We start from the raw sequence: 72,089 nt of genomic DNA, 5'->3' as shown, positions 1-72,089 counted from the left end.
GAATGGGCTGGCCCGACGGGCCAAACCCATATTGACAGCTCTAGGAACGACTCAACTCATAGTAGTAAAATACAAAATTGGTCGATTGCTGAAACTAATTATATTTGCTACCCGAAAAATATATAAATTATATATACCTTTCAGTATATATAACACACACTTATGCAATATGTATATTATATATATATATATATATATATATATATATATATATATATATATATATATACTATTACTTTGAAAACGGCTAAAAATATATATATTTCTCTCCCAAAAATTATATGTCCAATTAAGATTGATGAGGACCACATAATTGAATAGCATATGTAATCTAAGTTTCATCCTTTGACGTTTATAATTTTTGTTGAAAGTTAAATCCAGGGGCCGTAACTAGTGGCATGCGCTAAAAAAATACCAAAAAATAAAGATAAATTTAACTCTAATATCTTATTAAGAAAACAAATTTTGCGACTAACTCAATTTCCAAAAGTTAAGTTGTAAGACGAAAATTACTAAAGACGACGAACATTAATAGGCTGCTACTTCAACCAATGTGAAACACATCACAATTTATAAAAAAAAAACAAAACAAACTTAAGAAAACAAAGAGAGGAAAAAAAAAAGGGGGAGGGCGGGGGGGGGGGGGGGAGGATTTTCCTTTTCAAAATATGATTTTATATAAAAAGAAGTTATGAGACAGATGAATATACTTGGTGGTAGATATATCTCGGTATTTTAAAATCAAGCACTTACACCCTTCTATTCTTTATTTTTACCTGCATTTATTTCTTCTTCTTTTTTCTTTTTTCGTTTTGAGTAGTTACTGTATTAGAAAATTAGTTGATATTATGTATTTTACAGCTATGAAAACTCTGTGTAAAATTCATATATACATATAAATATATTGAAATGGATTGTAAGATCATCTTTTTAATTCCTTTTGATTACCCAATTGCTTTTTTATTGTAAAAATTGCACGGGGCATCCTATTTGGTCGCCCACATTTAACTTATATCCACTTTTTAAAAAAGTTTTAACTTGTACCCACTGTTTAAACAACTTTAGGCATCTTTATCCTCCTCCTTCTCCTCCTTTGTTTTCTGAATGCTGAAACTTGAGATATTGTCATGCGTTCTAGCCTGATGATTCATATATATCTGCTTGTCCCATTATCTTCAGTTTGGTCTTATTCACAATAATTAACCTCTTAGATATTTTAGCTTTACAGGCATATTGATTTTTGGTTCTAATTTACCTGTTGTAACTTGTTTTCATGTCGAAAATATTTTTCATTCTTTAATCTTTGAAATGAACAGCATCAATCGCTGCTAATCATGATTTATTAAATTCATTGTTGTTTAGAACTTCAGCTCTACAAAACAAACTTCAGTCCTAGAATGCTGAAGTTCATCACAAACAGAACAAAGCTTTAGCTAAAACATGCTGAAGTTCAGCAAATACAGAATAAAACTTCAGCTACTAGAATGCTGAAGTTCAGCAATTATAAACAAAAACTTCAGCTAAAATATGATGTAGTTTTATTGAACTGAAGTTTACCATTTGCACTATGAACTAAAGTTTAGGTGATTGCCTTTGCAAGTCAGGCCAAACTTCATGCAAAAATATCTGAAGTTTTGCTACACCTCAGGCAAAACATTCCGAAGTTCAAACTTCAGACATAAATTTTTGCTACTTCAGGCCGTATGTCTGAATTTACGCAAAATGTGAGTACGCTTGCAATTTTTTTTCAAAGGAGGTATAAGTTAAGAGGTGACCCAAAGGGCGGGTATAAATGCAAATGCTCATTTTTTATTTCTTTCATTTCGAGCTCAATCATGAGTAGTAGGCAAAATGCACTTTAAAAAAAATCCAATTAACCACCCATATTATCCATTAAAAAATGGGTTGGATAATGACTTTTTAAAAACATGTCGAATATGGATAAGAACCATAGTGTTCACTTAGAAAATGGATAACCAATGAATAACTAACGTGTTTAACTTTTCCATTTATAAAGCCTCAAATTGGGGATTCCTCAAGTTTAGGAGACCAGGAATTCTCCCAAAGTGATCATATTCAAGAAGCCATGAATAAGATGAATACTTTATCTGTTTTTTCATTACCCGTTTTTGATCCGTCCCATATTCGTCTGACCCCCTGTTTGCTACCCCTAATCATGAGTTCCTAGGTGGGTTACTAACAATCAATAATAAGAAACTGAAAGAGTAATTACCTCTAAGGGAAATTTAGTTCAAATCATGCATAACTATTGTATTGGGAAAAATTGTACTTAAATATAAAGGTGACGTGTCGAAACACGTAGACTGGTCAAATGATCAAAGAATTACAACTAGCCAAGAGGCACGAGTTGCAACAGATACGAGCAAATGGCAGAGGAAGAGGCACGGACAGGTATATAAATAACCCAGCGCCCGTACCTATCTAAGTCATTTATGTCCGAGAATCAAAAGGAATGAATTTGACAATAGAAAAGAGTGCAAATACGACATTTAATAGGCATTAAATGTAGAATACGTTAGAGAATTTGTATTGAATGTAATGATTATGTAACGTAGCATTCAATGTCTTTAATTACTCATAATAGCCTCATTATGATTTGGGCAAAACGTATATCTCCAAGATATCTATAAAAGGGAGATATCTGATCAATTATAAGGACACAAAATACTATTGATATAAACTTTGGTTTACTTGTTTTTCTCTTGATTACTCTCTTGCTACCTAAATTACTTTCTTTTATACACTCTTTTGATTATCAGTAACCCGTGTTCTTCTAAATTCTAGCTTTGACTAAAATTTCATTTTTTTTGTTAAACAAATTGGTTTCGTTACCGGGAATCTGATAATCTATTTTCTTTTCGCTTAACTTTCCTTGTTGCATCAACTATGTCGCACAACAATGACAACATTCAAGGAAACCAAGAAAACCAAATAAACCAACAACTTTAGAGAGATCCTCAGGATAATAACGCACTGATTATTTCTCCACGAGGCTCTCCTCGGCGATCTCGTGAAGGCACTCCTGATGGATCTCATACAGATGGACAGGCTCAATTCGAAAATGTTGAAGCTATGGATGAGGCTTTGCAAAAACTTATTACTACACAGGTCAATAAAGCCGTTCAGGCCTTGGTTAGCCAGTTACCTGCTGCACCACCCACACCTACTCCAAATAACAACACTCTGGAGAACCCTCGTTCCGGGTTTGTTAATTCAGACAGCGTTGGAACCCCCAGTGAATCGCAAGATGGAGAACAAGGTAATTTAGTTAATTTAGATTTACAAAATTTAGTACTAACCTTACAGAAACAGCTCAAGGAGCAAAGTGAGCGCATAGAGAAGATACTCGGGGTGCCACCCATAATCAAAGGGGTAGACATGGATAGATATTCGCAACAACCCTGGAAGCCAAGTGTTGCTCCACTCCCAATTCCAAAAAAGTTCAAAATGTCTGATATTCCAAAATATTATGGAATAACATACCCACGAGATCATGTGACTGCATTCACAATGGGTGTAAAAGGCAACAATTTGACTAAGCAGGAGATTGAATCAGTATTAGTCAAAAAAATTAGTGAAACGCTCACCAAAGGAGCGCTAACATGGTATTCTCTTTTACCCGAAAATTCTATAAATTCTTTTGCTGATCCTGCAGATTCTTTCATCAAAGCACACTCGGGAGCTCAAAAAGTAGAGAAAAGAATGGAGGATATTTTCAAAATCAAGCAAGGGAACTCAGAACTCCTTAGAGAATTCGTGGACAGATTTCAACGTGAAAGAATGACATTGCCACGTGTACCTGACAATTGGGCAGCTATAGATTTCACAAGTAATTTGAATGAAAAAAGCTCGGAAGCTACGAGGAGACTCAAGGAAAGCCTTCGAGAATTCCCAGCTACAACGTGGGATGATATTTATAACAGGTATAGCACGAAGCTGAGGATTGAGGAAGATACTGTTCCACGATTTCAAAAAGAAGAAAAGGTAAGTTTGAGACATGCGGAGACCGAAAAAAGATCCGGTAAAAACAGGTACGAGCCTTATATAGGACCTGCGGGAAAGGACTCATGATCAAAGCAGGGTAATCAAAGGTACGATCACAGATCAAAAAATAGAGAATCGGGTTCTTCATCAAGATTCAGGAACGAGAGAAACAACTATGAGTCACGAGATGATGATAGAAATTTAAAAGCGAGATTCGGTGGTTAGAACTTCAACATCAGCACCTCCGAGCTCGTAGCTGTTTTGAAAAGCATGGGTGATAAGGTTCGATGGCCAAAGGAAATGAGATCGAATCCAAACAGGCGCAACCCTAACCATTGGTGCGAGTTTCATAATGACCATAGACATAAAACAGTAGATTGCAGATTTTTACAAAGTGAAGTTGATCATTTATTAAAACAAGGATATCTTACTGAGTTGTTCAGTGAGAAAGTCAAGCAAGCTTACATGAAGAACAGGCAGGAGCCTCCAAAATCACCTTATCCCAAAAGAACTGTCAACGTTATAAGTGGTGGTGGAGACGTCAATGGTATATCATACACTGCAGCTAACAAAATTTCCAAAGTAACAATTACATAAGGAAAATGGGTGCGGCATGTTTTAGAGGAAGACAACATTACATTCAATGACGCAGATGTAGATGGCATATTAACCCCTCATAATGATGCACTGGTAATATCTTTAATTATACATGATACTAATGTGAAACGAGTTTTGATTGATCCAGGTAGTTCCGTGAACATTATTTTACTAAGGGTATTACGTGAGATGCAAGCTGAAGATAAAGTGATACCAAAGGCGCATACTCTATCTGGATTTGATAATTCTAGTGTCCTCACAAAAGGAGAGGTAACACTCACCACATTCGCTGAAGGAGTCGTTAAAGATACAAAGTTCCAGGTGGTAGATATGGAGATGGCTTACAACATGATTCTTGGGAGACCATGGATCCACGAAATGGATGTTGTTCCTTCAACCTTGCATCAAGTTATTAAATTTCCATCGCCATGGGGAATCTGTCAAATTCGTGGAGATCAACATACATTCAGGGCTATCAACTCTGTTACTGATATAAGCACGAGAAATGAAGGAAAATAGCAATCACAGAAGGCAGTTGAGGTGACCACAACACAAACCTCAACTGAACAAGGGCAAACAGATGTAGATTCAAGGCCTGATACCATTCAAGAACCAGAAGAGAATGAAACTATCAAAACATAGAGGAATTAGACCCTATCGTGTTATTTGCTCAATGGCCTGATAAAAAAGTCTATGTTGGAGCCAATCTTAGCCAAGGTATGAGAGGTAAGTTAATTGAATTTTTGAAAACTAACGTGGACTGCTTTGCTTGATCCCATGCTGACATGACAGACTCATAAACTAAATGAAGATCCATCATACCCTCCTGTCAAGCAAAAGAAAAGAAAGCAAGGAACTTTCAAGAATCAGGTGATTCAAGAAGAAGTCCAAAAATTGCTAAAAATTGGTTCCATTCATGAGGTAAAGTATCCTAACTGGTTAGCTAACACTGTTGTAGTTCCAAAGAAGAATGGTAAGTGGCGGATTTGTGTAGATTACACAAATCTTAATAAAGCCTGCCCTAAAGATTCTTTTTCACTACCACACATAGATCAATTGATTGATGCAACTGCAGGTCACGAACTATTAAGTTTTTTAGATGCATATTCAGGTTATAATCAGATTAAAATGGATCCAGAAGATGAAGAAAAAACTTCATTCATAACAGACAGGGGGACTTACTGTTATAAAGTAATGCCCTTTGGTCTAAAGAATGCAGGTGCAACGTATCAGAGATTAGTTACCAAAATGTTTCAAGAGCATTTAGGAAAGACTATGGAGGTATATATAGATGATATGCTTGTTAAAACTCAATATCCAAAAGATCACATATCGCACTTATCTGACACATTTTCAATTTTGCGCAAATTTAATATGAAGTTAAATCCCGAAAAATATGCATTTGGCGTTGCATCAGGCAAGTTTTTGGGTTTTCTTGTTTCTAACCGTGGTATTGAAGTGAATCCTGCACAAATCAAGGCCATTGAGGAAATCCCTGATATACTTTCAAACAAGAAAGAAGTTCAAAGATTAACAGGGAGAATTGCAGCCTTGGGAAGATTCATTTCTAAATCATCAGAGAAGTGTTTTAAATTCTTCTCAGCCCTTAAGAAGCAGGATCATTTTGAATGGAATGAGGAATGTCAACAGGCACTCAGGAATTTGAAAAAGTACTTATCAAATCCACCTTTGCTGGCAAAACCAAAGGCTGAGGAAAGACTACTCATTTACCTTGTTGTTTCGGAAGTTATGGTAAGCGTTGTTTTGGTACGAGAAGAACAAGGTAAAAATCCCCTATCTACTATGTTAGTAAATATTTGTTTGGTGCAGAGACGCAGTATCCTCAGTTAGAAAAACTTGCACTTGCATTAATCATGGCACCTAGAAAGTTAAGACCTTACTTTCAGTGTCATCTTATCGCCGTAGTAACTGCCTACCCTTTACGTAATATATTACATAAGCATGAGTTATCAGGTAGGTTAGCTAAGTGGGCAATAGAGTTAAGTGAATACAAAATCACATACCAACCTAGAACTGCTATAAAATCACAATTATTAGTTGATTTCGTGGCTGATTTTAGTCAAGGGATGCAATTAGAAGCAGAAAAAGAATTACAGGTATTCAATGGAGCTAACCCGGGAACTTGGACTTTATTCACTGATGGCTCATCTAATGTAAAAGGTGTAGGTTTAGGGATTGTCTTGGTACCACCTACGGGTGAGACCATTCGACAAGCTATGAAATGTCACTCCATAACTAACAATGAAGCGGAGTATGAGGCTATGATTGTAGGTCTAGAATTGGCACGAGAGCTTGGCATAAATCAGATTATAATTAAGAGTGATTCGCAACACGTTGTTAATCAAATACTGGGGACTTATACAACTAGGGAAGCAAGGATGCAACAATACTTAGAAAAGGTACGGGAATTGATAAATCAATTTCAAACCTGGAAAGTTATACAAATACCAAGGGATGAAAATGTTGAAGCGGACGCCCTAGCTAATCTCGCATCTGTGGCTGATGTGGCAAACGATGCAAACGCCTCAGTTACATTTATTTCATTCAGTTCTCGATCCTGATAAGAATGAGGTAAATTTTAATAATTTAACTTGGGATTGGAGGAACGAGATTGTTGCTTTTTTGCAGTATGGTACCGTCCCTGATGATAAGAAGAAAGCTCATGCGCTTCGAAAGAAGGCTGCTCGGTACTGCTTAAAGCAAGGTAATTAATATCGTAAAATGTTCGGTGGTCCCTTAGCAAGATGCCTCGAACCTTCGCAAACGGAGTATGTAATGAAAGAAATACATGAGGGACATTGCGGGAATCACGCAGGAGGAAGGTCATTGGTAAGAACCTTAATTAGGGCAGTTATTACTGGCCTAAAATGGAAGAAGAGGCAGAAAGTTTCGTGGCGAAATGTGATAAATGTCAAAGGTACGGTAACAATATGCATAAACCTGCAGAGTTATTACATCCGGTCATTGTGCCATGGCCATTTATGAAATGGGGAATGGATATCGTGGATCCATTACCACAAGCAAAAGGACAGGTAAAGTGTCTGCTCGTACTCACTGATTATTTTACTAAATGGGTGGAGGCAGGAGCATTTAAACAGGTGCGAGAAAAGGAAGTTAAAGATTTTACTTGGCGGAATATTATATGCCGATTCGGTGTACCAGAGGAGATCGTGTGTGATAATGGCCCTCAATTTATTGGAGCTCAAATCACAAAATTCTTTCAAAGTTGGCAAATTAAAAGGATTACATTAACACCTTATCATCCGGTGGGTAATGGGAAAGAAGAATCTACGAACAAGGTTATTATCAATAATTTAAAAAAACGATTAGAGGAATCAAAAGGTAACTGGCCTGAAGTGTTACCTGGAGTTTTATGGGCATATCGCACAACTGAAAAAATAAGTATATGAGAAACACCGGTTTCATTGGTTTATGGAGCTGAGGCTTTAATTCCAGTTGAGATAGGGGAACCAAGTACACGGTTCACACAGGCGACACAAGAATCTAATGACGAGGAGATGCGGGTCAATCTAGATTTACTCGAGGGGAGGAGAGAAGCTGCATTAATAAGAATGGCAGCACAAAAGCAAGTCATAGAACGATATTACAACCGAAAAGCACGCCTCAGATTCTTCAAAGTGGGGGATTTCGTGCTTAAAAAGGTTTTTCAATCTACAAAGGCAGCTAACGCGGGTAAATTAAGTCCAATATGGGAAGGACCCTATAGAGTTCGTGATATTGCAGGAAAGGGAGCATATGAGCTGGAGACAATGGATGGCAAGATACTACCTTTACATTGGAATGATGTTCATTTGAAGAGATACTATTTCTAAGGAATACCCACGGTCAAGTATCACCATTTTAAATTTAATTTTTGAATTGTTAAAATTTTACTAACAATTTTAGATGATAGGCAAAAAGCTAACCCGTACTAAATGATGAGTCATGACCTGTAAGGCACACGGAATAACCTAAAATTCCTGGCCTAGGGTTACAATTATTCTGATAGAAATTCAAATGGGTTAAGTAGTCTTCATCTATAATTGCACCTCCGAGCCCCGTATATTTTTCCTTTTCAATAAAAGGACCAAATGAGAGAAACTATCAAGTGCTCGAGGCTTCATAGTTCAACACTTAAACACTTGGGGGACTACATAATATACACAGACATGTGTATAAAGAAGGCAAAAAAGATTAAGGAAAAATCAAGCCTAAAAGAGTCAAGTGCAGAGTAAAAGTCACAAAGTCACGAGATGGAGCCACGAGCTAAGGCCAAATAAAAACCTCACTATAGTTAGGGTAAAGGCTATATACTAAAATGGGTTATAAGGAAAAACCCTGTGTCTATTATTCTTCTTTTGAAAAACGGGTTATAAGGAAAAACCACGTGTCTATTATTCTTCTTTTGAAAAAATCTATTACAAGAAAAACAGTTACGAGAAAGTTATAGATGTAATTCAAATACATGTAAAGTATTATTCAAAACTTGTCAAAGTTATTTCAAAGAAACATGTGTGTTCCTATTTCTTTTATTGTATGACAACACCATTATGAAGTTGAGACGTCTTCTTCATTAAGTGTCGAAATATAAAAGGGCCTTCTTTTATAAAACTCATGTTTAAATTAATTAGTCATGAGGTTAACAGAAGCATTTTCGAAAAACAAAAATGCAAATTATTCTATAAGTCCTTAAAAATAAAGGCAAGAATAAAGCAAGCAGAAGTTTAAGATAATAACATGAAAACTTCTTAATATGTAAAAAATCTAAGACTATGTTCGAACTTAGTCATAAAACTATGAAATTGTTTACACAGATTTCCCCATAAAAGACTTGGGGACTTGCATTTCCAAAATCAACCCTCAAATGAAGCTAAGGGTTTGATTACAATTTCCAAAATAAAAACAAAAACAAAATTATTCAAATGATTAAACTGGTCACTAAGAAGTTTGTGGAACTGAAGTAGGAATATCAATAGTAACGGGCTCAATTTGGGCAGGTGCATCAACAGATGCGGGTTCAACTTGGCTTGTAGCAACGGCTCGATTGGGCTTGAAAGAGTTGGGATACCTGTATCAGCTTCAACATTCACGAGAGCTTCAACCACGGGAGAAGGAAAGTCCTGAGTTTGCTGAGGTTTTTCAATGGTTTCATTGATCTTAGCTAACTCCGACTTCAGGTTGAAGTTTTCGTAGCCAGCCTCAATTAGGGTATCACGACGTGAATTCAAAAATGCCCAACTTACCTCAACAACAGATTTTACTTCAAGGGTCTCATAATCCTTTTCCCAATCAGCAATCTCATTCTTTATCTCTTTATTTTCAGCCAAGGCGGAGTTGTAAGAAGCTTGAAGAGAGGCATGGGAGCTCTTTAAAGCACGAACCTTATCAGCCGAGACTCGAGGGTCTTCTTGTTCTTGAGTTAAGCTTTGCACGAGCTCTCCAGCGTAAACTTCTTTTTGACTCAAAAGAGCCTTCAACTCTTTGTTCTCTTCGCTGGCCTTAGATAGTTGCTCTGAGAAGGAAGATTCGAGACGTTCTTTGTCTTTTTCTGCTTGGCTTGAGGAAGCTTTTACAACTGCTAATTCTGAAGTTAAAGCCCGCACCTGCTGCTCTAAGGTACTCTTGCTTTCTTGTAAATCTTCCATATCAATTTGTGCACTCTCAAATTATTCCTTCCAATTGATCGCCTCCAACTGAGAATCACGTGCTACCTTCTCCAAAAGAGGGATTCTGTTCATCATTTTTGTGCCGATAAGATTGGCCTAAAAAAGGAAGGGAAATAAGAATATAAGAATCCCAAATATAAAAAAAATTACAAAGTAAAGAAGGGAAAGAAGGAAAATACCTTCAAAGTGGCATGTACGATATCATTCATTAGAGTCAGGGAACTATGGCTCTCCAGCTTTGCTTTTTTCAATTGGACTGATTAAAGGTTCCAGCCATACATCTGCCTGACCTGACTTCCTCAAAAGGCTGCTATCAGCAGGAACTTCAATGGTTACCCTCCTCATAGCGGCACTTCTACTTGAAGTGCCTATTTCCGTATGGTGAACGATAGGAGGGGGAATTGTCGAAGGAGGAGCGGTAGAGGAAGTAAAAACAGTAGAAGAAGGGACAGAACAACTGGGGTTGGTAAGGAAGGAATCACGGGCACGGGAGTTGAAAAAGAAGATAAGGGTATTTCATCTAAAACAGGCCCTAAACTTCCACTACCGAAACCACTAAAGAAAAGTTGATCAATAGACTCATGAGTATCATGAGGAGTGACGTCATCGTCAGGAATTATTACTGGGGTTTCAATAGGTTCGGTAAGAGGAACAGAAAGACGAGGGGAAACTTCAGCTTCGTCATCAGAGACGATGTGTCTCCTAGCTCGTGGCCTCGTCACCAGGGAACCCCCATCTTCCTATTCTTCAGAGTCTTCTTCTTCAACAGTTTTCCTTTTTGCAGAAGAAGAACCCAAGACTATTTCTCAGGCTCTTTCTAAAGAGATACGAGTTCCCGAAGGGGTACGGGTTCCCGAAGAGACACGAGAGGCTGCAATTGCTTCATCAGTAACTCCTTGAATAGCAAATCCTGATAAAAATAACGATGGAGTTAGAACAATAAAGAAAAATATATGCATGCATGAAAGATGAAATAAAAACTCTTACCATGAGTCTTTACTTTCCAACCGGAACGGTTAGAAAGTGTTTTCCAAGACCTACCACCTATTGGTGCTGTCTTCAACAATTTATCTACCCAACCATAGAAATTGGGGATATCCTCCACCACTCCCATGGTTGCTAAAAAAACAAAATTAGAGAAGTTGATAAACTTGAAGGAAAAATGCACGAGATGGATAAAAGACTTACGTGCAAAATTCCACTTCTCAAGGAAGGGAACGTTATTCTCACCCACTAAACCAACAGTGGGGGAAGCAACAAATTGGGCATACCAGCCACGGTCCTTGTCATCTTCAGGCTCACTAAAACCCTCTTACTCCTGGCCACTAGGGTAAAAATGCCATTACGGAAAAGTCTAGGGGAGTAAAGATGAATCAGGTGAGGGAAAGTAAAGGAAACATCAGCCATATTGGTTAAATGCCTCAAACAGGCAATAGCCCTCCATATGATTGGGCCAATTTGACCCAAACAGATATTAAAGAAACGGCAAAATTCAAGAATGACTGGGTCAATAGCTGGTTTGAACCCTAAAGTAAAAGGGTATGTATAAATGAAAGAGAACCCAGTCAAGTAAGAAGTAATTCTCTAATTTATATTAGGGATAATAATGGAAAAATCATTACTCCAATGGCAGTCTTTGCGAACTACAGGAGTCAAAACTTCTGTAATTTGAGTGGGGTAAGCGTCAGCACGATCTAAAGCGAAAACCTGGTTTCTAAGAGATTCCATATCATGGTAAAAAGATAGTTCTGTAGGGACTATCTCCTCTACTAAAGGCTCACGTAATGGTTTAGAAGGTTCTTTATCCCTAAAAGAAGATTTGTAAGAAAGGAAACCTCTGGTTCTAGAAGAAGGACCAGAACTAGGAGAAGGTATAGACGAACCACCACCGCGAGTAGACCCTAAGCTACGAAGCCTACCTCTCCTTCTATGTATAATGGGGCATTAGGGAAGGTATCAACAATGTGAACTCTCCTAGGGTTAGGATTTGGTGAAGACATGGCGAAGAAGAATAATGTGAGGAAGAAGTGAACTGAGATTTGAGGAATTAAGTGTTCAATAAGCTTTATGTGGTAAAAGACAAGGAAAGAAGTTATATTTATATTAATAAGCCACCGCCAAAGGTAAAAGTGCAGTGATGGAAGGACCATAATAATGATAACTGGCACTTCGTGAATAGTGGAGCCGTAAAAAGCCTTGAAAAGGCTGCAAAATTGCAGAACCAATGGAAAAATGACACGTGTACGGAGCATTAAATGGAAGCGACAATTGAAGCGTCAATTTTGTCATAGCATTAATGGTGACAAAAATTCTCTTTTAATGAAATCCACTTCCCAAATATTCAACTGATGAATAAATGGAAAGTGGGGGGACTATCTACATTGGAAAAAATTGTATTTAAATATAAAGGTGACGTGTCGAAACACGTAGACTGGTCAAATGATCAAAGAATTACAACTAGCCAAGAGGCACGAGTTGCAACAGATACGAGCAAATGGCAGAGGAAGAGGCACGGGCAGGTATACAAATAACCCAGCGCCCGTACCTATCTAAATCATTTATGTCCGAGAATCAAAAGGAATGAATCTGACAATAGAAAATAGTGCAGATACGTCATTTAATAGGCATTAAATGTGGAATACGCTAGAGAATTTGTATTGAATGTAATGATTATGTAACGTAGCATTCAATGTCTTTAATTATTCATAATAGCCTCATTATGATTTGGCAAAACGTATATCTCCAAGATATCTATAAAAGGGAGATATCTGATCAATTGTAAGGACACGAAATACTATTGATATAAACTTTGGTTTACTTGTTTTTTTCTTGATTACTCTCTTGCTACCTAAATTACTTTCTTTTATACACTCTTTTGATTATCAGTAACCCGTGTTCTTCTAAATTCTAGCTTTGACTAAAATTTTATTTTTTTTTTGGTTAAACAACTATTAAAAATTAGAATTATAGTTGTAAGCATCTTATTCGGTGCAAAGGTCCAAACAGCACTTTTTTGGTCAAAATCAGGTTGAATAAACTAATATTAATTTGTATTTTAACAACTTATATAATTAACTATAGTAAGAGAATATAGATAAGTTCGCTATTATTCCATAATGATTAATTAATGTTCAAGGAAAACTAAAAAAATTTGGAGAGGTTGGTCAAGAGAACATGTCTTGCAAGTTAATTAGATGATTAATATCTATGATCATTATATATTGCTATAACATGTTACATGGTATATCAGAAACTATTCCTTTGACTAAATTCATGTCTCTGGTTTCAGTGAAGTCTTATATTTCCCTACGTTGTTTCTAATTTTAACTTCCTCTCCATGTGGTCTCATGTGGTCTTTCTTTCTAATTTTTTTTTAAAAAAAAAATCTTATTGTTCCTTTTCCATGTAATCTTTGGTCTTACTTCACTTAATTATCCAGATATTTAGTGTTGATATTGACTCGATATAAGCATTAATTGTTACTAATTTTTTTGTCCTATGTTGGCCTGAGGGGTTTATTGGAAATAGTCTCTCTACCTGTTCAAGGTACGGATAAGATATGCGTACATACTACCCTCCCCAAGTTCCACTTGTAAGATTCCACTGAATTGGTTGTTGTTTGCTGTAATCCTTTTTGTCCTCTTTATTGAAGTTCAGAATTGGAGGTTCACTTATCCCATTTAATAGAGCTTATATTACACTAGTGTTCATATGCAAAAAATAATTTACACCATTAGGTCACCTAAAAGATAATTAATTATACGTAACTTTTAATAATAAGTGAAAACTCGGTGTCAGAAAAATAAGAAAAGAACATGCTATAACAAATTAAATTATACCGATATATAGTGCAAAAATGTTTACGTCGCCAACATGTGTTAGGTATATCCGTAGAGGCCGTTTGGTAGGATGCATCAAGAAAATAATACATGTATTAGCTTTGATATTATTAATCTTTGTTTGGTAGTGTTTTTAAACATGTATATAACTAGTGCTTGCATTAGTTAGACACCAGTACCCTATTCAATATTATTCTTATACATAGCAAAACATGGCATTAGCAATATCTTGGTATTTATTACATAGATAAGCACGTATAAAGACAAAATTGTCCTTTCAAAAACATTTATTACACATCAAGCAAAATAGTCTATAAAAAATAATTCAAGCATAATTAGTCTCAGCATTACTAATACACTGTATTCAGTATTATTCTTATACACCCTACCAATGACCTATACTGTTATTAAACTGAAGATTCAGTTGTTCCATTTGCTAACTACCAAAAACAAATTTGTGTTGCTAATTAATGGAGGTTTGACTGTACTAATAAACCACTTTGAATCCACTTATTGTGGAATATTGCATGGAGGCAAACGTGATTATGAGGTAGTTAATTAGTATATATAATTAAAAACTTGCTTCTTATCCTCTATATAACGGATCTAACCAACATTTAAAACTACATTTTGGAATCTCCTGCGGGCTAAAATAAGCTGGTCAAACGGAATGGAGATTTTCTAACCTATGAAGATCTTTGTAGTCGGTTTAAATATCTAATTAATTAGTCTACAATTTAATTTATTGTCTCTCTTAAGTTTATAGCAAATTCCTAAAGAAGTTGGTAATTTTCATTTTATTTTTGCTTGATATATAAACCTCACATGTTGATGTTAGGGATGTCATATTAAACGTAACACTAGTTGATTAATTAATACTCCGTCAATCCCAATTTATTTGTCCTCTTTTAATCTCTTGGCTTGACTATATAGTAAATACGTAAGAGTTGCAATCAAATGAAAATGTGCTCATAAATATAACTCTTAAGTTTGTGAAACTAATATTGAGCTTATTTGTGGTTTGTAAAATAGTTAATGTTAATACTAACAACATATATGAAGGAAAAAGTTTCCCGTTTAGGAAAGTTGATATATATAACTTTCGGATAATCAACATATTGTGGTGAAATGGTTATAAGTACTCTGTCATTCTTAACCAATTCAAATTTAATCAGTGTTTAAATATGATTACTGGACACTTGGTGAAAAATAAAAAACTTTCCGATAACCCAAGTGATACCACATAGGGGGACACGATTTCATAGATATGAGTCATGAGTTTGACTTGTTAACTTGGTAGATTTGACTATATCGAGTTACCATTGCTATAAATGGAAAGGAAACAGTCTAAAAGAATTTCTGACTTTCTACTTAAGAAATAGATTGGGTGAAGACCAGTTTTATTAAAGGGTTATCATCTTTCACACTTCACATGGATAGTGGCTTACTTACTTCTTATGAGCAAAATAATTATAAAAAAAACATCACTTGAAATTAAAACTAATTATGGTCGGTCCAAATCATAATTAAGCAAAGAAAGAACATGATAGATTGTATTTTAAAAGTAATTAATTAATTATATGACCAACGTTATGACCGGTAACTGCATGCCATGTGGTCAGCACGTAATTAAACTAAATTGATTTTGAACCCCATTAATTCTCAGCATACGAATTTATACTTGCTTCGTAAATCAGTAGCATGAACCTAACATTTTGGGATTTTGTGTTGTTTACCTCAGAACAGAAAAATCTAAGGATCGATGAAGAAGAAATAATAAGTATTAGTGATCTCTAAATCAATTCCTTTAATTACAATTTCCCCTTAAAGAAACATAACTTATGTCTGAGGCAGTTTAATTTCAAGCTTAAGCCGATCCTTGAGGTCCAGTATAATGTTTTGTACTCCTCATTGTATTGGTCAAAATCTGACCGTTACGGTCGATCTGACCGACATCCCGCTCAAACGGTGAGGCAGCGAAAGACGACATGTTTCGTTCCAAATATCGTACTCCCAATACCCGTCAAGTCAGAAAAGACAACGTCTCCTAGACGACAAAGGCGGGCGTAGTACGACAGAGCATCAAACCAAGTATATAGCAGAGATTCCATAACTATATATAGAGGGGTGGGGATTTTCTTTCTCTCCTCCTCGGTAATCGTCATAAAGGAAGAACAAAACAATCTCAATGAGAATATGTAAAAAGGTCTCCCCCGGTGATCAAGGGGAGCTACAACGAAAAGTATCAATGAAATTGATTACATCTATCTCGTCTTATGCATTCTTTTTCCGATTAGTTTACAGATCTGGAATTTATTATGTTAAACTAAGATTTACCCCTTCATCCTCTTTAATTGATTTATTCAATAAGGTTCCAATATCTTTTGAGTCAAATAATTTGGCGCCGTCTGTGAGGATTTCTTAGTGAAATTTCCTAGTCTCTTCCGTATCAAAAACTGGAAACACGATTACCAACCAAAAAAAGTGCTAAGGCAAATCTCAACATAGAAGTGGAAAGAGAGCTGGATACAATCAACCATCGAAACGCCAGGAAAAACGAGCAATGTTGCAAATCCACCCTCATTCACCGACTCATCGGATGGGGGTAAGGAAAATATCATTTTGACTCACCTTCTGCTCTTTGCTCAAACAGGAATACAAGCACTGCGCAGGCGAGCAAGCAAAGAAACACCTCAACCGGTGAATGGGAAACTACTACAAAACAACCGAAATATCGCCCACCAATGACATCTCCAGACCGGAAGGCGAAATGATTAGACAAGGAAACTCCAATGTATGCATGAAATGAATATGAGCAAAACAACAACGTTTCGTACACTCCAATATTACACTCTCCAACGCGAACAGAATCAAGCGAACTGGGAATCCCCCAGAGGATACCTGATTCTCCAAAAACAGGGACTGACGACGGGTTAAAATTTCGACAAATTCGAAATAACACCCTAAAGGCCAAGAGCCTTCGCCAAAGAGAAGAGTTCGACCACAATCGAACGACAACGGGTTAAAATTTCGACAAGTTGGAAATAATACCCTAAAAGCCAAGGGCCTTCGCCAAAGAGAAGAGTTCGACCTCGATCGAACGACGACGTGTTAAAATTTCGACAAGTTCGAAATAACATCCTAAAGGCCAAGGGCCTTCCCCAAAGAGAAGAGTTCGACCTCGATTGAACGATGACGGGTTAAAATTTCGACAAGTTCGAAATAACACCCTAAAGGCCAAGGGCCTTCGCCAAAGAGAAAAGTTCGACCTCGATCGAACGACGAAGGGTTAAAATTTCGTCAAGTTCGAAATAACACCCTAAAAGCCAAGGGCCTTCGCCAAAGAGAAAAGTTTGACTTCGATCGAACAACGACGGGTTAAAATTTCGACAAGTTCGAAATAACACCCTAAAGGCCAAAGGCCTTCGCCAAAGAGAAGCGTTCGACCTTGATCGAACGACGACGGGTTAAAATTTCGACAAGTTTGAAATAACACCCTAAAGGCCAAGGGTCTTCGCCAAAAGAAGAGTTCAACCTCGATCGAATGACGACAGGTTAAAATTTCGACAAGTTCAAAATAATACCCTAAAAGCCAAGGACTTTCGTCAAAGAGAAGAGTTCGACCTCGATCGAACGACGACGGGTTAAAATTTTGATAAGTTCGAAATAACACCCTAAAGGCCAAGGGCCTTCTCCAAAGAGAAGAGTTCGACCTCGAACGAACGACGACGGGTTAAAATTTTGACAAGTTCGAAATAACACTCTAAAGGCCAAGGGCCTTCGCCAAAGAGAAGAGTTCGACCTCGATCGAACGACGATGGGTTAAAATTTTGACAAGTTCGAAATAACACCCTAAAGGCCAAGGGCCTTCGCCAAAGAGAAGAGTTCGACCTCGATCGAATGACGAAGGGTTAAAATTTCGTCAAGTTCGAAATAACACCCTAAAGGCTAAGGGCCTTCGCCAAAGAGAAGAGTTCGACCTCGATCGAACGACGACGGGTTAAAATTTTGACAAGTTCGAAATAACACCCTAAAGGCCAAAGGCCTTCGCCAAAGAGAAGAGTTCGACCTCGATCAAACGACGACGAGTTAAAATTTCGACAGGTTAATAACACCCTAAAAGCAAGGGCCTTCTCCAAAGAGAAGAGTTCGACCTCGATCGAACGACGACGGGTTAAAATTTTGACAAGTTCAAAATAACACCCTAAAGGCCAAGGTCCTTCTCTAAAGAGAAGAGTTCGTCCTCGATCGAATGACGACGGGTTAAAATTTTGACAAGTTTGAAATGACACCTAAAGGCCAAGGGCCTTCGCCAAAGAGAAGAGTTCGACCTCAATCGAACAACGGCGGGTTAATATTTTTCGATAAGTTCGAAATAACACCCTAAAGGCCAAGGGCCTTCGCCAAAGATAAGAGTTCGACCTCGATCGAACGACGACGGGTTAAAATTTTGACAAGTTCGAAATAACGCCCTAAAGGCTAAGAGCCTTCGCCAAAGAGGAGAGTTCGACCTCAATCGAACGATGATGAGTTAATATTTTGACAAGTTCAAAATAACACCCTAAAGGCCAAGGACCTTTGCTAAAGAAAAGAGTTCGATCTCGATCAAAGAGAGACGGGCTTATATTTCGACGAATGTTCGAAATAACGTCCTTAAGGTCAAGGGACTTCGTCAAAAAGAAAGAGTTCGACCTCGATTGAACATCGACAGATTGATATCTCGACAAAAATTCAAAATAGCGCCCTTAAAGCCAAGGAAAGAAAGTCTGGGACTCGCGACGGGATAATACTTCCATATGAACCCAGAAGTAATACCACTACAGCTAAAATCGTTATTGGAAAAATCGTTCGATACCATTCGGACTATGATGGGACAGCACCTCGGCGCAAGTTCGAAAACATCGATGCGTCTACAAAAGTCGTCGCCAAGATCCCATTCAACCCACGTGACACTAAATTCCTAAAGAATAGGGAACTCGTCACATGAGAACATACTTCGTACCATAGTTATAAAGAGCAAAACAAAAAATATACAGATGGCATACAACAATGAAAAATTCCTCTTTATACAAAGTCACTACGCAAACGGTCGCAGATTACATACGGCCCAAGCCAACAGTAAAAAAGAAAAGAAGAGCAAAGAAGAAATAAACAACGATCACCAACAACGAATAAAAAAAATAAAAAACGGACAAAGACAACATTCTTTCACTCGACGTCATCACCGCCACCATCATCGCCACCATCTCCAGGAATTCCTTCCTCATCATCCGCACCCTCATCGGCCTCCGATGTTGTAGAGTCATAACCACAGTTGACACGAGCCTCTCGCGCCTTTGCCCGTGCTCCTTCATATGCGGCCTCAGTGACGTTTCCCGCCTCCCACAAACTCTTGTATATATCCCACCGAGCTTCAACATGAACCCAAAGCTTGTGTAAGCGGCGGGGAACACCAGCGGAGGAAGACTCAATTTAAGCCAATGATTGCTCCTTTTCAGCCTCAAGAGCGGCGACCCGATCTCCTAAGGTCGATTTTTCCTGGTAAATCTTACCAATGCGTTCCTTAAGCCTCACCTCCATTATCGTGGCCGTTGCTCTCTTCGACTCCTGCTTGGAATGGAGGACGCAGATAGTGTTCTCCAGGCTGCCACCCTCGTCGAAGCTGAAGACCAGGCACTTTCGATACTCTCCAACCCGACAACCTTTATCTCTAACTCATCAAATTTTTCCATCCACTCCGCGCTCATCGCCTCAACCCGGATAAGGTTCTGATCCATCTCGAACTGCATTGACCTCAGTCTCCCTTGAAGATAGTCACACTCTGCGGCTACCCCCTTGCCTAACTCAAGCTCTTCGTCCTTCGCATGAAGTTGCTCCTCAAGCACACTATTTCTGCGAACGGCTTCCATCAACTGCTGGTCTTTCTTCTCCAATTCCTCGCCAAGGGATCGAGCATCAGGATTTTCCCTCAACCGCTCGTGCATCTCACGACACTTATTGCGATAGTGCCGATTTTTCTCCAACGCCTTCAGGAAAATCTTAGTGCGAATGTCAGCTCTACGAGCACTCTCAATCTCCAACATGTACGTTTGAAAAATGAAAAGACGGGTTAAGATCATATCATCTAGAAAAATAAAAGAAACATGAAAGAAAGGCGAAATGTATCCTCAGGCCCATAGCAGCCACTTCATGCATCAAGTCGATATCAGGAACGTTCCGGGGAGCATCGTTCTCAGCAGCGGAGCACAAAATATCGAACTATGGCACCAGGTCCTCCATATCCCCCAGGAAATTAACATTCGAAAAGATCTTAAGAATACGGAACGGGCCTCCCGCATGAACCACCGAGTGGGTGAGACCCTCTTCAAACATCCTAACATTATCAAGATCGAGGTCCGACTCGGACTCATAGTCGTCGACCACGACGCCATTTCCTCTTTCAGCAGCCGAGGAGGAAGCATGACCAGGTATAGAGGATGAAGGCCCGTCCGAAACCACAACAGCTGACTCAGAAGTCTGGCCCCCCGTCACGGTAGGTTGCTGATCAACTATAGTGACAGGAATCTTCGTCGATGGGGCAGATACAACGGCTGGATCCATCTCTATAGGAAAAGTGGTATCAACCCCCGCCCCATATCCCGTCAAGGGAGAATCTTCTTCCAGATGTATTACGGTCGGAGGTGTTGTCCCAAACTCCACTTGTCGCATCTTGGACGACCCCTCTCCTTCCTCAGCATGGGGAGATTCACCCGTCAGATTAGCAGCACGGGTCGGAGCATCATTCTGAGGAATGGCCTCCGTAGGTATAACCGCAGTCGTAGACTCAACCGAAGCAGCCCTCGATGAAGATCGAGCAGTAGACACTGCAATAGGGTGAGCAGACGATGCAGGCTGATGAAAAGCTAATGGAGGATCCCTCTCTATCCATACTCTCCCTGAAATCGACAAACAACATATAAGAAACCAAGTAAAAAGAAAAAAAATAGCAAACAAAAATGATGTCTCAGCTGTAAGGGGCCTACATCCATATTTTTCATAAAAAGTCGACCATGTGCGGACCCCCGCCGTATGGGGAAGGATAGCACTTACCCGCCCGCGAATACCTTCCACAGATGGAGGGGCAGCTTTGCAGCTGCGAAAATATAACAGGGTTTAGTACTACAACAGAAAACGGTCGGGCATCTCTCCAACTAAAAACATAAAAACTTATGCGCAAAGTTCCACTTCTCAGGGAACCCCGTAGGATCCGCCACAAGGTGCTCGGTCTACACATAGAAGTAATTCTCGTAGAAGCGATGGTTAGCCCTATCATCCATCTTCACCACCAAACTCTTCAACCCCCGATGGCATATGTGAATCATCGTGCCGCGAATAAGCTGAGGGGCGAAGATATTGAGCATCTTCTCCAAAGTGATTTCATGACCGGCGAGCTCTGCAAACTTGATCAACATAAGGAATAGTTTAATAGGTATGACGAAAGTTGAGCGGGTCATACCTCATAAAAGCGGCAGAAATCTACCACCAAGAGAGGGAGAGGAAGCGTGTACCTGATAAGAAAGGGGTAGGTATAGAATACGCAGTACCGATTGCAGTCAAAATGGACTATGTCGTCCCCTACCGCCGGCCGCATTTTAATGTAACGGGGAATTCCCCACCTAGCTTTCAATTCTACAATTTCATCCTCTTTTATAATAGAGTGGACAAGTTCTTGCTCCTCCCGACGGGACTGCAGAAGTCGGTCCATGCTTTCCCAGGACGAGGCAAGATCTCGGCGATTGATGGGACCTCCTCATCCTCTACCACTTCTACTCCTCAGATGGCCAGAACATCATTTACCGGCGTTGGAATTGTGACAATGAGGTCAGCGTGAGAGGAATAACCAGCCATTGTGCTAATTTAGTAAAGCAAAAGATAAAGAAAAGGAAGTATTAAGGTTTTCAGTTAATTGGGGACAAGTAAAAATTTGATGTATCAAGAAGAAAGTATATTCGCAAAGTTCTTTCAAGCAAAGGGTAAGGAAGTGTGCCCATCGAATGATGTGATCCTTCTATTTATAAGAGACATAAATCTCCTAAGCACGAAACCCAAAAGTCACCAATCAAATTTGATGAGGCACGAAACGTTTCAATTCCCTGGGAATGTGTGTCACAATGGCGGCAGCCACGAACAACGTTTTAATCCAAACGATGTTTCGGTTCTGAAACAGCTGCAACGGTCCAAGGGTATCGAAAGAGTGTCGTTACCTCATTCGAGTCTAAGGATCATACCCATGGGGTAGGTAGTCAGATTTCTTTCAGATGTGTGGTAATCATAATCCGTCTGCCTGGCCCAACAGGGGACGACCCCGGCAGACGGAGGGACTAACTAATTGGTCAAAATCTAACCGACATCTTTCCCAAACGGTGAGGCAGCGAAAGATGACATGTTTCATTCCAAATATCGTACTCACAATACCCGTCAAGTTAGAAAAGACAACGTCTAGGGGAAGACAAAAGCGGGCGTAATACGATAGAGCATCAAACCAAGTATATAACAGATATTTCCATAACTATATATAGGGGTCGGGGATTTTCTTTGTCTCCTCCTCGGTAATCTTCATAATTAAAGGAAGAACAAAACAATCTCCAAGAGAATATGTAAAAGGGTCTCCCCCGTTGATCAAGGGGAGCTGCAACGAAAAGTATCAATGAAATTGGTTACCTCTATCTCGTCTTATGGATTATTTTTCCGATTAGTTTAATGAGCTAGAATTTATTATGTTAAACTAAGATTTACCTCTTTATCCTCTTTAATTAATTTATTCAAAAAGGTTCCAATATCTTTTGAGTCAAACACTCATCCCAATTTATTGAAGAAGGAACCAATCAAATCAAGGTTTTTACGTACTTCCATTATAGAGGGTGTTAATTGAATTCTCTGCTTTAGCGATTTTTTTTGTGTTAAGATGGTATTTAGATCATTTTGTAAGTACTCGATTAATCCATCTAAATATTTTTGTATCCACTAACATATATACGGAATAACTCTATCCACTTAAAATTAAGTAAATCCAACTGACTGCTTATCTACCTTGTCGCAATTTGAACACAAGAGAGTTTTAATTATAGCCTCCCTCCCCCCGCACCGATCGCTCTTTGGAAATCCTATAGAAAAACAAAGTAAAAAGCTCATCCACTTATAATAAGATGGTGGAATGGCCTAAATGACATCTATACTTGTCCCACTTTATCATGTCGGTCCCTAAACTTAATAATTTGCCAATTGAACACACACTTCTTCAAACCGCGTATAATAAATGCTTATGATACGAGGCTGTCAGTGTGTGTAATGCAATCTCCTACACGTAGGACGCCATGTCAAGAAAATTAAACCACGTAGGCTCCAGGACATTTATTATGACCACATAGGAAAATAAAACAAGAAATTATTATTATCCCCCAAACCCAAAATTTCCCCTCATTTTATACTTATCTGCTTAGTTAGGGCTTAGAAAGTATGAACCACTTCTGTCTTTCCTCTCTTCTCTGTCATCTTTGCCGGTATTTTTATGTCCAAAGCCCACTTAAATCCTGTCTGTTTTTGTTTTTGCCGGGCTATTGGTTTTTTTTGAAAATGGAGGAAAATCAATAACGGAATGGAGACGAGCTCAAATCTAAGAAATCAATGGCGGAACAGAGAGGGGCAGTAATTATATAATTTAATTTTTGTTTTTTTGTCACATTGGTAGATTTATGTGCCCCAACGTAATTCTTTTTTCACTAAATACAAAATAAGGTAGTAGGGAAAGAATACAATTGCAGATCTACGGCTCCTTATTCTTTTGAAAATGGAGGAAAAGAGCCTGTAGGTGCCCAGAGAGGCACATATGGAAATTGGTCGGCATTCACACGCTATGTGTAAGCCAAAATTTGCATATTGGAAAAATAGAATAAAAGTAGAGAAAATACTGGTGTGTACGGCGAAATCAGGGAGACCGATTTCTCGTTGGTAAAGTACTTCAGGAGATTGCCTCGGAGGCTTGAGACCTCGAGCCGGGTACTTCCCTCAAGATCTGTCGACACCTGGCCCGGGGATAATGTTGGTCGAGACCCCGACGAGCATAGGAGGCTTCCGAAGAATACATCCGGGGCCGGTAAAGTCTACCAGGGCAGTCTAACGCTGGTCTACGTCTACATCACAAAGCTAGTTAGTTGTCTCATCCCGCTTCCTTTATCATTTAACGTATATTATACAAAGTTTGGATTCCTCCCTCTTATAAAAGAGGAATCATTAGCACTCTGTAAGCAAGTCGCTCCAACTATTCTACGCCAGATCAATAAACAACTCTCTCTCTTTTCTCTCTAACTTACTCGAGACCACCTCTTTTATTTATTGCTTTTATTCTTGTTCTTCATTTATTGCTTGATATTGGCCATAAAAAGCCTTCTTTAATTATACCCTAACTATTATTCCCTTCTCGGTTACCCCCAACAGCTCGAGCTCGAGCCAAAGCATCGACCTCGAGGCCTTTCATCGGTTAGCCCGGACGGCTAGCTCCTCGGTTTGATTACAACCCCGTTTTAGCTCGTATTTCATCGATAAGCTTCACATATCTAGCATCCACTGCTCTAACAACTAGCATAAAAATAGATCATGTATTTTTAGAGTCCCATCAACAAATTTAATTGTTATTATCATTTTCATGGTAAACAACTGGTTAGAAAACAGATCGGTGAACTCTTTAAAAAAGGTGGAAGGCTTGGATCTATAATATTGAAGACAAGGCAAGAGATTTGAGACACTGCCATTATCAGAGACAGTAGAAAAAAATTCAGAGACAGAAGAAAAAGAAATTCTCAAAGACAGAAGAAAAAATTATCATCACAGCCTCAGATTTTTGCTATAATTATTATTAATTCTTATTTTAATGATTATTTCTTCTTATTTTAATTATTTCTTGTTTAAAATATTCATAGTCACGCTCATTATCCGCATGAATTACATTCACTTTGTCCAGCTCAATCATTATTTTGCCACATGTGCTTGGTCAACGATCAGAGGGGTTTAAATAATAGGTTTTGATCAAGTTAAAGTATCTGAATGACAAATTGTTAAGTTTAAAAATCGACATGACAAAATGGGACAAGTACATGTGTCATTTAGGTCATTCTGCCTAATAAGATTGAAAACTTGCACCAAAATAATTGAGGTAGAATTGCGACTAAATCCATCAAATTAACTCCTAGTTTGGGAAACTAAAACTAATACTGCGGTTGAAGAGCTAACCTAAAAATATGGAATGAATAGAGGGGGTACGTGGCACCCAGGTTAAAGAGGATGCTTGGGAAAATTTATAATAAGGACGTGGCAGATTTGAGGGACGGATCCAATATTTGAATATTATCACTTTGAGTTCGAAAAAAATTCAAAATAAATTTTATTTATTGGATTTGGACTCTATATTTTATATGTTTAGTAAATATTTTAACACGACTAATAAATCCAAACTAAAATTACTGAGCATTATTAGTGCTACATGCAAGGCTTGGATTCTGCCAGGTGCAATGGTTAGAACATGATATTTAGGTATATGTCTAGATGACTATTCCACAAGATAATTAATAACTTTATGTAAGAGACTTCATTCGAACGGTTTTACTAACTTCAATAACAGAAAATTATAGTAGTAAATATTTCTACTTAGGAAATCGATGTTGTGAAAGTAAAGGGAGGAATGAAATTAAATGAGGTTTCCCACATTCAATCTTCTATGTTTTAAATTTTAATTAATGCTACCCCCTTCATTAATTCTATTGTTGACCTACTCTTTTCTACCCGTCCTTAAAGAATAACAATCACTAGTATAATTTATGAACTAGTTCACGTTCTCTATCATGTGAATTCACCAAACAATTGAGATTGTCAAAGCATTTTGTATTCACACAAGATTCGGAAGGATCGTACCCTAAAAATATACTAAACTACACGCCTATTAAGAAAATACTAAATTCTATACAAAAATACCTACTATGACCAAACTACCCCTAATTAAACATTTAATGTGAGGAGTAAGAAAACTTTTTAGGGATATGTACATAGGGGTTATTTTGTAAAAACAAATTGAATTCTTTCTTGATTACATAACTGGACACTTATTTTGAAGCAAAATGAAAAAGTAAATTGGACACTTATTGTGAACCGGAGGGAATATATTGTAGACAATCTATCTTGATGCAAGTATCAGTAGCCGATCCATGCCTCGAACTCCGAACTTATTGGTTACACAAAGATAACTTTACCATTACTCCAAAGGATGGAAAAAGAATATTGCGCTATTAATGGATTTGAACCCTTCACCTTAACTTTCCGTAAATGAAATTTTTTTTGGCCATTTAGATGTCTTTAATTGATGCAAATGAAAGAACATGATAAGAGACATTGACAAAGTTATTCAACAATTATTTTCTATAAATTCAAATACATTGTTGTTAACTTTATTTCTTCAAATTCTACTACGTACAGGGGTGTACTGTTGCGGAATATTGTGAGTTAACTAGCACACAATCACACACAAAGCAAATAGAGAAGAAAAATCAATACAAGGATTTAACGAGGTTCGGTGAAGCCTAATCTTCGGGGCAAAAGCAGAGGGAGTTTTCCACTATGAATGAGAAAAAAAACACAATATAATCTATAGAATCCCCAACTACAACCCCTCTATATAGATCTCAAAAGGTCTCAAACATATATGAGAAAGGTTTTCCAATTTGGCAAGCACTATAGGTTTTCCTTTCCCAAATCTATTAGGACAATGGGTTTTCCTAAACCTAGAGGGACTATGGGTTTCCTAAAAATACAAGAAAATAATTCAAGCCACAAATAACAAATCTTCCCCTTGGCTTGAATTCTCTTCATCAACAGGAATAACGTCTCACTACCTTGCCCTCAGCCATCGCAAGGGCTCTATTGATTGTCGCACGCATCAACCAAGTCTAGGCAACGCCTAAACTAGTTAAGAGATTTAATCTCTTCAGCCATAGCACTAATCCGTCGATTTAGTTCTGTACCCGAAATAGCTTTTGGATAGCTATAACACTCAAACGCATCAGCGGTCTCTACAACTACCAAAGCAAATCCCACAGGATTCGTATATCCAAGAAGATTCCCATCAACTACGTTTGCAAACATTTGCGGTCGGTTGATCACTCTCTTCTCTCTCCATGCTGCAATGTTATATGGTTGTTGCGCAGGTGCATCAACATTATCGTCTTGATCAATATTTTGCACCTCCTCCACTTCCTCTACTTTAGAACTACTGGGCTGAGCTAGTGGAGATTCAATTTCTAGCTCTATGCGGTCACTAACACCACAATCTGTTTCTGCTATTGCCTTCTCCCTCTGACTATCCAGTGAGGTAGATTCATTGAATGTTACATCCCTACTGATAATTAGCCCTGGAGTCTTTTGATCTGTGCACCACAACCTATAACCTTTCACTCCAGTTGCATACCCTAGAAATATGCACTTCTTTACCCTCGGCTCAAGTTTTTCATCCCTCACATGAGCATAAGCAGGACAATCAAATATCCTTAAATTTGAATAATCAGCAGGCGAACTGGACCATACCTCAAAAGGAGTTTTGAACTTAATAGTTTTGGATGGAGATCTATTGACCAAATAACAAGCTGTATTGATTGCTCCAGCCCAAAAATCTTTGCTAACACATGAGTGTGAAAGCATGCTTTGTGCCATATCACAAAGTGTTCTATTCATACGTTCTGCAACACCATTTTGTTGTGGTGTTCCGACACAAGTGCAGTGTCTCACTATGCCCTTATTGTTGCAGAAATTATTGAACTCAGAATTCCCAAATTCCAACCCATTGTCAGTTCAAAGTCGCTTAACTTTTCTTTTCGTTTGCCTCTCAACCATCGTCTTCTATTTAACAAATGTCGAAAATGTCTCATCTTTTGTTTTTAAAAAATACATCCACACCATCCTTGAGTAATCATCAATCAAAGTCATAAAATACCTGGTACCACTCTTGGAGGGAACTCTGTTTGGACCCACAAGTCAGAGTGTATATAATCTAACTTGTTTCTGGTCTTGTGTTGGGCCTTCTTGATGAACGTTACCCTTGTCTGTTTACCAAACACACAATGATCACAAAAATTTAAAACTTGATTTTTGTACCTGTCACACCCCTTTTTTCGATCTCACTTAACCCTCTTAAATAAATAAAAGGATTTGTGAAGTTCAAAAGGGTTTTCAATAAGTGACAAAAATTTGTGTTCAAAAGGATTAACTCAGAGTCGCCACCTGATATTTGATTTCGGTGTGTCAGGTCATCGTTTTTTCCAAAAATGATTTTTCCCTTTAAAACACTTTAGACTCCAAAACTAAGTCTGCACAAGAGATTCGGGTAAGAGTGTTCATTCGACTCGAAGAGAAGGTGTTAGGCATTCCCTGCGTCCCGTAACTAGTATGGTTGTATACTCGATCTAGTTGGCTTTTAAGATATTCAAATTGAGGTAAAAATAAACACAGAAAAGAAAATAAACACATAAGAGGCTCGAGGTCGTCTCCACTTAATAAAAGAAAAATGAAAATGAAAATAAAAATAAAAAATACTACAAGTTATACTTTTCGCCTCAAAATACAAATACTTCGGGGCATACCCGGATAAAAATATATACAAACTTCATGGGGCATTCCCCGGATAATAAACTAGAAGAACCGACCTCTTGCCTCAATTAAAAGTGAAATAAAGAAAGCCTAAGATTTGCCTACCAGAGTGTTACCAGCCTAAGCATGCTCCTAGCGACTTTAAAACAAATAAAGTTAAAACAACAAGAACTATTTTAAGGCTAGAACACTTTTAATTTTGTTTGCCCCAAATCCCACGACACATTCATCTTATTTTGCACTCTTACTATTTTTTAATATAGATTTTATCAACAATAAATAGATCACCGAGAGAATTAATCCAAACTACTAAAATTTCAGATTCATGGCATCAAAGTACTTTGGACAACCAACAACAGATAACATATTCAATTTCAAATTCAAGCCATTTATAAAATCAGATAGCAAGCCAAAAGAGATTAGACAAACAGAGTAAGAGTTGGACCTCAATAAATCAACGTTCTCTTAAACCTTTGTCTAAAATAGGGACCATGAATGGAGAGCTCAAAACGTATTGACACTGACTCAAAGGGTGATAACTTTTTCGATTATAAGAGTGATGGTATGAGAAGTGACCGGGATCGGAGACCACAGACGGAATCAAGTCAGCAAATTTAAATGGCTTCTACATCCCCAACTCCGATACAACTCGGCAAAAATGAAATCTGGTGTTTCGGAAGAAGAATTGACGGAGCTTTAATAACAACTGACTCAAAATTCAAATGATTTGAATGGCAAGCATGGGTGATTTTGATTATGGTATTTTGTGGCTGCTGAACCAGAGGAGCTTAGCTTTGGGTTATGGAGTTCGGTGATTTTGTTGCTAACTAAAAGACGGTGTCCTAATGCTAGTGGTGGAGGTGCTGCAGCGTTAATGGAGGAAAGCCAAAGGAATAGGTATACGAGGAAGGAGGCGACGACGTTCTTTATCCAAGCTACTAGGGTTCGTCCCTTTCTTTTTTTTCCTCTTTTTTTTAATAATAATTCGATTGAACCCTATGTAGGTTGCCTACGTATCATGCCCCTCATGAATCAGATCAAGCATGAGTAATGGACAAAATAAACTAAAAATAAAAATATTTTTGGATTTTTCATTTAAATTTTTTTTGGTTTTTCAAATACAAAATGGGAAGTAATATAACAAAAGACTCGATATTACTGTACAAGACTAGAAAGTAAAAGACAACATGAATGATAGACTCAAAACATAAAAGTATCTTTAAGCAGCTCCTGAATGCAGTGGTCCTGGGGTATTTGTCATGCTCGAGCTCTGATATACTGATCCATACCTCAAAATGAATCAGAAAATTAATTCTAAGGTAGCTTTGAATTCAGAAATGTGACGAACCATGGACGAAAATTCGAATCGACACCGGGGACTCGAACTCCAACGCCTCAACAAACCATTTTCGTCCAACCAGACGGGACCATAAATCAGCACTGGAAAACTCCAAGCAAACACGAATTTAGACCCAAGTTTTAATCGAAATCCATCTTTGAACAAAAATTCGGAATCGGAAATTGAAGAAGCAGAAATATGTATTTTTCATTTATTGATCTTTCTCTTTTGAAACGTGATTAACAGTTAACCAAATCAAAGAGATGTTTTTGTATATGTTTTTTTTTAATCTAAATAATAAAACAAAATCCTTTTTTCTATTCCCCTCTGTTGGTTGCTCGTTCTGGGTTGAAGAGGAGGGGTTTTCCGGTGAGCTGGGCGATGAAGAGGGACAACTGCTTGATTTATCTTTTGTGTTTCTTCGATTGGCCGTTGTTGCTTCTTCTTGGGTGATTCTGTCGTTGGCTTTGTGTGGCTGAAAGTGGGGTTATTGGAGATGAGGGAGTGGCCGCTTTTTACAAGTGAAGGGGTGGATGGCGACGAGTCTCATTGGTGTGCGGTTGGTTTTTAGGGGTCTAAGGTGTTGTGTTGGTTGAAGAAGAAGAGGGGACAGCTGGTGGTCACTTGGGGTGTCTCTCGGGTTTGTCTTGTTTGTCTAAGGTTAAGAAGAAAATGAAAAAGGGTTTAGTTTTTATGTACTAGGGTAAGATAAAAACGTAGGCTAGGTTTGAATTGGGTTCTAAATCTACCAAATTGAGCTAAGAAAATGCTGAAAATTTAATTTACTTTTAAAAATACTTATAACAAGGTATAAAATAACTCTTAATTGATTTTAATAAACTATTATATTTAAAATAAAACTAAAAATTAAAGTTGAAACTATTTTTGGTATTTTCAAAGATTATATTAAAATAAAATAAAAATAGGTTCAAAGTAATTTATCCTTCTAAAATACCTAATACGTTAATTAAATAGAGAAATATGGAGCTATTTTTTGTAATTTTCAAAAAAAATTCTTAAAATAAAGTAAAAGAGCCAAAACTAGTTAAAACGATGATATTTAGACCTAAACTAAACATTTAAACGCTATAAAGTGTAAAATCTCGGGGAGGGTCAAAAATTACATGTCTACAATACCCATTAAGCAAATTCTGCTTACTCAACAAAGACAATCCATTATCACTCATATGTCCAAGTCGCAAGTGCCACAACTGAGATTGATTCAGATCACTTTTCCCAGAAGCTACAACAGCTTTCCTTTCAACTACACTGGCCTGAAGATGATACAATTTAGAATGTGGTTTACCCTTCATGAGTACCATGGAGCCTTTTCACACTTTAAGTATTCCATTCTCCGAGTGAAATTTATACCCTTGATCATCCAAAGTCGAAAGAGAAATCAAATTTCTCTTTATCTGAGGAACATGCCAATAATCAATGTTTCTGATAATTCCGTCGAACATTCTCAATTTGATGTTACCAACCCCCTCTACCGGTAATGGATTATTATCTCCCATATAGACAGTCTCACTAATTTGTTTGTAAGTTGCAAACCAATTCTTGTGTGGACACATGTGGAAAGTAGCACCAGAATCAAGAACCCAAGAATTTTGCCCATGACTAGAACTCACAGCACAAACATCCCCTACATAGTGACTATCATCAGAATTATTGCCAGTGTCAACAATATTTGCCGAATCATCTATTTTTCGCTTCCCTCTTTTCTCCTTCAGCTTAGGACAATCTCTTGTAGTGACCTTGCTCCTCGCACTCATAACAATGTTGCTTCCTTGCTCTAGATCTTGCAGTTAACTTTTTCCTGTTAAAGTTCTTTTGTTGTGTTCTTCCTCTAATCACAAGACCCTCGCCCTCAATTCTACTGTCTGGAAAGCTCTTTTTCAACTCTTTAGATCTTAGTGCATTACTAACATCTTCTAGTGAAATTGTGTCTTTCCTATATAGCAGTGTATCGGCAAAAGTATCATAAGACTGTGGTAAAGAACATAACGCAATCAAGGCCTGATACTCACTCTCAGTTTTGATATCCACATTCTTCAGATCCATTATAATTGAATTAAACTCATCAAGGTGAGTTTTAACAGGTATACCTTCGTTTATACGTAGATTGTATAACCTCTTTTTCAGGTAGAGGCGGTTTGTCAGCTATTTCTTAGAATACAGATCTTCCAGCTTCTTCAATGTCGTTGATGCAGAAGTTTCTTTAGCAATTTCCCGAATAATGCTATCTATAACTCTCATGAAGATCGCACTCAAAGCCCTCTCGGAATAGCTTATGGATAGCTATAACACTCAAACGCATCAACGGTCTCTGCAAATGCCAAAGAAAATCCCACAGGATTTGCATATCTAAAAAGATTCCCATCAACTACATTTGCAAATCTTTGCGGTCGGTTGATCACTCTCTTCTCTATGCATGTTTCAATGCTATAGGGTTGTTGCACAAGTGCATCAACATTATCGTCTTGATCAATATTTTGCACCTCCTCCACTTCCTCTACTTTAGAACTACTGGGCTGAGCTAGTGGAGATTCAATTTCTAGCTCTATGCGGTCACTAACACCACGATCTGTTTCTGCTATTGCCTTCTCCCTTTGACTGTCTAGTGAGGCAGATTCATTGAATGTTACATCACTACTGATAATTAGCCCTGGAGTCTTTTGATCTGTGCACCACAACCTATAACCTTTCACTCCAGTTGCATACCCTAGAAATATGCACTTCTTTGCCCTCGGCTCAAGTTTTACATCTCTCACATGAGCATAAGCAGGACAACCAAATATCCTTAAATTTGAATAATCAGCAGGCGAACTGGACCATACCTTAAAAGGAGTTTTGAACTCAATAGCTGTAGATAGAGATCTATTGACCAAATAACACGCTGTATTAATTGCTTCAGCCCGAAAATCTTTGCTAACACATGAGTGTGAAAGCATGCTTCGTGCCCTATCACAAAGCATTCTATTCATACATTCTGCAATACCATTTTGTTGTGGTGTTCCGACACAAGTACGGTGTCTCACTATGCCCTCCCTGCTACAGAAATTATCGAACTCAGAATTGCAAAATTCCAACCCATTGTTAGTTCGAAGACGCTTAACTTTCTTTCTGTCTTCCTCTCAACCATCGTCTTCCATTTAACAAATGTCGAAAATGCCTCATCTTTTATTTTTAGAAAATACACATACACCATCCTTGAGTAATCATCAGTCAAAGTTATAAAATGCCTGGCACCACTCTTGGAGGGAACTCTGTTTGGACGAGTGTATATAATCTAACTTGTCTCTGGTCTTGTGCTCGGCCTTCTTGATGAACTTTACCCTTGTCTACTTACCAAACACGCAATGCTCACAAAAATTCAAAATTTGATTTTTGTACCCATTCAACAAATTCTGCTTACTCAACAAAGACAATCCATTATCACTCATATGGCCAAGTTGCAAGTGCCACAACTGAGATTGATTCAGATCACTTTTCCTAGAAGCTACAGCAATTTCCCCTTCAACTAGACTTGTCTGAAGATGATACAATTTAGAATGTAGTTTACCCTTCATGAGTACCATGAAGATAAAGACATCTTAACCCTAGATTATATGTAAAAGCCCGAACCTTGATCTGATACCAATTGTTGCTGAATATCGTGGGTTAACTAACACATAATCATACACAAAGCAAATAGAGAAAAAAAATCAACACAAGGATTTAATGAGGTTCGTCTAAGCCTAATCCTCGGGGCAAAAGTAGCGGGAGTTTTTCACTATGAATGAGAAGAAAAGCACAATACAATCTATAGAATCTCTAACTACAACCCCTATATATAGATCTCATAGGGTCCCAAACATATATGAGAAAGATTTCCCAATTTGACAAGGACTATAGGTGTCATGACCCGAATTTTCCACCCTCGGGAGTCGTGATGGCGCCTACTCGTAGAAGCTAGGCAAGCTACGAAATTAGAAATCCTTAACTTTTTTGTTTTAATCTTCTTACAAATTACATTAAAAAGTGATAAATATTTAAATACAGTGGAATATGAGATTAAGTGGGAGACTTAAATAAATATAAAATCCAAAATAATACAAAAATTCACATATGCCTCTACCTAGAAACTGGTGTCACAACATCCACGGACTACTAAGATCACTACACACAACTGTTTGAAAGAAAGAAAACACTGTCTGTCTCGGATACAAGAGATAACAGAACATAATAAAAGATAGAGGAGACGCCGGGCCTGCGGACGCCTGCAAAGCTACCTCGGTGTCTCGGTGGACTGAAGGTTGGCTCCCCTAATGCTGCTGACCAAGCGATGCTCCTGTATTTGTACATAAGTGCAGAGTGTAGCATCAATACAATCGACCCCATGTGTTGGTAAGTGTCTGGCCTAGCCCCGGTGAGGTAGCGACGAGGCTAGGACCAGACTCCAGATAAACTTGTGCAGTTATATAATATACAACGGAGATATAAACAGGAAATAACAGTTTAAAAGGGAGGGGGAAACATGCTTCGTGGAAACATATCAATTCTAACAGAAACTTAATAAAGTATGAAAGAACACTCGGTGTCTACAACAATACAATAACAATACTGTTGCGGTATGCAACTCGATCCCTTATCATTTAACATTGTTGCGGCGTGAAACCCGATCCACATATATAACTGTTGCAGCATGCAACCCGATCCAATATAATATCTATTGCGGCATGCAACCCGATCCAATATAATATCTATTGCGGCATGCAATCCGATCCAATATAATATCTGTTGCGGCGTGCAACCTGATCCAATATAATATCTGTTGCGGCATGCAACCTGATCCATATATATATATATAATAATGTTGTGGCGCACAACCCGTTCCAAATATACAGTCAACAATAAACATAATTAACCGTCCCGGGAAGGGATCAACAATAGACTACACTATCCCGGCAAGGGAACTCAACAGTACAAGTATATACGTCCCGGCAAGGGAGAATCAGCTATAACCAATCTTAACTCAACTCCTACTCATCTCAATTATCACCATTTCTCAATCATAAGTAGATTCCACGATAAACAAACTAAGTCTTTGCTCAATATCAAGGGTTTACTCATTATTTCAACCATAGTAACATTCAAGAATACAACAAGTATCAATTTAAGACTCACGGTCATGCTCGACACCAACGCATATATAATCGTCACCATGCCTATACGTCGTACTCAACAAGAAGCAAATAGCAAATAGGACTTAACTCTTAATCCCTCAAGCTAAGGTTAGACCGAACACTTACCTCAAACTTCCACGGCCAACTCAATCCTCAATTACTGCCTTTCCTCTCGAATTCGGCTCCAAATCAATTGTATTTATACATAAATAACTTCATAACATCAATAAATGCTAAACAATTTGAATCCAATGCCTAATTATAGCTTTCCAATCATTCTTCCCAAAAGCCTAAAAATCGACCTCGGGCCCGCTTGGTCAAAATATGAGGTTCGAACCAAAATTCGATCACCCATTCACCCACGAGCCCGTATATATAATTTATTTTCAAATCCGTCCCCAAAACAAGGTCTACATCATGAATAATTAAAAGGCATTAACTCTACCCAAATCCCTAATTTTCTACCCTTATTCACATGATTTAGGCCTAGAAATCTAATGGGTGTTAATGGAAGATGAACAAAATGAGTCTAAGATTACATACCTATGGGTTTTAGGTGAAATCCTCATTCAAAAATCGCCCAATTTTGAGTTGAGATGAAGAAGTTATGAAATTTTGAACAAATCCCGTATTAGCTACTATTTTAAGTACTGGGCGACAATGTTCATCGCGTTCACGAGAACACTGTCGCGATCGCGAAGGGCTGCCAGTAAGTGGACTTACGTGATCGCGAGTTCTTCCACGCGTTCGCGAAGTGTTGAACCCCCTGACCTTAGCGTTCGTGGACACACGTACGCGTTCGCATAGAAGAATGACCGAAATCCAGCCCACCTCCAATTTACACTACGCGTTCGCGTCACACAAGTCGCATTCGCGATGAGCAATCCCCCAATGCTCCGCGTTCGCGACTGTGGCTTCGCGTTGGCGAAGAACAACTCCACCCCTATCCTCATTTACCTTATGCGATCGCGAGAGTTACTACGCGATCGTGATGAACAACAGGCCTGAGCACCTGTAGCAGAAATTCTGCAACTTTTTCTTAAGTCTAAAACTTCCCGAATCACATCCGAAACGCACCCGAGCCCTTGGGGCTCCTAACCAAACACACGTACAAACTCATCAACATCATACGAACTTATCCGTGCGATCAAATCGCTAAAATAACCTCAATAACAATGAATTAATCCTCAAAAATCAAGAATTTTTCTCAAACTTCATCAAGTATCAAATTTAGCAATTTAGGTCTGAATCACGTCAAATGATATCCATTTTTAACCAAATTTTACATGAATGTCTTAAATCATATATAAGATCTGTACCAGGCGCCGGAACCAAAATACGGGCCCGATATCATCACATTCTAAATCAATTTTCATTTCAAATTTCCTTAAACAATTTCAGAAAATAATTTTCTTAAAAAATTCATTTCTCGGGCTTGGGACGTCGGAATTCGATTCTGGGCATACGCCTAAGTCCCGTATTTTCCTACGGACCCTCCGAGACCGTCAAATCACAGGTCCGGGTCCGTTTACCCAAAACATTGACCGAAGTCAAATTAACTCATTTTATAACCAAATTTTATCATTTTCTGACAGAATTTCATATTTAAGCTTTCCGGCTACGCGTCGGACTGCGCGCGCAAATCGAGGTAACTCTAAATGAGGTTTCCAATGCCTCGGAAGCACAGAATTTAGTTTAAAAACAAGTGAAAGGTCATCACATTCTCCACCTCTAAAACAATCGTTCGTCCTTGAACGGACAGAAGAAAGTAGTACCTGAGTCGGGGAAAAGATGAGGATAACGGCTCCGCATATCGGACTCGGACTCCTAGGTCGATGCCTTAGGAGGCTGACCTCTCTACCGAACACGAACAGAAGGAAAACTCTTCGACCTCAACTGACGAACCTGCCGGTCTAGAATAGCTACCGGCTCCTCCTCATAAGACAAGTCCTTGTTCAACTGGACAGTGCTCAAATCTAACACGTGGGATGGATCGCTGTGATACTTCCAAAGCATGGACATATGAAACACAGGATGCATGGCAAATAAGCTCGGCAGCAGTGCAAGTCTATAAGCCAATTCTCCCACTCGATCAAGAATCTCAAACGGACCAATGAACCTAAAGCTAAGCTTGCCCTTCTTCCCAAATCTTATCACGCCTTTCATGGGCGACACTCGAAGCAATACCCGCTCACCGACCATATATGCCACATCTTGAACCTTGCGTTCTGCATAACTCTTTTGCCTGGACTGAGCTGTACGAAGCCAATCCTGAATAATCCTGACCTTGTCCAAGGCCTCCTGAACTAGATCTGTACCCAAAAATCGAGCCTCTCCCGGCTCAAACCATCCAACTGGAGACCGACACCGCCTACCATACAAAGCCCCATAAGGAGCCATCTGGATACTCGACTGGTAGCTGTTGTTGTAGGCAAACTCTGCTAAGGGCAAAAACTAATCCCACGAGCCTCCAAAGTCAATGACGCAAGCTCGGAGCATATCCTCCAAAATCTGAATAGTCCGCTCGGACTGCCCGTCCGTCTGAGGATGAAATGCTATACTCAACTCAACCTGGGTGCCCAACTCTCGCTGAACTGCTCTCCAGAAATGCGAGGTAAACTGCGTACCTCGGTCCGAAATGATAGATACAGGCACACCATGAAGACGAACAATCTCCCGGATATAGATCTCAGCTAACCTCTCGGATGAATAGGAGACTGCCACAGGAATGAAATGCGCTGACTTGGTCAGCCTATCAACAATGACCCAAACTGCGTCGAACTTCCTCCGAGTCTGCGGGAGCCCAACAACGAAGTCCATAGTGATCGGCTCCCACTTCCACTCGGGAAGCTCAATCCTCTGAAATAAACCACCAGGCCTGTGATGCTCATACTTAACCTGCTAACAATTTAAACACCGAGCCACATATGCAACGATATCCTTCTTCATTCTACGCCACCAATAATGCTGCCGCAAATCCTGATACATCTTCACGCGTCGCCCAAATGAATAGAGTACCGGGAGCTATGGGCCTCCTCTAAGATCAACTCTCGAAGCCCATCCACATTAGGCACACATACTCGACCATGAGCGACCGTGTAAGATAATACATCATCATCTAAGGTGACCTGCTTGGAACCTTCGCGTTGCACCGTGTTTCTAAGGACACACAAATGGGGATCATCATACTGCCGATCACGGATACGCTGCAATAAAGAAGAACGAGCGACCGTGCAAGCTAATACACGACTAGGCTCAGAAATATCCAACCTCACAAACCGATAGATCAAAGCGTGAACATCCAAAGCAAGCGGTCTCTCACCGACCAGAATATAAGCAAGATTGCCCATACTGGCTGACTTCCTACTCAAAGCATCGGCCACCACATTAGCCTTCCCCGGGTGATATAAGATAGTGATATCATAATCTTTCAACAACTCCAACCACCTCCTCTGCCTCAAATTCAACTCCTTTTGCTTGAACAAATACTGAAGACTCTTTCCGTGAACACCTCACATGCCACGCCATACAGATAATGCCTCCAAATCTTCAATGCGTGAACAATGGCTTCCAACTCCAAATCATGAACCGGATAGTTCTTCTCATGAATCTTCAACTGCCGCGAAGCATAAGCAATGACCTTGCCATCCTACATCAACACTACACCAAGTCCAATACGAGATGCATCATAATAAACTGTATAAGGCCCTGAACCTGCAGGCAAAACTAACACCGGTGTCGTAGTCAGAGCTGTCATGAGTTTCTGAAAGCTCGCCTCACACTCGTCCGACCATCTGAACTAGGCACCCTTCTGGGTCAACCCGGTCATCAGGGCTGCGATAGATGAGAACCCCTCCATGAACCGACGATAGTAGCCTGCCAATCCTAAGAAACTCCGAATCTCTGTAGTTAATGTTGGTCTAGGCCAGTTCTTGACTACCTCAATCTTCTTCGGATCAACCTGAATACCCTCTGTTGATACAACATGACCCAGGAATGCAACTAAACTCAACCAGAACTCACACTTCGAGAACTTAGCATATAACTGACTATCCTTCTGAGTCTGAAGAACCACTCTAGGATGTTGCTCGTTCTCCTCCTGGCTGTGGGAATATATCAAAATATCGTCAATGAAGACTATCATGAATGAGTCCAAATAAGGCCTGAACACTCTGTTCATCAAATCCATAAAAGTTGTTGGGGTATTGGTCAACCCAAATGACATGACCAAGAACTCATAATGCCCGTACCGAGTGCACAAAGCTGTCTTAGGGACATCGGATGCCCTAATCCTCAACTGATGGTAGCTAGATCTCAAGTCAATCTTTGAAAATACCTTGGCACCCTGAAGCTGATCGAATAAATCATCAATCCTTGGCAATGGATATTTATTCTTGATTGTAACCTTGTTCAACTACCGATAATCAATACACATTCTCATCGAACCATCATTTTTCTTAACAAACAACACCGGTGCACCCCAAGGCGAAATACGGGGTCTAATGAAACCCTTCTCAAGCAAGTCTTGCAACTACTCCTTCAACTCTTTCAACTTCGGCGGGTCCATGCGATACGGCGGGATAGAAATGGGCTGAGTGCCCGTAGCCAAATCAATACTAAAGTCAATATCCCTGTCGGGTGGCATCCCCGGCAGGTCTGAAGGGAATACCTCGGGAAACTCACGAACAACGAGCACAGAATCAATAGAGGGAACCTCAGTACTAGAATCACGAACATACGCCAAATAGGCCAAACACCCCTTCTCGACCATACGTCGAGCCTTCACATACGAGATAATACTATGGGTAGAATGACCAGGAGTCCCTCTCCACTCTAATTGAGGCATACCTGATAAAACTAAGGTCACAGTCTTGGCATGACAGTCCAAGATAGTGTGGTAAGGTGATAACCAGTCCATCCCCAATATAACATCGAAGTCAACCATGTCTAGAAGCAACAAATTTACACGAGTCTCAAGACCTCCAATTACCACAATATACGAACGATGGACTCGATCAACCACAATAGAATCACCCATCGGTGTAGATACATAAACAGGAACACTCAATGAATTACTAGGCATGACCAGATACGGTGCAAAATAAGATGAAACATACGAGTATATAGACCCTGGATCAAATAACATGAAGCATATCTATCACAAACCAGAACAGTACCTATGATCACCGCATCTGAAGCCTCAGCCTCGAACCTGGCTGGAAGAGCATAACATCGGGGTTGGGCCCCACCACCCTGAACTACCTCTCTGGGACGGCCTGCAGCTGGCTGGCGTCCACCTTTGGCGGTCTGAGCTCCACCTCTAAATCCTCTACCTCCACCTCCAGCACCTCTACCCCCGCCTCTAGCTGGCTGGGCGGTCTATGGAACATCTGGTGCCTGAATCATAGCACGGGAACCCTTATGCTGTGATTGAGTACCCACCAACCTCAGACAAGCCCTCCGGATATGACCATACTCACCACACTTATAGCATCCACCTGAGTGCTGCGACTGAGGAAACTGAGACTGACCTTGGCGACCTGAATGACCACCCCAAAAACTCTGGAGCGGCGGTGCACTGATAAGAGCTGGTAGTGCACTGTAGGACTGCTGATTAGAATACTGCATGCGGGAACCACGGCCACCTGAAGCACCGTGAGAAACTTGAAGGGCTGACTGAAAGGGCCTATTAGGATGGCCTCTACCATGTGAATCTCTGCCTCAAGACGAGGCACCACTAAACCTACCTGAATGTCGGGGCCACTTATCCGACCCATGACCACCTCCCTACGACAGAACCATCTCAACTCTGCGGGCCACATTGTTCGCCTCCTGAAAAGTGATCTCACTCCCAGCCTCCTTACCCATCTGAAGACGCATCGGCTGAATAAGACCATCAATAAACCTCCTCTCTCTCTCTCTCTCTCTCTCTCTCTCTCTCTCTCTCTCTCTCTCTCTCTCTCTCTCTCTCTCTCTCGGTAGGAAGTATGACAAGAGCATGGCGAGCTAAGTCGATGAACCTGGTCTCATACTGGGTAACCGTCATGGAACCCTGCTGGAGGCGCTCAAACTGCCTCCGATAGGCCTCTCTCTAAGTAATGGGGAGAAACTTCTCCAGAAATAGCTGTGTTAACTTCTTCCTAGTCAAGGCTGGCGATCCGGCTGGTCTAACTAAGCAATAATCCCTCCACCAAGTCTTGGCAGATCTAGACAAGAGAAATGTAGCAAAATCGACCCCATTGGTCTCAACAATATCCATGTTCCTGAGAACCTCGTGGCAACTATCTAGATAATCATGGGGATCCTCAGTAGATGCACCGCTGAAAGTAGAAGTGAAGAGCTTGGTGAACCTATCCAGCCTCCACAAAGCATCGGCAGACATAGTTGCTCCCTCGCCGGTCTGAGCTACCACACCCGGCTGAACTACTCCAACTGGCTGAACCGCTGGAGTTTGAATTTGGGGAGCTACCTGCTCTGTAGTGCGAGTAGCAGGAGTCTGAGCCCCTCCTCTAGACTGAGAGACGGCTGGTGCTACAGGAAGCAAGCCTGCTTGGGGTAACACTCTCCATGAGGCCCACTAATTGGACCAGAGCATCCTAAGAACTGGGGTAGCAATGAACCCCTCTAGGACTTGAGCTGGGCCCACCAGAACTGTTGGGGCCGGAACCTCATCATCAAAATCAACTTGAGGCTCCGCCACTGGTGTTGCTGCTCAGGGTTGAGCTCTGCCCCTACATCGGCCTCTGGCACGGCCTCGGCCTCGCCCTCTGCCCCTCATTGGAGCTGCTGCTGGGGGCTCGGGCTGCTGAGCGATGGATAAGGAAGCACGTGTTCTCGCCATCTGCGAAAGAACAGAGTAGGAATTCAATTAGCATTTGAGAAACAAACCCGTACGACAAGAAAGAACAAATGTGAAGTTTTTCCTAACTCTGTAGCCTCTAGGGGATAAATACAGACGTCTCTGTACCGATCCCTCAGACTCTACTTAGCTTGTCCGTGAATTGTGAGACCTATGTAACCTAGAGCTTTGATAACAACTTGTCACGACCCGGATTTTCCACCCTCGGGAGTTGTGATGGAGCCTACTCGTAGAAGTAGGCAAGCCACGAAATTAAAAATCCTTAACTATTTTGTTTTAATCTTCTTACAAATTACATTAACAAGTGATAAATATTTAAATACAGTGGAATATGAGATTAAGCGGAAGACTTAAATAAATATAAAACCCAAAATAATACGAAAATCCACAAATGCCTCTACCCAGAAAATGGTGTCACAACATCCTCGGACTACTAAGATCACTACACACAACTGTTTGAAAGAAAGAAAACACTGTCTGTCTCGGATACAAGAGATAACAGAACATAATAAAAGATAGATGAGACGTCGGGCCTGCGGAAGTCTGCAAGGCTACCTCGGTGTCTCGGTGGACTGAAGACTGGCTCCCCTAATGCTGTTGACCAAGCGCTGTTCCTGTTTCTGCACATAAGTGCAAAGTGTAGCATCAGTACAATCGACCCCATGTGCTGGTAAGTGTCTGGCCTAACCCCAGCGAGGTAGTGACGAGGCTAGGACCAGACTCCAGATAAACCTGTGCAGTTATATAATATACATCGGAGATATAAACAGGAAATAATAGTTTAAAAGGGAGGGGGAAACATGCTTCAGTAAAACATATCAATTCTAACAAAAACTTAATAAAGTATGAAAGAACACTCGATGTCTACAACAGTACAATAACAATATTGTTGCGGCGCGCAACCCGATCCCTTATCATTTAACATTGTTGTGGAGTGCAACCCGATCCACATATATAACTGTTGCGGCGTGAAACCCAATCCAATATAATATTTGTTGCGGCGTGCAACCCGATCCAATATAATATCTGTTGCGGCGTGCAACCCGATCCACATATATAACTATTGCGGCGTGCAATCCGATCCAATATAATATCTGTTGCGGCATGAAAGCCGATCCAATATAATATCTGTTGCGGCATGCAACACGATCCAATATAATATCTGTTGCGGCGTGCAACCCGATCCAATATAATATCTGTTACGGCGTGCAACCCGATCCAATATAATATCTGTTACGGCGTGCAACCCGATCCATAAATATATATAATAATATTGCAGCGCGCAACCCGATCCATATATAATAGAAGTGTTCCGGGGCGCAACCCATCCCGGCAATGGAACTCAACAGTACAAGTATATATGTCCCGGCAAGGGAGAATCAGCTATAACCAATCTTAACTCAACTCGTACTCATCTCAATTATCACCATTTCTCAATCATAAGTAGATTCCACGATAAACAAACTAAGTCTTTGCTCAATATCAAGGATTTACTCACTATTTCAACCATAGTAACATTCAAGAATACAACAAGTATCAATTTAAGACTTACGGTCATGCTCGACACCAACGTATAGATACTCGTCACCATGCCTATACGTCGTACTCAACAAGAAGCAAATAGCAAATAGGACTCAACTCCTAATCTCTCAAACTAAGGTTATACTGAACACTTACCTCAAACTTCCACGGCCAATTCAATCCTCAATTACCGCATTTCCTCTCGAATTCGGCTCCAAATCAATTGTATCTATACATAAATGACTTCATAACATCAATAAATGCTAAACAATTCGAATCCAATGCCTAATTATAGATTTCCAATCATACTTCCCAAAAACCCAAAAATCAACCCCGGGTCCGCTTGGTCAAAACACGAGGTTCGAACCAAAATCCGATCACCCATTCACCCACGAACCCGAATATATAATTTATTTTCAAATCCGACCCCAAAACAAGGTCTAAATCATGAATAATCAAAAGGCCCTAACTCTACCCAAATCCCTAATTTTCTACCCTTATTCACATGATTTAGGCCTAGAAATCTAATGGGTGTTAATGGAAGATGAAGAAATGAGTCTAAGACTACATACCTATGAGTTTGTGGTGAAATCCTCTTTCAAAAATTGCCTAATTTGGAGTTGAGATGAAGAAGTTATGAAAATTTGAACAAATCCCGTATTAGCTATTGTTTTAAGTGCTGGGCGACAGTGTTCATCACGTTCACGAGAACACTGTCGCAATTGCGAAGGGCTGCCAGTAAGTAGACTTACGCGATCGCGAGTTCTTCCATGCATTCGCGAAGGGTTGAACCCCCTGACCTTCGCGTTCGCGGACACACGTACGCGTTCGAGTAGAAGAACGGCCGAAATCCCAGCCCACCTCCAATTTACACTACGCGTTCGCGTCACACAAGTCGTGTTCGCGATGAACAATCCCCCAATGCTGTGCGTTCGCGACTGTGGCTTCGCGTTCGCGAAGAACTACTCCACCCCTATCCCCATTTACCTTACGCGATCGCGAGATACTACGCGATCGCGATGAACAACAGGCCTGAGCACCTGTAGCAGAAATTCTGCAACTTTTTCTTAAGTCTAAAACTTCCCGAATCACATCCGAAACACACCCGAGCCCTCGGGGCTCCTAACCAAACATACGTACTAACTCATCAATATCATACGAACTTATCCGTGTGATCAAATCGCTGAAATAACCTCAATAAAAACGAATCAATCCTCAAAAATCAAGAATTTTTTTCAAACTTCATCAAGTATCAAATTTAGCAATTTGGGTCTGAATCACGTCAAATGATATCTGTTTTTAATCAAATTTTACAGAAAATATCTTAAATCATTTATAAGAATTATACCTGGCGCCAGAACCAAAATACGGGCCCGATACCATCACATTCTAATCAATTTTCATTTCAAATTTCCTTAAACAATTTCAGAAAATAATTTTCTTTAAAAATTTATTTCTCGGGCTTGGGACCTCGAAATTCTATTCCGGGCATACGCCAAAGTCCCATATTTTCCTACGGACCCTCCGGGACCGTCAAATCACGGGTCCGAGTCTGTTTACCCAAAACGTTGACCGAAATCAAATTAACTCATTTTATAACCAAATTTTATTATTTTACAGAATTTCATATTTAAGCTTTCCGGCTACGCGCCCGGATTGCGCACGCAAATCGAGGTGACTCTAAATGAGGTTTTCAAGGCCTCAGAAGCACAAAATTTAGTTTAAAAACAAGTGAAAGGTCATCACAATAAGTTTTCCTTTCCTAAATTTATTAGGACAATGAGTTTCCCTAAACCTATAGGGACTATGGGTTTCCTAAAAGTACAAGGAAATAATTCAAGCCACAAATAACATGTACAAACCAAACCGGAGAACCGCACCAAACCGAAATATCAAACCAAACCGATTAAAAACCCGACTAGGTTTGGTTTGGTATTGAGTAAAAAAATCCGAACCAAACCGGCATATAAATATATAATTTTTATATATACTTTTAAGACTTTATATAGAATTGTTTTTACATAAATTCTAGAAATATTTGGGATTCTCTTATGGAATGTAATATTTAATAGAATATGAAGTACTTCATTTTTATTAACCTTAAATAATGGGTTATATGATCACTTTCTTATCAAGTGTTACTGAAATGCGTCAATTTCTTTGTTCTTCCATTTTCATATGTCAAAATTTATTAAATTCTTATATCTTTTTCAAATTTGAAGTGGTATTCGATAATCTAAAATTAAATAGAACTTATCATTAATTAAGTATCATATTGATTTTTATGTTTGATTATTAAATTCGTTTAACCTTGTAAGTATACATTGTCACACCTCCTTTTTCCGACCCCGCGAAGGGCGAAGGAGTTTTTCCCAATTAAAGGACAATCGAAACGGGATTGGTGTAATTATTTCAGAGTCGCCACTTGGGAGATTTAGGGTGTCCCAAGTCACCAATTTTAATCCCGAATCAAGGAAAAGAATGACTCCATATTACAGTCTGCGTACCAGAAACCCAGATAAGGAATTCTGTTAACCCGGGAGAAGGTGTTAGGCATTCCCGAGTTCCGTGGTTCTAGAACGGTCGCTCAACTGTTATATTCGGCTTGATTATCTGATTTTATACAAGTGTGAACCTATGTGCAAAATTTAACTTTTAACCGCTTTTATCATTTACTGTTTTTATCAAGAATTGCAACGTTGTGAAAATGTATCTCGAACCGCGTTACAATTAATGTACCCGTGGTCGTCGACACACTTTGACTCCGTTGAGATTTGGATTTGGGTCACATCAATGTGCACCCGATTTTAAGGAAATTAAATTATTAAAGGCGTGTCTAAAGCGACTAGCGTATTTATTTTGGGTAGGACCGTGGAATTTTACTAAACGGTCCATCCCGAAGTCTAAACAATTTTTAAAGCAAATATTTACTGAGGGCCCCGCAATTTGTATTTTTATTCGGCGAGGCTCATCCCATTCTCATTTTTTAAGGAATTTGCAACGTCATGGAAATGCATCTCGGGCCACGCCGCAATCAATGCGCCCGTGACTAGAGACATGTTTCGACTCCGTTGGGATTTGGATTTGGGTCACATAAATGTGCACCCGAGTTTAAGAAGGTAAGGTTCATTAAAGCGTATCCTAAAGAGACTAATATGTTGTTATTTTAGGAGGGTTGTGAGATTTGCTAAACAACCCGTCCTGGAAACTAAATGCTTCACTAATATACATTTAACAAGGGCCCCGCATCTGCGTTTTGTTTATTTTTATCGAGGCTCATCTCGTTGTTATTTTTAAAGGATATCCTATAGCACCTACGTTTCTTGTCGTGTTTGTCTCTATCAATTGAAAGCAGTAAATAGCCTTAGTCGATTATAAAACCGGATTTAAAATGCTTTTACAGAATAATAAAACGTGACTTAAAATGCTTTTACAGAATAATAAAACGTGACTGCACTTATGGACAACTAGTCGCAAATTATGGGCCCAAACTAGCTCATGCGAGATGGCCAGACTTGGGCCCTGTTTTCCGATACAGGCCTAGCTGATTTTTCGATTTGGGCTCGGCCTTCCTGAGGTTGAGGCCTAGAACTGATTCTTTGTTCTTTATCAATTTATATGTGACAAACTAGCAAAAGGGGAAAGAACTTTAACTCCTGTGGATAGTTTTCCTATTTTGGCCTACATTACAGCATATATGGCAAAGTAAACTAAATCTGAGATGCAAACTAATTCATTGAAACCACCTTTATCTACGGCATACATATACAATTATCATTCGATACCCTACATTGACATCTACTATGCTTGCAAGCTAACTTCAGTATCCCAAAATATGAGCTATTAGACATTACATGACATTCAACACACCAGGACATATATATAAACAACATCTGCGGATCTTCTCTTTTATACTCATTGCTCAAACTTTCGAGTTACATTGGTAGTGTAATTGTGTACCTGGTATGGAGGACAAAGAAGAAAGGGATGATCAGCTGGGCAATATGCAGTAAATACAGCAGCAGCAGACACACAGCAACAACACAGCAACAACCAACTAAACCAAGTGTTTTCCACAGCCAACAGATAACCAACAAGGTCTCCTAGAATACAAGGAGAACCAACAAATAGTCGAGCACCAAATGAGCAATCCCAGGAAAGAATAATGAAACCACAGCAATGACTGAGTGTTCAATGCAGCAAAACCACCAGTTCAACAACCACAAACAGCTCAATAAATGCAAACAATAGAACTTGGCCAAGACAGCTTGACCAATATGCACTCTTATACAACTTTCAGGCAGTGTTTGGTTACAATGTTTATTGGAAACTACCTTATGCTTTTCAGTTTTCTTTAAACTCACTAGACCTCTCTTCAGACTAAAAGTTCCAGCCTCAAGACTAAAAATTCCAGCCTTTTCTCTCTCTTTTTCTGAAGACTAAAAGTCCAGCCCTGTTTAAGTTCTCAAATGTCCTCTTTATAGGCCAAATGCACTAGTGCAGCTGAGCTGCCTGCCCTGCCAATTGGCAGAATACCCATACCCTTTAAACCCATCCCTAAGCATCTTTGGTGCCAGCCCCTTTTGTTCCCCACGCCTGGTCTTTTGTTTAATCAAGAGTTATGGGCGTCATTTTATTATTCATTTCAAGCCCCATACTCTTATGTCTTGCTCCCCATTGGTATTAGTTTAATCCTAAATTAGTACCCTACTTGTCAGCCCATTTACACTAATCTTTTCTGTCTTTTTCAACACCCCAGAATACCCCTGCTTAACCCTGATTATTACTGCCCTGCCTATTGCAGCATCAGGGCATTTTTGAACTGATGAAAGTTCAAATTCAAGACTGCCTGGACTGCACCTTTTCAGTCATTTTTACAATGCAAACAAACCATTTTAAACAATGCTGGGGCGTTCAGTCAGTGGCAACGTTCAATTAGTCATGCGACATTATTAGCTTATTCGATTCATTAGTTATAGAAAACTAATCGACGACATTTATCGAATCGACTATACTAATTATAGCAGGTAATAATCAGTCGCTCATATAAACTATACGTTCAGGGACCTAAAGGGCATCATACAATTTTCGGTTCAATTACTGGGGCCTATATGAGTTAACTTATCTGACAATTAAACTAATCGACGATCATGTTTATCACAGAGTACATTCAGAACACACACATAGAAAATCAATCGACCAAATAAAGGGTCTTTGCTAGAGATGGAAGAAACAGACAAAGTAACAGACCAAAACAAATAACCACAACAACAAATCATGCTGACAACTTAATTAGAACTGAACAAAAAGAAAAGGAAACTTACTGAAGAAGTTCGAAATCAAAACGGACCCAAATCAGACTCAACTTCGAACTCTTGAGGCCGAACAAACTTTAATCAGGGTGTTCTCGCATGAGAACACCTTGATTAAGGTCTATTAGACCTCAAACCCTTGTCCAGACCGGCCGGGTTCCCCAGGTGCATGTGTTCTAAGGTCTGGATTTCCAGATCTGATTTTTAGGGAGTTGTGGGTAGATTCGGACCAAACCAAGCTTGGTTTGGTCACGAGGAAGGTCAGGGGAGTGTCTGGTATGAAGATGGGGTGGTTTGGCATAGGTCCGGGTTCGACTCAAATCTTCAAATGAAGATTTGAGACGAAGGAAAGTGATTCGAGTCTAGGGAGTAACAGATCCATGTTCAGGAGAGTGAGGGGGTCTTAGGGTGTTCAGGAGGTGGCCACCGGCGTCCATGCTGCCGGCTTTAATGGCGAGGGAGACGGGGGCGGCTAGGGTTTCTAATGGGAGGTCCGGGTTTGAGCTTGGGGACGAAGGGGTGGGGTGTTGGTATAGGGGGCGTGGGTGTAAGGGAAGGTTTATATATGGTCTATGGGATTGGATCTGAGCCGTTAGATCATATGATCTCAACGGCTTGGATCCGAGGGTGAGAAATGAGACGGGGTCGTTTGGTAGTGAAACGAGGTCGTTTGGTTTAAATGAGGGGTTGGGTCAGGCTGGTTATTTGGGTCGGGTTTTGAAACGGGTTACTGATAGAGGTCCTGAGCCGTTGGATCGAGAGTTTGAACGGCCCAGATCAAACGCATGATGCGGCGTCGTTTCGGGAGGTGGTCAGGGCAGGCCTGGTTTGGACCGGGTCAGATCGTTGGTTTGGGCCTGTTTTTGTCTTATTTTTTGGGCCCAAATTGATTTCAACTTTCTTTTGTTTTCCAATTTAAAGAAAAAATAAAAATAACTAATAAAACAAATGAAATTAAAACAAATAACAATATGGCACTTCAACATAATTATCATACCAAATAAAAATGTTTAGGTAAGTTAAATCACAACCTAAAACGGACGATGCACACATATTTTGAATCTTCTTTTAATGACACATATTTTTTTGTATTTTGTTTGATAATGATTAAAATGCAAAATGGACAGACCTACAAACGACTAATAACACATGTCACGAAAAGGAAAAAAAAATTTGTACAGCGAAGCCATTTGTTACTATTTTTCTTTTGTTTTCCTTTGGGAGTGATTGCTCGTGAAGCAAAAATCACGTGCTTACATACATCAACGAAAAATTATTGTCGGATGACTAAAAAAATAACTATCATGTGTTATTAACAAAATTCTACCATAAAAATATTTTAATAGATCTTAGGTTTGTCAAGTTTTTCAATTTTTACTAAACATATATTTACTTATAATTAGTTTAACAAAGTAAGATTGAAATAATATTTACATAATAAAAAAACTCGAAAAACCCGACAAAACCGAATCAATCCAACCCGATATAGCCATGTACACCCCTACGTATAATCAATACAAGTTATTGATACTTTATCTAACCAAATACAGAAAATTATCTGGAAATTAAATAATTTGTTGAATTAAACTTTTTCGTGAAAAAGATTTCTCTGAACAGACTATGATGATTTGCCCTAAATATTCTGAGTAATTATTGTTACTGAGATATTTATTTATCGTGTTCACAAGTCATATATTTCAACAAAAAAGGCATATTTCTCAAAAATCCAAACACATGCAAGCAAATATTCCATGAAATAATTAGTAGATAATTATTGATGAAAGATTTAGTTAGTCAGACTAGATCATCCCATAATTAAGAAACGTTTCTATAAATGATGATTCTCTGAATCTTTCAAAACCTATAATGTTCCCATCTAGATTTTCTCCGGATTTCATTTTCTTTTTTCCTTCTTTCTTTTGTTTATTATCAATTGGGTTTTTTATTTTTCCTTTATTCTACAGAGTTTCTCAATTCTCATGATGCCATGTGATCCACCTTTTTCTATGGAAACAAACACCATTTTAAATGGAGAAGTTGCATCTTTGATATTCCTTCACTCTCTAAGCTGACTATTCCATTTCCCCTACCCAATAATTACCAAATAACATAGTGTATACTTATGCATGTCTATTATACTTACATACGGACACACTTCTCTGTAATAGTATCTCTATATAACAGTTATTTATTATAAAAGTCAAGTTTTTGTGAAAACCGATTTTTATGTTATGTTATAATATATGTCCTATATAACAGTACTTCACTATTGCAATCAAAAAATATTGGAACAAACGAAGTTGTTATAGATAGATTTGACTGTTATTAAGTTTCTCTAGTGTTATATCCAGAGGCGGGGCCAGAATTTGAATTTATAGGTTTTGGATTTTAGGACACGACTTCAAGTGCTAGCAATTAGGTTTTATATTTACTTTTGTAAATATTTAGTAATTTTTTATACCACATATATTAGGTTTGAATCAAAATTATTGAGTTCTACCAAAACCACATATTATATACACCTCCTCCCACAGTGATATCTTCAGCAATTCGCTCACTATAATGAGGAGAAAAGGTTAAAACGGTTCATTTGTCTTTCGATATATATATATATAAAGTTGGGAATGAGAAAGCTGAAGTGGCACTCTCTAAATCAAGGAAATGTATTTATCTATTTTCTCAATTTTTGGAATTTTTTCCTATTTTAATATAATATTTAATTACTTAAAGCCAATAATTTATGGTTTGAATTTTAGCTCCATAATAAATAAGGGAATTGAAAAAACAACAGTATCAAAAATGAAAGTCATCCGTATTTTCCCCTTTCTTCTTTGTTCCAAAATGCCATATATTTTCCTTCCACTTTGTTCATTTACCTACCCATTAATTTATTGTGAAGCAGTAAAATCTGAAGAGGTGTATCACATTTATTACACCCTCTTAACTCTCTCGAATGAGTTACATTTTTTAAGTTCTCTGAAACGGTTACAACCTGAAGAGTTATGCCTCATTTACTGTACCTCTCCAAATAATTACAGTGCCTTCCCTTTGAATTTTCAGACATATAACAACATCCTTAGCCCTTCTTTCTCTTTAAATTTTTCGTTTTCCTTTTGTTCCTTTTTGTTCGTGAATTCTGTTTTGTGTTATTTTTCATAGATAGTTTGTTAAAATGTTCATTGAACATAATCGAAATGCTTGCCTTTCTCTCTCAATTTGTTGGTTTTTTTTTATCTTCCCAGCTATTGCTTATATATTATGCAATTGATTTTTTAATCTTCTCAGTTACTGTTTATTTATTATGTAATTAGACATGATAATGAAAGTTTTAACCGTTGTCAATTATTTTCTCGGATATCCACGAAGAGATGTAATTGTTGTCAATAACTTATTACGATTAATCGGTTAAAATTTCTGACTTTTAATTTTAGAGCGCAGTGTCGATAGCCTGCGCACCTATTTTAACCAACTGCAGGTGATTCTTACTTTAATATTATTCTATTAGACTAATTATGTTGTTTATGTAATTCTTGAAAACTTTAATTAAATTAGGTTCATCTTGGACATATTTCTTTCAGAGAAATAACTGAATATAACATGGAAAGAGGTGTGTCTTCTTTAAAACAATTGTGTTAAAGAAACCAATTTCTTCTTTCCGCGACAAATGATTGAAATTTATAGAGTGCACTAGTAACAAAGGCGGATCAAATTCCTTAGGCATCTCTTATGTTCTTTGCTTTCTTCTCATAAATTAAGTTGTACGCATAGTCTTTGTGAGCGTGCGTGTATATATATATATATATATATGAAACTATTTTTTGCTAAACTTGAAGAGTTTAGCGTGATACGATTGGTTACACTAGGCTAGGGGTGTACAAAGGAAATTGACAAACTGTACTAACCCGATAATCTGAGTCAAACCGAGAAAAAAACCCGACTATGGTTTGGCTTGATTTGATTTGGTGTTGGAAAAAAAACCCGATCATAATTGGTTTGGTTTGGTTTTAACTAAAGAAAGTTAAACCGAAACCAAACCAACCCGACATTATATTTATTGAAATTTTTGATATATAAATATATTTATTGTGATGTAATTTATAAATATTTCTTAAAAAATTTCATAATTTTATCTTTTAAGGTATTATCTTAAGGTTGGACTTACAACTTTTGATTGTTCCAATAAGTTTTATAGTCATTAATATTAGTAAATTAAATAATGCTAACAAAAGCTCAAACCAAAATCAAATCAATACTAATGCTAACAAAAGACATTCAATTATATAGTCAATACTACGAAGGGGAATGTATTGAATATCTATTTTTGTTTTACAATAATTTAGATTTAAATGCATCACCTATTTTTATCTTTTTTTAGCGTTTAGTCATGTAATTAATACTCCCTTATTAGTCTACTTACTTTAGCATGACTTATAGCCTGTTTGGCCAAGCTTCTAAAATCTGCTTATTTTGAGAAGTGCTTTTTTTCAAAAGTACTTTTAAAAAAAAGTGTTTTTTGGTGAGAAGCAGTTTGTGTTTGGCTAATTAATTTAAAAAGCACTTTTGAACAGTAATTAGTATTTGGCCAAACTTTTGAAAACTGCTTCTAAGTGTACTTTTCTCAAAAGTGCTTCTCAGAAAAATGCTTTTGAAGAGAAGCTACTTTTTTCTGCTTCTCCTCAAAAGCACTTTTTACCTTTCAAAAGCTTGGCCAAACACTCGAAAAAAGCACTTTTGGCCTAAAAAAAAAAGCTTGGCCAAACAGGCTATTAGTACTTTTAGATTATGTTTATTTTTATTATGGTTTTTTAATTAGCAATATATTTATATTACATAATTTTATTGTCTTTATTGTTGAATATTTTAGGATAATGCCACGACACATCTCATATTTTGTACATTAGTTTCTTGAAAAATACTTTATATAATTGTATCTTACAAGGAGTAAAGAAATATTTTGAACACAAGTTATATGTTTTGTTCTATGAAAATTTTACCGGAAAAAAATCCAAAAAACCCGAATAACTCAAAAATCCGAGAAAAATCGAGATTGAAAAACCCGAATTTTATTGGTTTGGTTTTGGTCTTTAGATTTAATAACCCGACACAATTGATTTGGTTTGGTAATCATAAAATCCGAACCAATCCGACCTATGTACACACCTAGGTTGTTTTCAACTTCCTTAAAACAAGTAAATGATTAATGATTAAGGAAAAGTGAAATGGTATATAAAGGGGAGTAGGAAGTAATAACTCCACTTGTTCCTCCCATTTCTTCTCCTCTATTTTACCTTGATTGTTTAAGCTTGATTATATTTTGTAGTCTTGAAATTAATATAGTATCACAAAAATATAAAATTAACTAGACTTGGGTTTAACTTTGTTAACTATCATTTGCATCTATATTCATTTTTTGTGTCACGTTTTAACTTGTGTCTGCTTTGCAAAAACAATTACAAGCGTACCCGCTTTTTCGCATAACTTCAGCATACGGGGCTGAAGTAGCAAAGGCAATCACGCAAAACTTTAGCATTCTAGTAGACGGACTTGAAGTTCAGCTCTAGAGCTGAAGTTTTTGTTTTGTAACTGGTGAACTTCAGCTCTAGAGCTGAAGTTTTTGTTTTTGTAACTGGCGAACTTCAGCTCTAGAGCTGAAGTTTTTGTTTCCCCCCCCACTTTAACCCTCTTATCACTAATCACATACCTTGCTCAATAGCAACAAAAACACCACATCCGCGCACGCACACAAATTGCACTTGCATAATAACAAGTTTACCTAGTAATTATTTTCACAGAATTTATGTTTATAACAGCAACATGTCAAAGCACAAACATTGTTAAATGCCATAAAAGGTGAAAATAACACTAAACAGAACAACAATTAAAAAGATGAAGGAAAAAAAAGTACTTCAAAACCAAACTCAATTTTTAACAGACACAGTCCTCGAAACAGAAAACCAAGGTCCAAAAGAAAAATGAAACATATACAGAAATAGAGGTTTTTGCAATCATCCCATGAACTGAAGTTCCATAGCAGCACCAACAGCAGCAGAAGGAAGGAGGAGGAGGAGGAGGAGGAGGAGAAAGGAGACTGAAGTTGTCACACCCTTTTTTTCAAACCAACCTTACTAAACCCTTTTAAAATAATAAAAAGATTTAAAGCTCAAAAGGTTTTTTAATTAAAAAGTGACAAAATATTGTGTTTAAAAGGAAATAACTCAGAGTCGCCACCTGATATTGATTTCAGTGTGCCAGCTCACCGTTTTTAAAAATAATTTTTCACACTTTGAACTCCAAAACATAAGTCTGCACCAGAGATTCGGGTAAGGGGGTTCATTTGACTCGGGGAGAAGGTGTTAGGCACTCCCCAAGTCCTGTGAAAGTCACGGTTGCGTACTCAATCTAGTTGGCTTTTAAAATATTCCAGTTGAGGTAATAACACACAAAAAGAAAATAAACAATCAAAAAAGGCTCGAGGTCATCCCCACCTAAATGAAAGAAAATTAAAAGAAGAAAAATTAAAGTTCTAAATTATCATACGCTATTTCTTCTACGATGTTCGCCACGACCTCCAATTACATTCACTTCGGGGCATACTCCCTGAAATAAAATATATACAAATCCCTCGGTGTATTTTCCGGATAAATTTAACTAAGGGAACGACCTCTCGCCTCGAAACTAATAAAAATCCTAAGGTTTGCCTACCCAAGTGTGGTCAGCCTAAGCATGCTCCCATCGATTAAAGCCATAAGACAAAAATAAGAAATAAATTGATAAAACAATTAAAGTCCAATTTATTCATGTGTTTAATGTTACTTCCCCCTACGAACCCTTCAAACGAATTTATCATTTCCCTAACTTAATCAAGAGCCCTGACCCATCATACTTCCAAATGTAACATCTTACTAGGAGTTAATCTTCATCATATTTTACTAATCAACGATACTAACTTAAACGTGAAGAATTCTTCTGGCAGAAACTTTCTATATCCTCCCTTCCCCCTTGTTCATGAACTTAGAAAAAGAACAACATTAATAAGACACATAGAAGAGATTGAAATTAATGAAACCAAGAGAGTGAGAAGTACCATAACTTAATCACATATTAATCAAACATTAATCAAAATATAAAGAGGAGGAAGAGGAAGAGGGGAATGGACCTGATACAGCAATCTTCCTTTAATAACAAGGAAGAAATCAGCGAGTACAAGCCTTGTGCCAAAATCCAAGCGAGAAAGTAAAGACGGAATGATGTAGGAACTGCGAACTGGAACACGCACGGCACCGGAAATCTCGGACTAAACCAAGCAAACTCCAGTGATAAATTCGAGCCACCCTCAAACTCAATCAACTTCCATTTTTTAAAATTAAATCAAAATTAGAAGAAGGAAACAGAAATGTATTTTTTTGATTTTATTTTTTAAACTTGATTAGAATTTAACCAAACCACAAAAATATTTTTGTATATGTTTTTGAATCTATATAAAAAAAAACGAAAATCAGAGATAAAAAAAAATTGAAAGGCAACCTTGTTTTCCCTAATCAAAACGTCTGAAATCTCCTCTCGTCTCTCTATTCCGAGGCCCTTCTGTTGCTCTTCCTCTCGGCAATCTCTATCTCGTCCCTTCCCCATTGTGTTTCTAGGGCATTCGGTTGATTCTTCTCTCCCATGATATCAAAGATCAGACTACTGAATTTTTGTATAGAGATGCTGAATGGTGAAAAGATAATGGAATGAGTATGTATGAAATAGAAGAGGCCAACAGAAAATTCTACATTAGGGTTCGTTATTCGCTGATGGCTTAGGGTGGTCTTCTAGGGCATGTGTTCAGTGTCTGTTCGTTGCTTGGGAGTGCAGCTGGCGGGGGGTGATTTTGGTTGGTGAAAGGGAGTGGTGGGCACTGGCTGAAGGGGTGGTCGTTTTTAGGAGTTCGTTGGTCTTCTTCTTTTGTTTTTTCCGTTGAGTGGTGTTGCGGCTGGGTTGGAGGTGAAGAAGCAGCCTCTGTCGAGATTGGGGTCTTAGGTTAGAAGAAGAAGATCCTCTCCATGGGTCTTTTGGGTTAAGGAGAAGGGTCTTCAAATTGGGCCTTTTTGGGGGGATTTGAAATTGGGCTCCATTTGGACAAGAAAAATTGAAGATTTCATTAATAAATTCAAGTTTCTTCCAAATTAGTATAAAATACTTGTAAAACATAAAATCACTCCTAATTGATTAAAGTAAAATTAAAAACTAAAAGTGAAACTATTTTTTTGGTATTTTCAAAAATTATATTAAAATAAAATAAAAATAGGTTCAAAGTAATATATCCTTCTAAAAATATCTAATACGTGAATTAAATAGAGAAATATGAAACTATTTTTTGTATTTTTTCAATTTTGTGATAAAAATAATATAAAAGAGTCAATATTAGTTAAAATAACTATATTAGACCTAAACTAAGTATTTAAATGCTAAAATATGTAAAATCTTGGGGAGGGTCAAAAATCACATGTCTACAGAAGTTATTTAAAAAGTGGGTACAAATTAAAAGTTTTTAAAAAAATGGGTATAGGTTAAATGGGGGCGACCAAATAGGGCGCCCCGTGCAATTTTTACTTCTAAATGTAACATGCTCTATGTATTTGGTGTTTTAGAAGTTATATTTTTTCCATTTTCCCTTTATCTTTTACCTTATTTGGAAATTCAAAATACAAAAGAAGCGAAAAAGAATGAAGAGGAAGGATACTGCAAGCTATTATAATAAAAATATAGAACTAAACTGAATATTGAATTTTTAGATTTATACTCCTGAAATTAATATTATCATAGTATTCTTACTATAACACATAAAGAACTATTTGTTTTGTTGAATTTTAAATTGTAGTATCTTAAAAGCAATAGTATAATATTTCTTTCTTTTGTTTTCGGAATTGAATTGCTTAATCTTGATATTATCATTTTGTTAGCATGATGTAAGATATCCTCAAATTTTGGCAAATGGCACAATGTCAAATCGTCAATACATAATATTAATGTTCATTAAAGCATTTTACTTTAACCAATAATTCAATTATATTTTCATCGATAAGAAAGATTTCGCCCAGCAATCTAGACCTTCAAATTAGCCCCGTAAAGTTCTTGGAAAGGAGTAAAGTGTACGCTTGTATAAAAATAGAGAAGCAACTCTTGAGAATTTTTTTTTTAAAAAAATAACCTTAATACAATTATATCATAGTTGATAATGTTATGGTTAGAGAATATAGAGAAGATAAAATTATTATATATAGAGTAAAGATTGATTTTTAATATTAAAAATTTTAGCAATAAATTTTTATACATATTCTAATAAAGACCGCGCGAAGCGCGGACAAATTAACTAGTTAATCTTATAATTCCATCTCCTATTTATTTTGTTGTTTGATTGAGTTTAATAGATGTATAGGAGACTTCTTATGTCTCCTTTTATTGTTGTTCTTTTATGTGATTGAATTGGTTAAATAACAAAATTTCAGTTATTTGTGTTAAACAGAAATAAAAGGGAATATTTGTATATCATGCAATTTTAGAAGTATTCACTTCACACATAACAAACAAGTCTTTCTTCATTCCCCAATGATTGAAATACCTAAATATAATTGACATTAGTAAATATAGTAAGTTCGGCGCTGAATTATTCTGGAAATGTTATTTTTGCAATGAGTAGGATTTGCAAAATAAATCATTCGCCAAAATAATGAAATTATGGTGGAGTAAGGGGGGAGAGAGAGATTAATATAGGCATAGCTTAATCCTAACCACATAAATGATAAATATGTTATACAATTATAGGAGTTAATTATATGGTGAAGTCAAGTGGCAAGCAAAAATGAAACCACTTGACAATTTTAAGACAACATTAATAATTAAAAATTATAAATAGAAATATAATTAATGGAAATACTTGAATGAATCTTATACATAATCTAAATAGAGAAAACTTATTAAATTTGATATGAGAAAGCTTTGTTTAAGTATGATAAGAAATGACATGCATGTATATAAGGACACATAACTAAATTCTAACAAATAAAGAAAAAAATAAAAATATTTAATAATAAAATAAATTAGAGATAATGTGAGGATATTTCTACTAAGAATTACTTTAGAAAATAAAATAAAGTAAATATATAATACTTAAAAATATTATTGATAAGTTTAAATAATATAAGAATTGCAATCAATATTTATAAAAATTAAAATTTATTTAATTTAATATAAAAAATATTATATATTTATCTATATTATATTAAAAATAGTAGCGGATAAAAATATTAAATAAAGTGAAAAGTTAAAAAAGATCATATGAAAACGTGATAATATTACATATTAGATAACATTATAGTAAAAGTAAGAAAACTAATTAAAATTCAAAAACATCTATACTAAAAATAAAAGAAAAATACTATTTGAACTTGAGATTAGAAAGACCTTAAAGTTATGATGAGTACGCTCAAAATACAGATATGACGACAAAATAATCTTGCTAGATAAAGAAAACTAAAAAATTGATACTAATGAAAATTATGATGAGTACGCTCAAAATACTAAAAAATTGATACTAATAAATAAATATTTTATGTAGGTAATTTCACTAATGAAAATTAAAAGTGAAATTTGTATCTTGAAATTAAAAGAAAATACCAAATAAATGCACGTAATACCAAAAATTATTATAAGAATATTCAATAGATTTGAAACATTATAAAAGAACTTATGTATTATTCCCTTTGTTTTAGTCTAGATGACCAATTTCGCTTATCGAGAGTCAAATTGCATAAGGTTTGACCAATATTTTAAAATATATTTTGTTATCATATTGACACGAGAAAAATTGTAACTTATAGTACTTTTCGTGTAGTTTTGTATATCTAAATTTTAATTTTAAAATACTAAATTGAATTTAGCTTCAAAATTTAGTCAAATTGATTGTCGATAAGAGAAATGTGTCATCTAAATTGAAACAGAGGAAGTAATTTTTAGACTAATTTATAGTTATATTTTAAAATAAAATATGATATTATTTTGAATATAGGTAAAATATTTATGTAAAAAGTTAATTAAAATTTCTTAGTAAGGAAGAGAATGTATAAAGAGGAAAATAGAGATAGTGCGAGGATACTTTTATTTTTAAATTTATTAAAATAAATAAATAAATTTCTTAAATAATACTCAAAAAGGTTATTAATAGATTTAAATAATGAAAGAGATCTGAATAAGAGGATAATAGTGTAAAAACACATTAAATTTCGAGAATAATTTTTTTTACATTTATTAATAATTATTAAAAGGGTAATAAACAAGACATTAAGTCAATTTATAATGTAATAAAAAATCACATTACAGTATAACAATATTAAGTAATAAATAATGTAAAAACTATAAGCAATGAACAATAAAGAGAAAAAAATTATGTCTAACAATGTAGAAGGATAAGACTTATTTGAATTTGAGATAAAAAAAATAAAGTAGTAGTAAGAATTTTGTTAAAATAATATAATTTAATGTACTCAAACAAGACAGATCACAACGTTGCATATTTAGTATTCCTTAATATTGACCGTAAAATATAATACAAGTGTCAAAATTATGAAGTTGGGTTCTTACAGATATAGAAAAAGAAAATATGTTATCTACTATGAGATTTGAAAATGGTTTCATGTGATGCTTCTTAATTAATATTAAATAATTATTTATAATCTCTATATAGAAGATTTAATTTTAAGGTTATTTGCACATAATTAAAATAATCTAAATCATTGTTTGACATGAATTATGTCCGCACATCGTGCGGGTACTAATACTAGTACAACTTAAAAAGCAAGATGAAAACAATGTGGTTAAGCCATGTGGCAAGCTAAAATGAAGTCACTTGGCAATTTTAAGACAACAAAAAAAATCTAGGCGTAATACATACGGAGACACCTAAAGTTGGCACAATCTTTCACTTAGACACTTAAATTAGGCCTCTTTCCAATTAAACACGTTTCCTAGGCAATTCTCATACCAATTAGACACGTTTTTTGCTGGCTTATTAATTAACCAAGCGCGTGTTCTGCAATCTCCGTCTACGTGGCAAAAGTAACCATTAAAAATCGTGCCACATCATTTTTTTTGTCCACCTCAGTTATATAGTGTTATTTCCACTAAAATTCAGCTCCGGCAACATGGTTAGAGGCACTTCTCAAATCCGATATCGAAAATGAAGTGGTTCTTAACCCTTCTTCTCCCATTTTACACTCACCCAACAAACCACCACCCCACCCATCAACTACTCAGCAGCAGCTTCCGGAGCTTGTTAAGCCGGAAACTAGGTTCACCGGCGATCCGGGTCTGTTTGAATCCGGCGGTAGTAGTAATTTTCTCCGGCAGCAGAGTTCGCCGGCGGAGTTTCTTTCACATATTAACTCAGATGGTTACTTCTCAGGGGTAGCCATTGGAGGGGAGCAAAGAAGTTGTCGTAGGTGGCAACGGGTCAAACTCAAAGAGATAGATAGTGAGATAATAAAAGGGGGAAAAAGAATAGTTGGCGAACCCTTTAGATTTAAGTGTGAAAACAAGAAAAATGAATAAAAGAAAAGTTTCATATGGAAAAATGAAAGGAAAAAAAAACAAATGTACTATACAATAGTAGGGGAGCTGATATGGTGGGAAATGAAGAAGATGATGGAATGCAGTTTGGGGTTGGGGTTGGGGGGGGGGGGCGAGGGGATGGGGGATTTAGTGAAAATAGGGTTTTTTGTGGTCAAATATATTTTTAATATTTAATTAATTGAAAAATGCCATGTTTATTTCATTCACGCGCTCAAGGAGACTAAGAAATACTTTCTTTGCCATGTCATAGTTTTGTGTTTAATTGGTACAGTTTGAAATGAATTCTTGTGTCTAATTGGAAAGAGGCCTAATTTAAGTGTCTAAGTGAAAGATTGTGCCAACTCTAGGTGTCTCCGTATGTATTACGCCAAAAATCTATCTATATTTATATTAAAAGGAGAGTAGTTTGCAATGTGGTTAAGCCAAGTGGCAAGCTAAAATGAAGCCACTTGGCAATTTTAAGACAACAAAAAAAAATCTATCTATATTATATTAAAAGGAGAGTAGTTTGCAATGTGGTTAAGCCAAGTGACAAGCTAAAATGAAGCCACTTGGCAATTTTAAGACAACAAAAAAAATCTATCTATCTATCTATAATTAAAAGCAGAAGACAAAAGCACCTCATGAAGCCAAATGGCAGAACAATAGAATGACACATGGCATAATTAGTTATAAAATTAGTTATTGGTTATTCTTTTTAATTTAAATATATCTAAAAAATAAAAATATTAAAAAAACTACCATATATATGTATATGTATATATATATGTATATAATTGGTTATATATATATATATATATATATATATATATATAGGTTACTTTAATTTAATTAATAAATATAGATTTCTTATATATATCTATATTAATAATTAACTATAATAAAAAAAAATAAAAAAAATTATATAAAAAAATAACTACCAATTCAAATTGGGTGGGAGTAGTTTCAAGTTGGAATTTTTAAATTATAAGAAAATAACTACCCATTCAAATTGGTAGTTATTTTTAATTAATAATTAGTTTTTGGTTATTATTTTTGAATTTAAGTATATATAAAAAACGAAAATTAAAAAATACAAAACTACCATATATATTGGTTACTTTAATTAAATTAATAAATATAGATATCTTATAATTAACTATAATAAAAAAATCAAAATATAAATATATGTAAAAATAACTACTCATTCAAATTGGGTGGGATTAGTTTAAAGTTGGAGTTTTTAAATTATTTTAATTTTTAAAAAGCAAAAAAAAAAAGCTATAAAAAACGAAAAAAAGAGAAGAAAAACTACCCATCCAAATCGGGAGTAGTTTCAAATGTGAGATTTAAAATAAAAAACGAAATTAAAAAAATAATAAATTATCAGTTCAAATTGGGGAGTAGTTTTAAGTTGGAGTTTTAAAATTATTTGAAAATAAAAAAACAAAAATAAAGAAATAAAAAAACTTCAGAGAAAAATATTAATAACGTAATATGCTAATAAAACTTTCTATTAACAATGTAGTAGCATTAAATATTTGAAAATATAATAAAGAAAAATACATAACAAAAAAGTTATTCGATGCGCTGCCTGTATAAGTCCCGTTAGTTTAACAAAGATTTTATTCACTAAAATTTAAATAATTTAGATAATATTATTAAGAACAACAGAATCTATATATAACTAAAAGGAGAGGAAAAAGCCCTTTCGTTAAGCCAAATGGCAGCTTAAAAATAAGCCACATGACATAATTAGTTAAATTATTAGAAAATAACTACCCATTCAAATTGGTAGTTATTTTTAATTAATAATTAGTTATTGGTTATTATTTTTGAATTTAAATATATATAAAAACGAAAATTAAAAAATACAAAACTACCATATATATATATATATATATATATATATATATATATTGGTTACTTTAATTGAATTAATAAATATAGATATCTTATAATTAACTATAATAAAAAAATCAAAATATATGTAAAAATAACTACTCATTCAAATTGGGCGGTATTAGTTTAAAGTTGGAGTTTTTAAATTATTTTAAAATAAAAAAACAAAAAAAAAGCTATAAAAAACGAAAAAAAAGAGAAGAAAAACTAAAAAACAAAATTAAAAAAAATAATAAATTATCAATTCAAATTGGGGAGTAGTTTTAAGTTGGAGTTTTAAAATTATTTGAAAATAAAAAAACAAAAATAAAAAAATAAAAAAACTTCAGAGAAAAATATTAAATAACGTAATATGCTAATGAAACTTTCTATTAACAATGTAGTAGCATTAAATATTTGAAAATATAATAAAGAAAAATATATAACAAAAAAGTTATTCGATGCGCTGCCTGTATAAGTCCCGTTAGTTTAACAAAGATTTTATTCACTAAAATTTAGATAATTTAGATAATATTATTAAGAACAACAGAATCTATATATTACTAAAAGGAGAGGAAAAAGCCCTTTCGTTAAGCCAAGTGGCAGCTTAAAAATAAGCCACATGACATAATTAGTTACTAAAATTATTATTTAGTTAATAATTAATTATTGGTTATTCTTTTTGAATTTAAATATATATAAAAAATGAAAATAAAAAAAATATAAAACTACCATATATATGAATATATTCATATATATATATATATATATATATATATATATATATATATATATTAATTGATTACTTTATTTGAATTAATAAATATAGATATCTTATAATTAACTATATAAAAAATGAAAATATAAATATAAAAAAAAACTACCCATTCAAATTGGGTGGGAGTAGTTTCAAGTTGGAGTTTTTAAATTATTTAAAAATAAAAAAATAAAAATAAAGTAATAAAAAAAAACTTCAGAGAAAAATATTAAATAACGTAATATGCTAATGAAACTTTCTATTAACAAAGTAATAGTATTAAATATTGAAAAATATAATAAAAAAATCCATAACAAAAACGTTATTCGATGCGCTGCCTTTATAAGTCCCGTTAGTTTAACATAGATTTTATTCACTAAAATTTAGATAATATTATTAAGAATAACATAATAAAATTTAAAATAAAAAAAAATCAATAGTAATAAATTATATATCTTCTCATATATTACAAAAAGAAAGCGAATACTAAATATTGTTTAATATAATAAAGAAAAATAGAACAAAAAAGTTATTCACTGACTATATAAGTACGTTTGATTTAATAGAGATTTCATTATTGGGTATATCGTATTGACAAACAAGATGACAATTGAATTTTATTAAAGCAATACGATCTAATAGGATCAAACAAGCCTGATCATAATTTAATTTAATTAATATTTTTTTAATATTGACCGCGCATCGCACGGGTATGACTACTAGTTATATTAAAAGGAGAGTAGTGAAGCATGTGATTAAGCCAAGTGGCAAGCTAAAATGAAGCCACTTGGCAATTTTAAGACAACATTAATTATTAAAAATTATAAATAAAAATATAATTAATGGAAGTAGTTTAATGAATCTTATACATAATCTAAATAGATCTTAGACAAATCTAATCTATACATGTATATTTGTATCTATATGTATATCTATATTTATATCTATATATTGATCCACTCATAGCTTTTTTTCTATATTAGCTAGAAATATGGAAGTGAAAAATTAATTAAACATTAAAAAACTATAATAGAAAAAAATAAAAAATACAGAAATACGTAAATTGAGATAATCTATGACTATTTATATTTTGGAGTATGTTAAAATATAAAATAAAATTAAAATTTATTTATGATATTAGAAATTAAAGACAACAACAACAACAACAACGACCCAGTATAATCCCACAAGTGGGGTCTGGGGAGGGTAATATGTACGCAGACCTTACCCCTACCCCGAAGGGTAGGGAGGCTGTTTCCAGGAGACCCTCGGCTCAAAAAACAATAGGAGATGATATATTAGTACCATAAAAATGCGTAATAAAAATAACAACAATATATAAGAGATATGAAATATGAAATATAGGATATTAAATACGAAAATACGAAAATACGAAATAGATGGCTGGTATAGTACAACTAGAAGGTAAAGCCCTGCCTCAATAGACGACCAATGACATTCCTAGTCTAACTCCTAACTGGATAGTCTCCCTCTATTGTGTTGTAGAAATATTTACACTCTCCCCTAACCTACAACCCTAATGCTCGACCTCCATAAATCTCTATCAAGGGCCATGTCCTCAGTAATCCTAAGTCGTGCCATGTCATGTCTGATCACCTCTCCCCAATACTTCTTAGGTCTCCCTCTACCTCTCTGCGTGCCCACTACAGCCAGTCGCTCACACCTCCTCACCGGTGCATCAGTGCTCCTCCTCTGAATGTGCCCGAACCATCTGAGTCTCACTTCCCGCATCTTGTCCTCCATGGGGGCCACACCCACCTTCTCTCGAATATCTTCATTCCTAATCTTATCCATCCTTGTATGCCCGCACATCCACCTCAACATCCTCATCTCTGCTACTTTCATCTTCTGGGTGTGTGAGTTCTTTACCGGCCAACATTCAGTTCCATACAACATGGCAGGCCTAACCACTGCTCTATAAAACTTTCCTTTTAGTAACAGTGACACTTTCTTGTCACACAAGACTCCCGACGCTAACCTCCACTTCATCCACCCCACCCCTATACGGTGTGTGACATCCTCGTCAATCTCCCCGATCCCCTGAATAACCGATCCAAGGTACTTGAAACTACCTTTCTTGGGAATGACTTGAGAGTCAAGCCTCACTTCAACTCCCGCTTCCGTCGGCTCAACTCCAAATTTGCACTCGAAGTATTCCGTCTTCGTCCTACTCAACTTGAAACCTTTAGACTCAAGAGCATGTCTCCAAATCTCTAGCCTCTCGTTGACGCCGCCTCTTGTCTCGTCAATTAGAATAATGTCATCAGCAAATAGCATGCACCATGGAACCTCCCCTTGAATATGATGAGTCAGTGCATCCATCACCAGGGCAAATAGGAATGGGCTGAGCGCAGACCCTTGGTGCAACCCCGTAATAACTGGAAATTGTTCAGAGTCGCCTCCTACTGTACTAACCCGAGTCTTAGCTCCATCATACATGTCTTTAATCACCCTAATATAGTTACTCGGTACCCCTTTATCCTCTAAGCAGCTCCATAGGACCTTCCTAGGAACCTTATCGTACGCTTTCTCCAGATCAATAAACACCATGTGGAGATCCTTCTTCTTATCTCTGTACTGTTCCACCATCCTCCTAATAAGGTGGATAGCTTCTGTGGTAGATCGTCCCGGCATGAACCCGAACTGGTTGTCTGAAATAGACACCGTCCTTCGCAATCTCATTTCTACCACTCTCTCCCAAACTTTCATGGTATGATTTAGTAATTTGATGTCCCTATAGTTGTTACAGCTCTGGACATCACCTTTGTTCTTATACAATGGGACCATTGTACTCCACCTCCACTCTTCAGGCATTTTATTAGTCTTGAATATAACACTAAACAATGCAGTAAGCCATTCCAAGCCTGCTCTACCCACACACCTCCACAGTTCAACCGGAATTTCGTCTGGCCCAGTAGCTCTGCCCCTTCTCATCTTACACATTGCCTCCATGACTTCATCGATCTCAATGTCCCTACAATTACTTACTTCACGGTGACTGTCGGCATTCCTCGATTCCCCAAGTATAATGTCCTGATCCCCTTCTTCACTTAGAAGTTTATGAAAGTATGTCTGCCACCTCCTCTTAATCTGGTCATCTCCCATCAAAACTTTGTCGTCATCATCTTTTATGCACCTCACTTGGTCCAGATCCCGAGTTGTCCTCTCTCTCGCCTTAGCGATTCGGAATAACTTCTTCTCCCCACCTTTGTTCCTTAGCTCCTCATACATACGAGTAAAAGTTGTTGTCTTAGCCTCCGTCACTGCCATCTTTGCCTCCTTCCTAGCTACCTTGTACCTTTGACTGTTCTCTCTCTTCTCCTCCTCGTCAGTGCTCCCTACTAACCTTAGGTAAGCCGCCTTCTTTGATTCCACTTTACCTTGGACAACTGCATTCCACCACCAATCTCCTTTGTGTCCACCATAGTGACCCGTAGATATCCCTAACACCTCTCTCGCCGCCTTTCTTATACAGTCCGCCATCGTCGACCACATTGTGCTCGCGTCCCCACTACTTCTCCAAGCTCCCATTGCCGATAACCTTCCTTCCAACTCTTTAGCTTTATCCTTAGTTAAGGCGCCCCACCTAATCCTGGGGCGTCCTTGTACTGACCTCTTCTTTCTCCTTATCCTAATACAAATGTCCATCACCAAAAGCCTATGCTGCGTTGAAAGGGTCTCACCTGGGATAACCTTGCAGTCCTCGCACAACCTTCTGTCGCATCTCCTGAGGAGTAGATAGTCAATCTGAGTCTTCGCCACCGAACTTTGGTAAGTAACCAAATGTTCATCTCGCTTCGTAAAACTCGAATTTGCAATGACTAGATCGAAAGCCTTGGCAAAGTCCAGCAGCGCAATGCCCCCTACGTTCCGCTCTCCGAAACCAAATCCGCCATGCACCTCCGTGTACCCACCTGCAGATAACCCAATATGACCATTGAAATCTCCTCCTATGAATAACCTCTCAGAAGGCGGTATACTACGAACAATCTCATCCAACCCCTCCCAAAATTTCCTTTTAATATCCTTATCCAAGCCTGCTTGTGGTGCGTACGCGCTAATGACATTTAAAGTACCCTCACCCACCACCAACTTAATAGTCATTAGCCTATCATTCACCCGCCTGACCTCTACCACGGACTCCCTAAGATGGCTATCTACCAGGATACCCACTCCATTCTTACCCCTCAGGACACCAGAGTACCACAACTTATACCCATCCACATTTTTCGCCCTCGATCCGACCCACCTAGTCTCCTGGACACACGCTATATTAATCTTCAAGTTAAGCCAAGTGGCGTATTGAGAAAAAGCCACTTGGCATTTTTATGAAATCTATTTGTTGGATTCTATTTGTATAACATTGAAAAAAATATTATTCGATATTCTTTTGTATCTAATTATTAATTGGATAAAAAATCTGTTGGGAAAGAAAGATGAAATCAAGCTATCCATAAACATATATTACCATATCTAGATTATATTATATATAAGTTCATGGTTTCCGTCAAAAAATTATTATTTGATGTTCTTTTGTATCTAATTAATAATTAATTTTTTTTGGTGGGAATGAAATATGAAATAAAGTTGTCCGTGAATATATATAACCATATTTGGAGTAATATTACATATGACAAATATACTATTAAAATATGAAATTAATACTTTGAGTTAATATGAGTAAGAGAAAAAGGTATGAAATATCCTGCTGACATAAAAATGGAAAGAAAAAATTCTTTCCAAAAACGTGTTATGGACCAAAGTCCAAAAATAAGTAAAAGAAAAAGATCATTGTGACATGACAATATATGATTACTCACACTTGCCATACAAAATTACAGGATCATCGATTTCTAATACTAATAAGGATTTCTTTTATGGTAGGCATCCTTTTTCGAGAAAGAATCAATTATAATTTTATTTTGGATCTTACACATTAATTTTAAGTTGAAATAATAAATCTATATTTAGTACAAGCTTTGTATGTGACCTTATTTGCGAACAATATATATTAATATAGGTATCATATACATTACTATACCTATTTTTAATTAAATTTTGTGTATAATTCAAATATGGTACGTATTCTTTTTCAAGAAAGAATTAATTAAATAAATATTTTGTCTTACGTCTATATTATACTAAAAATAGACTGAAAAATTTAAGAAAGAATTAATTAAACTAAAATGTTCTCTTTTTAATGACCAAAGTAGAATCTTTTGGTCGTACACACACAAAAAAGACACAATTTTCATTAAGCAGACCAATATACTATAATTATAGGTATCTTTAATTAAATTTTGTGTATAATTCAGTTATGGTAGGTATCCATTTTTTTAGAAAGAATCAATTAAAATTTTGTTTTATATCTTACACATTAATTTTAAGTTGAAATAATAATTCTATATTTAGTACAAGTTTTGTATCTGACCTTATTTACGAACAATATACATTATTATAGATATTTTTAATTAAATTTTGTGTATAATTCAGTTATTGTAGGTATTCTTTTTTAAGAGAGAAATAATTAAATAAACATTTTGTATCTTACATCTATATTATATTAAAGGAAATAATATTGAAAAATGAACAAGAGGTCAAAGGAAAACGACAAGAAAAATTAAGGCTTGGTGGTTAACAAATTTTAATTAACCACAAAAAAAATGTTGAAAATTAAAATAAGCCAAAAGCTAAAAAATGAAGATCCATATCATTTTTTGCGCACTCATTCATACAAATAGATTTACACATACCTTTTTAAAAATTAGGATTTCATATACTTAAAAATTGATTTACTAGATTGTCTTTCCTTAGGAATCTTTATTTAAACAACTTTTGCTTATGTTTGGCTTCTCTACATTACTTAGGGTTTAGCTTCCACATAAACTTCTGCAAAGTATAGCTCCAAACTATAACTATATCAGCGAAATATTAATGTCCAAAATGAGTTGGAATTTAAAGGGTCGTGTTGTTAGATTATGACACATTCCAGATCGCGAGAAACTAGAAAATTCTAATTTAATTGAATTAATTATTCAAGATGAAAAGGTACATACTCTTTTACATGTTATTTTTTTCGAGTTGTGATGTATTTTCTTCAACTTATGCACCTTACTAACTTAAATTTCTTTTCAAATTTTTTATTTTAGGGAGATTGAATTCATGCAACTATTGGAATTTTCGTACTTTCAATACAAGCATTAGGAAATGTAAGGTGTCTTACGCATAATTAGGTTTTCAATTTTCCAAAATGTTAGTGACAGAGGTTTACCAGAAATTCTTGAGTTTTTACTCATATTTTTTTGTAGTGATAAACCTCAATACTGAGGACAACTTCTGAAAAATGCACTGCAATATGTAATGAGCATTTGCTACAAAAATGTTCCCTTAGGAACGTGCTACATATCAAGCAAATTGTATAGCATCATTATTTTTTGTGGAACATTCATATCAAACAAATTGTATAGTATCATTATTTTTTATGGAACATTTATTAGGAGATGGAATGAAAGTTTTACTGAAGTCTTAAAATGTTTTTAATGTTTGGTTGTAAAGATGGTATTAACACTAACATATTAAACTTTATGGTGTAGATCGTTCTTTTTAATTATCCGCGCATCGCGCGGGTACTAATACTAGTATGCTATAATACAATTATAGGAGTTATATGGTGATATATATTTTGTTAATAGGACGTAGGTGTTTTTAGATCAAAGAAGAAGACCTTGATTTTAATTTGTAGGATTAACTAAATGATGATGATGTAATTGAGACGATAATTTGAACAGTCAATCTAATTATTATTATGTGATGAAACAGTTGGCCAACTTACTAATATTGAAGATTAATAAATTACCTCTATCTGTTTTATATTCTAAACAGAGTGAGTGACCTGTGTCCAACATTCCAAACTAGATGATTATTTATGCTAAAAGTTCCTATTTTCTTAGTTTCAAGAAATTTGTCTGATTTAAAAAAAAAAAGAAGGAATTTGTCCATTATCACTAACATCTTTGTTTCTGCATTACTTCCTCGAAACTTCTTTTTTTCACGTACTCACTCCATACTGAATCAGAAATTAGTTATATATATATATATATCAAGACGTGTCTTTCTTTCATTACGAAATACATTGGCGAGTTCAGAGACCAAATTAGGATTTAAAGTTTGTAAATGGGAGATTCTAGTCTTTTTAAATTATTAAGTCATAAATTAATAATTTATATATATTCCATGAATATTATTTATAAAATAAATACAGGGTTTGAACCAAAGCTATTAAGTTCAGCCGAGCCCGTAAATCGAAGCTCTCCACCACTCCGCGAGTTCATGGAGCGATAGAATCCAGTATTTCAGCATCGATATATATATATATATATATATATATATATATATATATGCTTTTTAATTGCCTCTCTAATATATAACTTAAAGAGTTTAAATTTTAGAAAAGAAGGGCTTTTTGTTTGAATGAACGAAATGTATCTTTTTGACACTGTTTTCTTTTAATTAATATGACCTAATGCCATGCATGTGAGATTTCTTCTGAATTTCCTAGTAAGAACTAAGAAGCAGTGGAACCAGTGGAGAAAAGTAATAGTACGTAGTATTTCTTCTTATTCTTCCCTACTTTTTCATGTACACTTGGTGTTCTTTAAAACTTAACCAAAGATGACAACAAAATACCCTAATTGTTAATTATATCTTTTTAAAAGTATCATTATACACATAAAGTGGCCAGATATACAAAACCATAAATTACTTTTTTCTAAATAATTTTAGCGCCGCGTTCTTATCTTCATGTATACAGACGAAAAGGTTTGACGTGGAACTTTCAAATACAAGAGTATATTA

General features: G+C 36.7%; 1 long non-coding RNA gene across 2 annotated transcripts; it reads right to left on the bottom strand.

Moving 5' to 3' along the window:
- Nucleotides 1-47,377: 47,377 nt before the first annotated feature.
- Nucleotides 47,378-57,086, bottom strand: LOC107775948 (uncharacterized). Of its 2 annotated transcripts, XR_012693900.1 has the most exons (3): nucleotides 56,516-57,043; nucleotides 56,148-56,338; nucleotides 47,378-47,639 (listed from the first exon to the last, which is right to left on the bottom strand). It is a non-coding gene; the product is annotated as an uncharacterized LOC107775948 (long non-coding RNA). The 2 variants fall into 2 exon arrangements; XR_012693899.1 differs by lacking the exon at nucleotides 47,378-47,639 and having other exon boundaries at nucleotides 54,882-56,338; nucleotides 56,516-57,086.
- Between the last annotated feature and the right edge of the window lie 15,003 nt (nucleotides 57,087-72,089).

The sequence above is a fragment of the Nicotiana tabacum genome, chromosome 8 (genome assembly GCF_000715075.1).
Source record: "Nicotiana tabacum cultivar K326 chromosome 8, ASM71507v2, whole genome shotgun sequence".
Classification (NCBI taxonomy): domain Eukaryota; kingdom Viridiplantae; phylum Streptophyta; class Magnoliopsida; order Solanales; family Solanaceae; genus Nicotiana; species Nicotiana tabacum.
Note: the sequence above shows the minus strand (reverse complement) of the source record. Positions and strands in the feature narration are given on the sequence as shown.